General features: G+C 41.6%; 1 protein-coding gene across 2 annotated transcripts; it reads left to right on the plus strand.

Moving 5' to 3' along the window:
* Positions 1–28,690: 28,690 nt before the first annotated feature.
* Positions 28,691–44,507, plus strand: NCALD (neurocalcin delta). 2 transcript variants are annotated; one of them, XM_077808910.1, is made up of 3 exons: positions 28,691–29,068; positions 39,614–39,719; positions 44,320–44,507. In XM_077808910.1, exons 1-3 carry the CDS (start codon positions 28,691–28,693, stop codon positions 44,415–44,417), a joined length of 582 nt encoding a protein of 193 aa, XP_077665036.1. In that variant the 3' UTR covers positions 44,418–44,507. The 2 variants fall into 2 exon arrangements, with proteins under 2 accessions (XP_077665036.1, XP_077665037.1); XM_077808911.1 differs by having other exon boundaries at positions 28,691–28,850; positions 39,612–39,719.
* The last annotated feature ends 16,441 nt before the right edge of the window (positions 44,508–60,948 follow it).

Below are 60,948 nucleotides of genomic sequence, written 5' to 3' on the forward strand. Positions count from 1 at the left end.
GGAGTTGCTGAGTGCTGCACCAAAAAAAAATAAAAAAGCAGCAGAAATACCTCTGGTGAATGTAGGTGAGTACTGCTTCTTCTTATTAGTATTGACGATGATGATATCAGGAGGAGAGATGGGGCGAGGTGCTAAGAAAACAGTCTCTTATTTTTTAAATATAGTGTTGACAACCTTAGTCGGATGGGCTTGAAAGCCCAAGCTGCAACCTTCATATTGCTATCTTTAGCATGCTAGCTTGAGCCCTGCTTAAGCTGTTTGTCTTCCTGGCCTGGGAGGCTTGCTCCCAACTGTAATGTAGAAATGCTCCTAGATCAGGGGTAGGCAACCTATGGCACGCGTGCCAAAGGCGACATGCGAGCTGATTTTCAGCGGCACTCACACTGCCCTGTGTGGCCTGTCCTGGCCACCGGTCCGGGGGGCTCTTCATTTTAATTTAATTTTAAATGAAGCTTCTTAAACATTTTTAAAACCTTATTTACTTTACATACAACAATAGTTTAGTTATCTATTAAAGACTTATAGAAAGAGACCTTCTAAAAACGTTAAAATGTATTACTGGCATGCGAAACCTTAAATTAGAGTGAATAAATGAAGACTTGGCACACCACTTCTGAAAGGATGCCGACCCCTCTCCTAGATGCTACTGCAATTTTTTATCTATATATTTTAAAAAAGAGAGGAAGAACAGTTTTACTAGTAGCTTTTTTTCCTCTTAAGTACATTTATGGATGTAATTCCAGTGTTGAAACAAAAAAGAAAATATTGTTTAATAACGATGGGAAAACTTAATGTCTGTAAAACTGGGGACCTTGCATGCAATGTCTTCTCCTTGTGTTGTGATATTTTTGATGTATGAACAGAAGTAGTAATCAAGGAAATTATTTCATCACTAGGACTACTATAACACACCCTGCTTACTTACCTTTCCCTTGGTTTGATGCTATTCACTTACATAATGTTACTACATCAGTGTATTACATAGTGACTGCTTTAGAGCTTTTTTAATAGCGAAAGCTGCATTTAGAGTATTGCTACCCTTTTTTATTTTCTTTTTCACGTGCCCAGAACTAAATTCTTCTTTGGGGCTAATGTTTGGCCTGAGCCTGAAAGCAAACAGTTCTGGAAAGGTTAAGAAAAATTCAGCCATTTTTGAGTGGAGAGAAATTCTCAGTTGGAAAAAGAAGAGTCAGGTTTTCCTCTAATGTAAATCAGCCTAGCTCCATTGACTTCAGCAGAGTTGGACTTCAGAGTTGCTAGGAGAATTTATAGCCTCTGAGGATACAGCACTCAATTTTTTCCCTTACCGATTACTGAAAAAATGGCTGAACAAAGAACACCACACTTGGCATTTTGTTAGTTCTCCATAAGGAGGAAACTTGTTGCAAACTTCAGGTGAGGGGAGAAGAATTGAAAATAAAGTTTAAATGGATTTGAAAAAAATCACTTGTGAGCATGGTCAGTAGCATCAGCTGAGATTTTAGCAGGGTGAATTGCAGCTCTGCTCCTATGCAACATCGGTGACAGGAGACAGGAGAACTGCACATTCTAGGAGTCTGGCCTGACAGGCACTGGGGTTACTACTGAGACAGTTTGCATGAGAACATTGGTAAATCACCCACTACCGCAGCTGAAGTTGGGATATCCCTTCTTTTAGTTCCTAGAGTAAATTTGAAAGTTATGGCAGAGGTTTTCCAGGTGCAGGTGCTGTCTTTGGAACACCCTTCCCTCGATAGCTTACCAGACCTGAGCTTGGCAAGCTTCAGTGCACAACATAAGGCCCATTAATTTTATTTAGCATGTGAGTGCTTTTTATTTGTTTGGTTGCATTTGTTTTGTTTGAGTAAATGTGTTACTTTGGATGGACATCTGAGCTATGAAAGCAATAACCTATAGAGGCAGTTTGAGTGCCACTGTTTGAGCAGCTTATGTAAATGATGTGTGTTTATAATACTCTTGTACTTAATCTGCCTGGCTTTCCTGGACATAACTGCCTAACTGAAACACCCCCAACGCAAGGTACACTTACGCAAGAGAATATGGTAGACTTCCGATGTTGCATTATTCCCTATCTTTGTTGTGTACTGAGTGTTTCATTAAGTACGTAAAGTAATAAGAATTTATTTAAAAATCATTCAGCTGTCAGGCACTGGCCTGCTGGTTAGAACACAAAGCGTTCTCTATGCAATTGACCTGACTTAGTACTGGGCTTATGTCTCGGGTTTCCCAGACCAAAATTCCAGACAAGTCACAGAAAGGAATTGCTTCCTTTTCCTATGACAAGGTGGGGTCAGGCAGCTGTTTGCCCTTTGCAGATAATAGGTCTGTGCTAGTTAGTGTTGGGGGGCGCTCACAGAGCTAGCTGCCTGTAGCCCCATATAGACACTCTGAGGGCTTGTCTACACTACCCACCAGAATTGGCAGGCAGCAATCGATCCAGCGGGGGTCGATTTATCGTGTCTAGTATAGACGTGATTGATCGACTGCTGAGCGCTCTCCCGTCTTCTCCAGTACTCCACCAGAACGAGAAGCGCAAGCGGATTTGACGGGAGAGCGTCAGCTGTCGACTTACTGCAGTGAAGTCACCACGGTAAATAGAATCCTAGAATATCAGGGTTGGAAGGGACCTCAGGAGGTCATCTAGTCCAACGCCCTGCTCAAAGCAGGACCAATCCCCAATTTTTGCCCCAGATCCCTAAATGGCCCCTTCAAGGATTGAACTCACAACCTTGGGTTTAGCAGGCCAATGCTCAAACCACTGAGCTATCCCACCATCGACTTCGGCTACACTATTCATGTGGCTGAAATTGCGTATCTTAGATCGACCCCGTACGGTAGTGTAGACAAGCCCTGAGAGAGAAAGGATGGGCCTTCAGGAAACCTGGGTTCAATTCCCTGTTCTGCAAGTGATTTCTAGTGTGACCTTGGTTAAGTAACTTGGTTTCCTACGCCTCAGTTCCACAGATAATACTTCCGTGCTATACTGAGGTGTTGTGAGGATAAATACACTGAAGATAGTGAGATGCTGTGATACTACAGTGAGGTGGGGCCCATATAAGTATCTTGGGTAGGTAAGATGAGGTTAAAAGGTTTCTCTGGGAAGGGAGTGAAATGAAAGGGAGAGGAAAGACAAATAGATTGTGTATAACATGATCAGATAGTTTTGGGGCGGCCTTGTTTTGTTTTCACATTGTGCTCTCTTTTGCTGACGTTCTGGATCCTGTGAATGTAGAAGTTTTTAGCCTTTTTTTTCCTGAAAGTGGGCAATATTGGTGTACTAGCTTCTACTGAACATGGTGAATGTGCAGATATATAGGCAGCACTGTCTGCATTTGAGCTTTGGGTTAGAAACTACAGCCAGTTTTACACCAATATAACTCCACTGACTTCAATGGAGTGACGCCAGAGTGACATTGCTATATCGCAGATATGAATCCCATCTTCGGCCACTGATTTACTGTGTAGTTGTGGTTTAGCCACTTCAACAGAGAAGTTTATTACCCTGTCTGTAAAACAGAGATAAGAATACTTTCTTACGCCACAATGATAGGTGAGGAATGGAGCTATATGTGCTGCACTTTGAAAACACATTGCAGTAATAGGGCTGCTATTAGATTGGTCTTGAAAAATTTTACCCTGCTAACCTGAGGACTAAGCCCACTCATGAGCCAGTATGAAAATAACTGTGCTGCAATGTTCCCTGCAGTGCAATAAAATAAGCCAGCCAGGTGCTATATTTAATTGTCATGTTGTCAGTCAGCTTTCTATGTAGCTTTTTAGTAACTGTCTATGTCCTTTCTTTCTGACCCAGAGCCACCTAGCTACTGAGAAAGTGATGGTGGTGGTGGTGGGGTCCCTGCTAATTTCCCTTTCTCTTGTGTTTTTGTTGTTGCCTTGTCTAGTTGTTTGGTGTTAAAATGCCATATAATTTGTGATAGTGGCTAGACTGTGTTTGATAGAGTAGGTTATGGTGATGTGATTAATCTTAATGTATAAATTTTAAAGAATAGGGTAAATGACATGCCGCAAAAGGTTCTTAATTGGCTAAGGATTCCAGAGTACAGAAATCCCATTGAAAAGTGTTATTGAAAGGTTTGGTAAAAATAATGTATTTTGCCCTTTTTTAAAGATTATGTAACTTCTGCACCACCACTACACAATTATTACACCGAAGCATGAATAGAGAAAGTGCACACATAGCAAGAGAAGCAAAATAAGATATCTACCTTATATAAAGAATGTGCACTCAAAAGGACTCGACAATACCAGTATATTAAAGCATTCAGTGCAATAGTAGAATAGCCAACCAAAAGAAAAATAAAGATAAATCAGGTCATTGAGGCAGGTATAAGCTACAAAAATCAGATGGTAGTGACCCAAAGTTCAACCCAAACAAAACCCATAAATGATCAAATGTAGCAGTTGGTTGTTTTGACAGAGTAGTTACTCATAGACATAATTCACAACGACAGAAAGGGGGAGCCAAATAGAGAAATAATCTGAAATAATCCTTGGCACAAAACAAAGAAAAGCATCCCATTGCAGATAACTGGCATTCTTCATCTAATGAGAGTTTTCATATTATAAGCCATGGCCCTGTGTATTATGCAGGAAGCAGGACCTGAATTCTGCAAGAAGGTCCCTTGTTTCTGCAGTGCTCTGCTGCTGGATCCATGCAGCAAACTGAAAATCCTGCAGCAGCTTCCCTTGCACTCAAAAGGGAGGGTTTTACTGAATTCAATATGAACATATAACTAATTATTACTTATTTTTGAGGACCTATAAGTGGTTAGGCACTTAATGGAAATAAGGTGGGACATGGACCTTACACCAGAGACTTCACAATTTAACATCAGACTGAACCAGACAAAGGAAGGGCATCTAAGCAAACAAAAGGAGGGGAGAGAGTAGAAGGACAAAGTTGCATTAGTAAAAGTGCATCATTCTTTTTCAGTAAGTGGTTCACACGCCTCAAAGCTTCCGTTTAATTCAGTTTTAACTCCCTGCTCAAACACCACCATTGGTTTATTTATCTTATATTAAACGCAATGGGGCAAATTCTGTTCAGCGAGTCCACTGTAAATCTGGAGTAATTCCATTGTTATAGTTTGTTGTTTTGCATTTCTGATGGTGCCTATAATACACTAGGCATTTTACAAACATATGGGAAGGCCAAGCTCGTGCCCCAAACAGCTCACATTGCCCCTTTCTTCTCAGGTTTCAGAGTAGCAGCCGTATTAGTCTGTATTCGCAAAAAGAAAAGGAGTACTTGTGGCACCTTAGAAACTAACAAATTTATTCTCGGTGTTCAAAGCATTACATATTTTTTAGTGACAAGTATCAGCTGTGTTAGTCTGTATCCACAAAAACAACAAGGAGTCCGGTGGCACCTTAAAGACTAACAGATTTATTTGAGTATAAGCTTTCGTGGGTAAAAGCCCCACTTCTTCAGATATTTTTTTAGTGGTTGCATTTTGGAGATTGTTGAGAGAGGAGGGAGGAGCCAGAGGTTTTGACAGCTGAATCAAGGACACCTGGGACAAGGCATAGGTGCTGATTTGGGTTTTGGACCTCCCAAGGTCTAAGTGATTTTGTTTTTTGGCACTAGGAAGAAAATGCATCTCCTCTTGCTCTCCCCGTTTTTGGGCAGGGGAGAAGATGATGATGGTTGTGGAGGGCTTGAACTTCCTTTTCCCTGTCTCAGCAATCCTTGCTCCAACCAACAGCCTGCCACATCCCCACTGTCTTGATACTGCAGCCAACAAGATGGATGAGCAGATTAGATGAGTGCTGCTGTTGAAATATGCAGTGGTGGTGTAGCTATGTTGGTCCCAGGATATTAGAGACACAAGGTGGATGAGGTAATATCTTTTACTGGACCAACTTCTGTTGGTGAAAGAGACAAGCTTTCCAGCTTACACAGAGCTCTTCTTCAGGTCTGGGCAACAATTTTCAGGTCTGCTGAAATAATCAGGAGTGAAATAGTTACTACTTCAGTAACTGTCATCATTAGGCTTCACAGATAACACGCCACTGAGATCAGGCAAGTCACACATCTGGAAACACTGCATTGGTTTGCATTCAGTTCCTCTCTGGAAGATTTATCTTCACAAACGTAAAGGCTAGAATTTTTTAAAAGTAATTAAAGCTTTGTTCTAACACACAACTCCCTGGTAAAGGCTGGATTCTGTAGCAAATTCTATGACAAGAGCGTTGTGCACAGTATATATCAACTTGCAGATTAAAGCATTTTGCAAACTCTTACATAGTGCATACAACATCACTGAAATGCAGCCACCAATAATAGAGGGAAGGAGAGTGGCTAGCTAGGATCTGCTTCATTTCATCATGTATGGGTTTAGTCTGGCTTAATCTTCAGGTCTCAGTGGATGATATATTTTTTTCCTCCTTATTTTGGTTGATAACAGTATCTAGCTCCTGAAGTTGTAATACATTGGTACTGCAAAAGGCTTCTTTTGTGTATATCCTTTACGTAATGTAGGTGAAACCTCCTCTCAGTATGGCACAATCTACTCGTATTAGTAAAACTGTTCACTGGTTTCCCACTCTTGATTTCATACAGAAGCATCTTAGAAGGGTCATTTTCCTAGTGGCAGCAAGTTCAGCTGATAAAGTGCATGAGCTTCAGGCTCTAGAGACTTTATACTATATTTTATATTGATTAGGTGATGCTAGAGAATCATGCCCCGAAAACTGCCATCCTAGAGCTGGTTGGTTGGGCTAGTGCATGGTTTCAATGAAAAATTCTTGTTAGTTGGTTCAACAATGTTCGGACAACTTGGTTTCTTGCCAGCTCACCTGGTGGCCTGCTGGGGACCCCAAGACTTCCAGAGTCTGTGGCTCCATCATGCGCCCTGGGCTAGGGCCAGGGACCTCAGAGCTTCCAGTGCTTTTGCTGAGGAGTGGGGAAACCCTGGGGACTCTCAGGAGGGGATATGTGAATAACTGGTCTCTCGGTTTGGCAGCTGATTTGAAAAAAAATGTTTCGGGTCAACCAGAAACTATTTTTAAAATTATTTTCAGCAAAATGAAAGTTTTAAAAAAAAACCCTCATTTGAGATTTTTACCTTTTTTTTAAGGGAAAATTCTAAACAAAAAGTTGTTTTAAATAAAAAAAAATCAAAGTTTTATTTAAAAATTGCCAATGTTTTTCAGAATTTTTTTCCCTTTGGCCAAATCTGTTTGTTTGAACTTGACATGAATTCACATAATGTTTCAGCTGACCCAAATTCAGTTTTTGGCTGAGCTGCAAGCCTAACCACTTGGGCTATAAGTGTATGTCTGCATTGCAATTAGAGACCCACAATTGGTCCACGCCAGTTGTCTTGGGCTCAGGCTACGGGACTGTTTAACTGCAGTGTAGACATTCAAGCTTGGGCTGCAGCCTGAGCTCTGGGACCCTCCCACCTCGCAGGGTCCTAGAGCCCAGACTCCAGCCCAAGCCCAAACATCTACACCACATTAAACAACCCCTTAGCCCGAGCCCCACGAACCCGAGTCAGTTGGCACAGGCCAGCCGCAGGTTTCTAATTGCATTGTAGACATACCCCCAGAGCCAGATTAATTTCACTTTTTTAAATGAAACAAGTTGATTTTCTAAACAACATTTTTTCCCCTTCCATGTGAAATTTTGAAATGCTTCTTTTAGTTCTGTTTCGGAACAAAATGTTTTTCAGAATTTCAGGAGTTTCCGCAGAATGGAAATGCCAACTTTTTACGTGCCTTAGTGCTGTCCTGCACAGGAGATCTGGTGAAGAGGGGGAAATAATCTGCTACTGTCATAGACCAATAACAGATTGTGTCTCCATGGGGCAAGGAAGAGAACCAGGAAATAGTTGCACGGCCCGTGGAACAGAACATGTGCTGCCTGTTACTCGAGGCATATTGTTAAGTCACAGAATATCATGCAATGGATATCTGATTGCATCTCACTGCTAGGCAGGTCTGCAGCTTGAAGGTCATGTCAAGGCTCAGTAAATTCTGTTCAAAGCAGCTTTGGCTGCTAACCTCAGATCTGCCCCTAGCCAGGAGATTTGCAGAGAAGCCACATGGATTTCTCCTCACACATATGTAAAGCTTTATTGCTTAGTTTTGGCATCTAGTCAGGAATCCAGAACCTATTTCTCACTATTCAAAGACTCTTGCACTTTAGAATGTTGTTCTCTTCAGGATTCTGTGTTCTCACCTTATGAAAGTACTTCATCTTCCCCGTACGCTCCATGCTATCTATGCATGTTATTACTTCAAAGAATTTAACATTAAGGTTTGAGTCATGCACTCAAAAGTCAGGAAATGCCAGAACTAAGGTTGCCTGTGCTTTCATCTTTTGAACTCTGTTAGTCTTGTTTTTTCTTCACTGCCATACTAGGAGGCAGTTTTTCAGTTGTGCTTTCTTTTTGACCTATCCCTTGAGCTTTTATAGTAAGTTTCCAAGAGTGGGACCTCCATTAGATGGGTATTTTTGGGAGAAGACAATTACAGGTAAATAAGTCTTGTTCTTTGAAGCTACACGCCTCAGTAAATCACAAGTAATCTTCTCCTCAGAATGAGAAAGATTGTGTAACTATAAACAGGTAGAGTTCCCAAGCTTGCTTTGAACAGAATATACTCACACAACACACCTGCAAAATCTTTTCTATAACTGACAGTCCCTCCAGTGCTCTCTGCTGCTTAGAGTTAACAAGATGCATCTGTCACTAAGTATTTTAGACAAAGTAGAACAGTTTCAGAAGGAGCTATTGAGAGCTACCAACCCCAGAATAGCCAGATTAGGGCACTCCTCTGAGAGGTCTCTGTTTAAATTCCTGCTGAGACCCAGACAAGGTGGGGATTTGAACCTGGATCTCCAACATCCCTGCTGAATGCTTGAACTACTGGAATATTAGGTAAGAGGAGGGGGGGGGGAACTACCTCCTCGGCTCTTTTTTGTGTGGGACCCTATCTGGTAGCTGTGCTCTTAGGCAGCCTCTGAGACTGCCTACCGGATTGAGCCCCACTGGTGAGATTGGCACAGCAACACCTAGTTTGATGATCCATCTGGGGCTTAGTCACTGAGCAGCTTGGCAGCACCAGGCCTTAGGTGGCTCAGTGCATGCCCATCAGCAGAAGTTTAGGTGCTGAGAGATCTTCACTCGTGGTAAGTTAGGTGACAAGGAACTTCACGCACCTGCAGGGTTAGGCAGCTGAGCTGCGGTTTTGAGGATCTAAAGTTTGGAATTAGGTGACTAAATTCCTTTATGGATCTAGCCCTTAGCATCTTTCTTCATTTTGCACTAACACTTTCCATATATTTTCTGTCATTTTAATCGGCTTTTATTTGGGAGTTATCAGCTGATTTTGATTTTTGCAAATGCTTTTGGAATGTATTGCAACAGCCTAAATCACTGACTAATGTGTGTGCAAGACTTTCTGATTCAGATCTTTCAAAGTTATGTGAGTTTAAATCTGATCATGTGCTGGAAGCAGGAGTTGTAATCCATTGAGATAGACTTCTGGAGGAAAAAAAGAACAAGTATTTTTCTTTTGTATGGATTTATTTTTAAAACAAACATTGCATAACACATGATGATATTAGTTTAGTTTTGTTTTGTTTTGTTATTTCTTTGCTTTGCTTAAAACAAAAGATTAGATTTGGAAACACTGTTGGAAAAATTGGTCTGCGCATGGCCTTGTGTAAAGTGTGTGTGTACATGTAATAAAGCAGAGTATTACACAAATTTAAAACAACCTAATCTTTCTAAACCCGTGGTCATTAATGTGTTTCAGTTATGTAGTATGTGCATATAGGGTGAATCATAGAAATTAGAGACGGAAAAAGCCCAAATAGGTCATTTAGTCCAGCCCCTTACTAATGTAGGATTTTTCCCTATAATATTTCTTTTTTTGTACTTTCTCCAGTCCAGTTATCAAGCATTGGGGCTTCTATCTCTTGGAATACCAGCAGGCTTCTGGAAAACAAATTAATTTGTAATAATTGTGATCTGTTTAACCCTCTGGAAGCGCCAGTTGTTTCCAGTGACAAACATAAGCCTGTGCTTCAAAGGATTTTGATCAGGGCCGGATTAAGATCTTTAGAGGCCCTAGGCACTGAAAAGATTATGGTGCCCCCCCCATATGTAATTCAAAATAAAAACAATACTATACCATAAAATAAAATTTTTTATTTTTCTAAATGACACAAAACTTACATGTGTGCTGAATTAAAATAGCTTCTTTCTAGATTTTCTGATTGCAAAATCTGATGGCAAAATTCTGGTAAGTTCATCGAAGCTGACTCAACAAAGCATGTCCGCTTCCATACATGATAGGGAAAGTGAATCAAGTCTGTCCTGACACATTGTTGTTCTCTGAGGGTTTTTTATTCTTTTCAGCTGAGAAAAAGAGCATTCTGCGGAGCAGTTAGTAATTATCAATGTTAGAAAAATACATAGTACAATCTCTACATTTGGAAATACACATTGTATTCTGTCTTTCAGTAGTGTGTCGTGAAGATCAATGTGACTGAATTTCATTTTTCCTGTTTCATTAAACTTTGCATGCATATAACAGTGGAACTGCCGTACTTCTCCACAGAGATTCATGTTCAAGTCAACAGGGTATGAGTCAACTAGCTTTTGGGAACCTTGTGAATATTGTTTGTCAGATAAGTCCATATCATTTAGAAAAGAAAATCTACTTGATACTTCTTTGTACACTTCACCTCTCCTCTTCATATGAGCTTCAAGTGTATCAATTATAGCGTAGTAAGTAGATACGTGAAATTTCTCTCTAGGATTCAATGCTGTTTCTGTTGCACTGCTATCATTTGCTTGTTTTTTCCTGATTCGCTTGCTGGACTGAGCTTCTTTGTAGTTAGTATCAGGTAAGATATCTTTTGATATGTCTTCAAATCTTTCAAAATCATTCCTCAAAGCATCTAAGTGGTTTGCTAATGATTATCAGAGGTCTGTACATGTTTTCAAATCCAATTCTTTTTCTTGGAGAGCTTGACTTGTGTGGTAAAAGTATTGTAAAATTTCATTCCACATGGTCAACATGAATACAAACTCTAGTTCTTGCATCTTGTTTGCAATGTTTTCTGCCTCTCGTATAGTTTCTCCCTTTTGTGATTGGTCTTCAGCTATACTTTCTAATGTATCCACAATCTTTGAGTAGAACTCCAGAATTGCACTTGTTGCCACTGCATGTGCCTCCCAGCGAGTATTAGAAAGAGATTTCAACACACCATCATTGCCCAAATATGTTTTAAGAACTGCCCATCGGTGTGTTGAGGCAGAGAAAAATGTATAAAGTAACTGGACTGTTGAGAAAAAACTTACTGCCACCAGACAACAATCAACAGCACTGCAGCCAACAAGATTGAGAGAGTGTGCAGCACATGGTATGAATATGGCATATTTGTTCTGTTCTAAAAGCTTCTTCTGCATTCCTTGATAACGCCCTAACATGTTGGCGGCGTTGTCATAAGATTGACCTCTGCACTTTGAGAAATCTATTTTGCAAACTTGGCACAGATAATACAGTACTTGATTTGCCATTTCTTCACCAGTGTGGCTTTTCAAATTGAGGAATGTTATAAATCGTTCAACTGGTTTTCCATCTGTGGGGGAGACATATCTTAGTAAAATACTCAATTGATCAATATGTGAAAGATCAGGTGTGGAGTCAACAGATAAACTGAAGTACCCAGCACTACTTATTTCATCCACAATAGCTGAATGAACTTTGTCACTCATTAGACCAATGAGTTCATCAGATATTGTCTTGGATAAGTATGATGGGTTCCCTTTGCCAGCATTCCTATATTTTGAGATATGGCCTGCTAAAAATGGGTCAAACTGAGCCACAAGCTCCAAAAATCCCAAGAAATTTCCATTCTGCAATGATCCAGATGTGTCATTTGATTCCTGGAAAGGCAGACCACGTTCAGCTAATGTTTGAATAACGGCTATAACACGCTGGAAGACATTTTGCCAGTGTTCACGCCCCCCTTTAATTTGTTCTTCCAATTTTTGTGTCAATCCAAAGCCCTGTCTTTGATTTTAAATGTCAACATTGAATCTCTGTGAGTAGTGCTATTTTCATGTTGCTCAATTAAAACAGTATTCCGCCAGTCACTAAATCCATCTGCAGCAAACTGGGATGTTGAAGGTTTATATGCAAAAAGTTTGCAAACAAAACAGTACACAGACCCTGCTGATGGTGAATACAGTAGCCATTCTCGAGTGTATTTCTCACCATTCGCTTTCATGCCGAAAAATATTTTTTGTGGACAATATCTTGTTTGTTTGCCATTGGTAAAAGTCCGACGTGATTTCTCAAATGGTCCATTGTGGTGTTGATAGTCATTTTGGTCCACGATCTATCCAGTAAGCTACATCATCGGTACTGAAATCAACTCCTCATACCAGGATCTTTTCTCCTATTATTTACAGCATGAGCAGGTTCAGTCTCTGACACATCCACACCTTCTACAACAATGTCTGTTTTACCACCAGGAGTAGGATGATCAGTTACAGTCTCTGACACATCCACATGTTCTGGAATGGTGTTTGTTTCACAAATAGAAGAAGGATCAGTCTCTGAAACACCTACAGGTTTTGGAACAATGTCTGTGCTACTGAGAGGAGATGTTGCTTCTGATGGATTCGCTTTGAAAAATGATATCAGCGTTCGAAGATTTTGGAAAATTTCACAAGTTTTTTTGTTTCTTTTCTTCTGCCAGTTTACGTTTCTGTGCTCCACTCAATTGGTTATGTTTCATCCTGCCCCTTCTCTGTTATCTGAACTTAAAATAAATAAATAAATAAATAAAAATTACACAATGTACACTATTTTTGTGTGTGTGTATAAGAAAGAAAAAAATGGATCAAGTACGTATAACTCGGAAGAATATATCAATAATAAAACATAAATTTATTGCAATACATGATAGGATCTGATTTCCTCGCATTATTTCAATCTACGTTAGTAGGACACACCTCTGGTTTAGATGGGGATAAGTAATAAAAAGAGAACAGAAAAACGGGGAAGAGGGTGTAGTGGAGTGTAAGGAAGTCTAACAAAGTTCTGATTTTTCCCATGATGATTACTTTGATGCTTTTTTTGAAATATCAAATATCAAATTTTTTCAACAAAAAACTTTTTTTTTTGGGTGCCCCCTGCTTTGCTGGTGCCCTAAACACATGCTTCGTCTGCCTATTGGGTAATCCAGCCCTGATTTTTGATAATGAAGATAGATACACTGTAGTAATAAAACTGGATAATGTGAAGACTATCAAATACTGAGAAATTGGGACAGTTTAAAAATACCTCTAATACAGAGGAGTGACTCTTACTGTTTTGAGATGCATTACGAGCTCTGCTTTTGGGCCTGCCATTTGGTGTGGAAGAAACATAGAGCTATGGCCCCACAAACTTTGGGACATCTAGCATAAGTGTCCAAATTCTGGCTGCCTCTCGTGTGAGGTAGAGGAGGAATCTTTCGCTTAAATATGTGTGTAAAGAAACATCTCAAACGTTTTAGCTGCCCAGCTGCTGGCAATAGTAAGACACATCTAAATTGAGTCAAACTTCAGTTGTTAGATGTCCAAGTTCAGAACCATTATAGAAGCCATGGGCTTCCTTCCGGTTCCTTCCGGAACACATTAGACAATCGGAAAGTGGGTATAGAAGCCATACGTAGAATGTGACAAGTCATATTGTCCCTTTTGTATTGAAAATTGTCTCTGTGGGACTGAATTGTGGTGCACAATTTTTGCATCACTAATAGAAAAGGCCTGTTTACGAATTTCTGCACATATGAAGAAGCTCATGCATGTATCCAACCCGCTTATATACTCAGGTTCTCTGTCATTTGGCAGGCGTTTACAAAAGTGCATTAGGTTTCTTTGGTGCACAAAACTCAGATTAGAGGGGATCGCATCACTTTAAGTCCGTTACTTTTAGCTGAACTTTGGCCTTAGCTGCTTCAAGTGCAGCATGAGAGGGACCTATAAATAACTTGCCCATAATTTGCCTCTTTGGAAGTTTCTGAACAATTAATCAAGCAATTCTTGATGTTTCTGCTCCTTTCAGCACAGCGGCAGCTGTCACAGTCAGAACTTTTGAGTCTCTTTTGGAAAGTGGGAATACTCATTTGATGAAGCTGCCTGTGGAAAAGTTTGCTGCCAAAAGCAAGGCCTACTGCTCCCTCCCACGCCCCTCTGCAATTACAACCTAAGTTCTCTGCTCTCTTCCAAAGTTTAATATATTGATTTCAGGTACTGGAAAAGCTTGTCAGCTGTTATGAGCAGCATAGCCAACTCCAAGCATTTAGAATTATACAATTGCCTTAAACGTTTTCAAAAATAATACATTTGGGTCTCTTTTCATTTGCCTTCTGGTTTTTTAGACTGGACAAGCAACATTTTCAACATTTTTGCAACCGTGAGAGCGAGAAACTTACTTTTTTTTAAATGAAGATTGCAATTCTCAGCTAACCATCTGACTACAGTGGCTGGGGCTTGTGGAAGAACATCATTTAATGCAAGACTTGCAGTAAAACGATGAGTGCTGGCAAGGCTGGAGACTCAAGAAGCATCTTTAGACTTAACAAAAAGTGAAGCCCTGCAGAGAGTGGTGAGCTGAGCGGAGTTAGCTGCAGGATGAGCTTCAGTGTCTGTTGAAACTTCCAGATCTGCTCCGACAGGAGCACATGCAGCAGTTCTCTGTTCTCCTCCCCCTTCGTTGTACTCTGCTCTGCCACAGACCTAATGGCTCTCTTTCATCTATAAGTTCAGTGGTAGCTGATCACACTTGATTAGCTACATCTTCCTAAAGTATTTCCCTAAATCTTGAGAGGTACTGAGTATCCACAACTCCCATTGACTTCCTGTAAACATTACCTCTGTGCAGTCAGCATCCACCAGTGGGTCTGGTCAGGGCTCAGCCGTTTTCGCCATTGTATTGAGACAGTGGTAAATACAGGGGTGCTCTGCTGACACCATTGCTTACGCCAGTGCAGTTGCACTGTTGGTAGCAGTTACTGTCTCATCCTTTCTGGCACTAACAAAATCCTCCTGCCTGAATGAGTCCTTAGTAGTAACTCTGTCTCCTTATACAGTGTTCTGTTGTGATGATTATTTGAATTATAATTGTACCTAGAAACTCCACCAAAATGGGGACCATATTGTGCTGGGTGCATAGCCCTGTCCTATCATGAAGAGCTTACAGTCTAAATAGCTGGATCTAAATAAGAATGGAAGGAAAAAGAATTATCCACACTTTATAGATGGGGAACTTTGCTTGAGAGAGAGAAAGTAACTTGCCCAAGATCACACAGGACTTCTGTGGCAGAGCCAGGAAAAGAATCCACATCTCCTGAGTCCCAATCCAGTGCTTAGCCACAGTGCCATCCTTTCACCTGCGCTCAGGGCCCTTCAGAGGAGGAGCCTTCATTAATACCAGGTTCTGGAAGCTGCCAGCTGTTTATAGCTGATACATAGTAAATTTAAAAACTGTGGAGTTGTTTAATTATTTTAGCCTGCACATAAACAAAATGCAGCAGAACATACCTCACTCAGACTGATGTATAGAATGAGTAATAGATGTTATAGTCTAATTTGGTTGTAATACTTGGTGGGAAATTTTAACACAAATAGGAAAAAGTAGTATCAAGTGCTGTTCTGAATAAGGCATTGTGATTTGTACAATATTTTTATAGGAGCTATGATCAAACACAATTGCAAACATCCATTCTGATGTTTTATTCTTATGTTGAGGCTTGTTCTTTTGGATAAACTTTTTTTTAAGATTTTGCGTAATACTGGACCATAAGGAGGGGAGAGCAGAAGTTTCACATTAACTCACCTTTCTCAAGCAAGATTTAGTGACATTTGATTTCACAAATCACTAACAGTTAATTGAAACACCTGTTCATCTGAGCGTGAATGATTGAACATCACATGAGTGTAAATTGTGCATGTTACATGATGAGGGATGATGCAGATTGGTCAAATCTTTAACCTATACAAAGATCAAATTGAATGCCTATTGCTAAATAGTTGAAAAATGAATGCCCTCTAAACTAATAGTGAGGGAACAATGTGAAAAAGTGTAGATACATTCCCCAGTTTAAATTAGCAAAGTAATGGACTGTGGTGTATAACTGATGTGTAAAGGGTATATTGCTTCTTAATGTATGGTACAATACACCTTGTGTATTTTTCCTAGAACAGCCATTCATTAGAAGTGATTAGTCTCATGAGTAACTTCCTGGTTAATAATGCTTTTTAATAAAGAAAAAGCACATAGAAAACCAGAAGTCCACTTTTCTTTTGAAATTGTTATTGATATCTTTCTCTCTCCTGTTGGATTCCTTTGGCAATCCTGTGTTTCTTGCTGATTTATGTGACTTTTCATAGAAGTCATCAAAATGTTACGGCATAAAGCATCAGATGAGTTCTGTTGTGTCTATTATTTTTTAATATTCAACAAGTCATTTATAAAGTGATGTAAATTTACATAGTACTTTACAAATACTGGGCCAATTCTCCAGTGTGTTAGGCCAGTTCCACACTGGTGTTACTCCACTGATTTCAGTAGCTATATTGGCATAAAATTGGTGTAACACAGTGAAGAACCAGGCCCATAGACTAAGAAACATTTTTTGCCCAAAGATCTTACAATGTAAGGCACAGACACCAGACACAGTGTGGGATGTTCAGGTAGGGGACACTAAGGAGAAAGTAGTTGTGAGAATTACAAGGAAGGGTTGCTTAAAAAGTAGGCTTTTAAGGGGTATTTGGGAGACAAGGAATGAGAGATGATTCCAAATGTTGGGGGCTACATTGCCGAAGACACGAAGTTGAGAGTACAAGAAGATTGAGACCAGTAAAGAAAGAGGAGTGTGAATAGCACAGAGCACAAGAAAGGAGGAGGGAGGAAATGAGATCAGGTGGAGGTCAGATTATGATTATATACATTTGATGAATGTATCTGAAGTGTTCACCAGCCTGTAAGTCATGAAACAAACACACACCCAACCATATTCCGGCTTTGGAGCTTGTGGTTTCCCATACAAACAGGCCAGATCACTGATGGATGATTCTTTCATGCGACCCTACTGATAATGCTGTGAAAACCAGTATAGGGAACTGTTTCCACTGCCAGCTAGGCAGCAATCCACCTAATAGCAAGACTTAGGCAGCCGAGCAGAAGCGAGGTGAGAAATAACTGAGAAGGAAGTGGTTGGGAGGAAAGAGAAGACTTCTTGAGCATGGGTTCTCCCACTAATTTCTTCTGCAGACCATTTCATAAAAGAGAGATGCTACCACAGAAGGCCTCCCCTTCAATATTTCCAATGCCCTGTTGTTTGGGTCTCAAAATATTTCATTGTTTGCATGACCAGAACTGGCACCACAGACCATACACTGAGATTCTGAGTTAGAAAATAAAGCAAAAATGAGGAGAAGAAAAAAGTAAAAGGGACATGGCCAAAGATGATATAAAAAGAAAGAAAGAGGTTAGGTCGAAAGGATTAGGGAAAGAAAGAGAGGGGAAACAGAGCAAAAACAGAAGTCAAGAGAATAAAGAATGAAAGAAATAACAGGGTTAGCAATATTGAGTTTAATAAAAGTACAGAATGAAATAAAGTGCCTGGGTAATGAAAAGATAGGGGAGAATGGCAAACTGAAATCTCAGGGAAGCTGCCACAGGGAGCACAGGAAGGAAGGAGGCAAAAAGTAAACAGGCACAGAAAATATAACTGGAGCTAGCATATTTAATTTATTTGGGACTGCTAAGGAGTTATGAAACATGACTTTTTGTTATGCCATGTTGAATACATTCTGGCATTTCTACAGCTAAACCGTGGAAAGAAGGGTCAGAACATTTTCTGGCTCTCCCACTTAAACTTTTGGCAACAATAAAAATTGTTTGTACTTACATGAGAAAAAAATGGTTGGTTTGTTTGTCTGAAAACAGTTATCTGATGCATTTCTGTTCATTTCCTCGGTGGTCAGTAATAATGAACACTGAAATGGTGTCAACTCATCCAATGGAAATGAGTGCATCCTGGTGGGATTAGAGGAAATAATAATATTCAGTGAAGACTGAGCAAACATCAGATACTCAATCTAGGTTTTTAGCCGTGGCCATCACTATGGTATTTGAGTAGCTGTGAATATGGGTGTGCAGTATTGCTGAAGCTGTGCGGGTCCCAGGGCATGACAGACAAGGTGCGTGAGGTAATATCTTTTACTGGTCTGACTTCTGATGGTAGGGGGGACAAGTGATATCCCGTACAGGGATTTCAGGCAATTCAATTGGGAAGTCACTGAAGCTTGGGGACGTGCTTCTCTGCACCTAACCCCTGCTTGCTCGGAATGGCACACTTTCCCCCTCTAGTGGTGGCTAGGCCAGCTAGAGATTGATGAGCCTACTACAGCCTTATATAACAGAGATGTGTCTTGTAGTTCATGCAGTAGGCTCTGCACTTAAGCTCAAGAGGTCGCAAGAGGTCCTGCTGCTGATGCTTGTGTGTGTGTCAGTGTTACATTATCTAATGATAAAAAGTAAGAGAGAGAGAAGCCACTGCATACACAGAGAGAGTCACGCAAGTAATTTGTAAAAATGTAGTTAAACTCCTTTTGCAAGAGTCAGTGTATTGACTCGCAGGATGTTGTCCAAACCTCAGTTCATACTGTTAGATATCGCTGCATATTAGGTATGGTCCTAGTGCCCATGCATGTATAAGAGACATATCCGTGTCTCTCCTTGCATGTGAAATCAGAACTGGATGTCGTCGTCATTTTCAAAATTAATAGATAGATGTTGCTACTTAATTTTTAAAAAGCTTTACATTATAAAAATTTTGTGTTTGCATTTTTCAGGAATGAGTCTTCTATTTCATTATAAGAAAACTAATTACTGTACCTCACTTAGAAACTGTTGACCTAGTGAAACAAGCTAGCAGGAAAAAAATCAAACCACTGTTGTCTCAGTCAGTTAAATCTGATATAGAAAGCTATAAAGGCTGATCTTCTGAAGTCTCATATATGTAGTTGAATTCACAGTGTGAATTATGTGCTCAGTGTAAACTTTACATGGAATATATCTCAAAAGACAGAGAAGAGTATTCAGGCAGGATATGACATACAGCAGGGGTTGGCAACCTTTCAGAAGTGGTGTGCCAAGTCTTCATTTATTCACTTTAAGGTTTCGCGTGCCAGTAATGCATTTTAATGTTTTTAGAAGGTCTCTCTCTATAAGTCTATATATTATATAACGAAACTATTATCATATGTAAAGTAAAAAAGGTTTTCAAAATGTTTAAGAAGCTTCATTTAAAATTAAATTAAAATGCTGATCTTGCACTGCCGGCCTGCTCAGCCTGCTGCCAGCCTGGGGTTCCGTTCACCTAGGCCGGCAACGGGCTGAGCGGGGCCGGCGGCCGGGACCCGGCAGGCAGCAGCATGCCATTAAAAATCGGCTCATGTTCCAAAGATGGCATAGGTTGCCGACCCCTGACATACAGTATACTGTGTTAAACCAATTCCTATTATATTCTATCACACGCGTTTTATCCATATATTCCATTATGTCAATTTGAGGTATCAACATAAATACACAATTCTGAATGTCATTTTAGTAAATTAATAATTTTGATAGTATAAAATTAAATTTTATAAATAGGTTTATCTTCCATTTCAATGTACCGTTCAGCAGTTACTGTACAAAAGTGACAATCTGTAGTAGAGACTGATAACAAATATTCTCTTTTTTAATATTGGTTGACTTTAATGTTTTTGTGGAGTAATATTAGAGATAATGGTGACTAATTGAACATACAGTTTGGAGATTCTAATATTTATATGAATGGCTGGACAGCTGCTTTGTCTAGAGTAGACTATTAGAGGCTGTAGGCTGTGCCACAAGTTATTGGAACGATATTTTCCCATAGATTCTCAGTAGAGTTTTGGATTTCACATGTGAATTCCATGTCATGTTCTGGCACTTCTGTCTGTACAATCCGAATGGCTGGCCTTGAACTTCACCTAGACTACTAAGAGCTGGAAACTTGTTAGATGGCATTGACTTTAATAAGCTACACTGCATGTCAGTCAGTACAGAATATTGCCCTAAGTCATCATAGAAAGAAGTTGGCTTTATTGTTGAGTAGAGCTGGTCGTAGACTGGAATTCCCATTCTGTAGGAAAGTCCAATATTTTGAAATTTGTTTTCATTTTGAATCACAGCAAAAAGTCTATTTTTTCAAAATCTTCTGTAGAACAGAAATTCCCCCCAAATTTGATTTGGAACCATCGAATCATTTCAATAATGATAAACTGCTTTGTTTTGATAATATAAAAGTTGAAACAAAATAAAGAGAAATGATAAAGTCAAAACCAAAATCTTCTGACATTATCAGAGCTGTGCTGTGTATCTGAAGCTCTTCCCACTCAGCACTGAGTAGATGAACTGGGTAATAAATGCTTAACCAACATTTTTTGCATAATTTTTCTTAATGTTCATAGAGTGAAAACTGCACACCTCCAAAAGCCAAAATAACTGGAGGGGCAGGATTGGATCCACTCTCCCCATATGTGGGCAGATCACAGGCTGAATCACCACATCTGCTATTTCAGCCCATCCCACACCTCTGTTTGTGGGATTTTGAGGCACTGGATTGATGTATGTATAGTTTGAGCAGCCCATTCCCTGACCCACATCATCAGCCCTTTTTGCCCAGCCTATTCAGGGTGATGCAGCAGGTCCCAGGTATCTGCTGCACCTGTACTGGTCCTTATGGAGAGGAATTGGGCCTTAAGTGATGTAGAAGGCACTCCCAGTGTGCTCTGTACCTGGCTGCATTGCATCCTAAATGTCTGAGATTTTGCATGCTGTCAGATACTAAGGTGGGGTTAACAAACGAACAATCGATCAATAGATAGATGCCAGTTTCGCCTAGGCAGTGTCTTTATGACCAAGCGATGACCTCCTAAATACAGGTTTTTGGAATGGGCTGGGTGACAGACTATGAACTAGAGTGGAGTCACAGTTTAATATGCAGCTCTGCAGAGCATGAATTGGCATAATATGGACTTGTCCCCCTCCTTTCAGTGCTATAAATATTCATGCTTGGTTATATTTCACTGGTGCAAACCATCAGCCTTACATGAAACACAGTGGAATCAGGAGACCGTCATTCTGGCATCTCTGATTAAACTGAAGTCAGTGCAGCAGTGGGAATGCGTGAGGGCATTCCTATTGCAGTCCAGCTCCGGACACATAACTGCCATATGTCTGTCTGTCTCCAAAAGATTCCAGAGTGGAACAAAGAGCACAGCTGCTCATAACATGACAGACAATAGGTGGTTATCCAGTTAACCATTGATGCTGACTATCCTGATAGTAATAAATTAGCAATTATTGACAGGAGCACTGCCTCCCCGTGCCACCTCCTCCCCCCCCAAATCTTCGAGATAGTACAAAGTAATTATGAAAAAGAGAAACAGGAGACAACACGGTTGCAGCTGCAGCCCTTCTGTGCTGGAATAAATCTAGAGGGACTAGGAACTGACTACTCTTTTGATGTTTGATATCCATATGAATCTCTAAGCTGCTAACACATTAACTTGGGCAGCCCAAATAGGAACAGCAGCTGCACAACCTCTCTTACAGGACATTGCTACAAATTTTGGATTTTTGTTTTTAGCTTTTGTGGGGTTTATATGATATAAAGGAAGAGCACATCATCATGTTGTCTAAGTAGCAATTGAGGGCACCCTGTATTTGGGAAGGATTCGTATGTGTAATATGGTAAATATAATTTCAAAAAACCCCTCAGCAACAAAAATTTTAGGACATTGGATAAGACTACAAGGCTACCATGAAAGAGCAAATGGTATCATTCACTAAACTAGCTTTGTAAAAGGGAATTACAATAGATTACTAAATAGCAAAGGACAATCTGATAGTATATGAGGGCTGTATCTTATGTTAATAAATAAAGTATAAGTGTTTAATAATGCTCCTGATTGCAGATCTTCTTCCTTTTCTTCTGTTCTTTTTGCCTCTCCTTCATGCATTGTTTTTACTTCCTGGTCATTATAAAATTTAGTTTTATCTAGCATATTTCTGCATATTATACCTCTTTTGTATAGTGTACTCCTTTTGTTATATTACAGTTCTGTTTGCTGAAATTACTTGTGCACAGTCTCAAAAAGAATCAGATTTTTTTTAAAATGCATCCTTCCTGTGAATTTTACAAAGTTTGCAGTTTGACAGTTTAAAGGGATATAGTCAGGGAGGCTAGGCCCAAATTTTATTTCTGTATCTTTTTTCCCCCTGCTGTTTGCAAAGCCTGGGTAGTTTTGAATAAGTTGGTTTTTCCTTCAAAAAATGCTGCAGAGATGTTGCTTTAAAAAAAAAAAAAAGGCAGCCCTGTTGGCCAGCACTTATGAGTACTGCTGCAGCAGTTAAACAAACAGTATGGATGCAAAACAGAAATGGTAGTAAGGAAACAAATCACAACATTCCAAGAGATTCCTTCTTCTTGAATTGTGGCACCGGGGGACGCGGGTTGGGGAGAAGCTTGACCCAACCAGATTTTGCTCTTAATTGTAGGGGGGTAAAGTCTGAGTAATTCCATTGATGCCAATGGATTTACTGAAGAAGTTAAATCCCTTGAAGTGAGTATATAATTTGCCCCACCAAGGCTGGGAGTTTGTGTGGTATTCACTTGCAGTTTATTCATTTATGGTGAGTCTATGACTGCAAAAAAACACCTGTAGCTGGCTTGTGTCAGGTGACTCCGGCTGGTGGGGCTACAGAATTGCAGTGTGGGTATTTTGGCCTTGGGCTGGAGCCTGGGCCCAACGTCTGTACTGCAATTTTATAGCGCCATAGCCTGAGCCCTGCGAGCCTGTCAGTTGACATGTTCCAGTCATGGGTGTCTTATTGCAGTGCAGACACATCTTTAGTTCACCTACACCTGAAAGAGGAGAGGGCAGTTGGAAAAGGTCATGAGGTTGTGAACTATACAAAGAAAAAAAATGGAGAAATTTTGAGAGAGGCTGAGGAAGAAAAATGCTCAGGGGTAACCTGTTGTGGAGATACCAGTGAGTATTTATACAGCTCTCTGTGACTGTGCACTGCGGGAATTACTGAACACAAGTTCTTATCTTGGCAACTGGTGCCTCATGTGACACATTTGTGTGATTTACAAGATGACACACAGCACATTGCCCACATACTGTCATATTTACTTTTGGATTTGCATTAATTATCAGGCCATGGCAGCACCAACCTTCCAGCCATCAATGATGGGGGCACAGAGAGAAACAAAATACGCAGATGGGAAGAAAATGAGTTATGGTAGCTAGCTGCTTCTTGGAAGAGAGAGACCTGATTATTCTAAAGCATGGCTAGCAGCTAAACGAATGAAAGTCTAAAGGAATAACTGCTGCTACAAGGAAAACATGCCTTACAGGAGTGTGTGCATTAATAGGCTGGCTTAGGTAAATATTCACCTTCCTGTGTCCTGCAAGAGATTTTAGGAGGAATGGAAGAGAGACATGCATGCACATGGTGGATCAGGGACTGGTGACCTGGCACACTATATGAAGGAAGAGTAGAAGAAGTAAATATGTAGCATTTTACTAAGCAATGACAGCAGTTGAGGGAGGGTCAGGAGGGGTGTAATAACACACATATCTGAAAGGTGTTGACAGCAAGAGACAAATACTGACCCTGTGGCTCAGACATAAACTCTGTGGCCATGGAGCCCAGGCAGAGTGCCATAACTTGCTGTGCATTGTTCTTACAGACCTGGTCTGTGAATGCCCAGTTTCAATCCATCCCCTGGAGTAGGGTCAGAGAATTCCCACCCACACGTACTGCCATGCCTGGCAATGGGATTACTGGAAAGTGATACTGGAAGGAGGCTGTGCTTCCCCATTATACCCAGGTAGGCGAGTTAAACAAGGCAGTCAAACAGTGAAGGAGCTAAACAACTCCACTTCTCTCCCCTGCACCAGCTGCTACCTGTGTCATGAGGCTGTCAAACATATGGCCAGGGGCCCATCAGGCCTAAGTCAGGCCCTCTCTTCCAAAAAGAGGAAGTGGATAGTGGGAAAGCCACAGAGTGCCACAGACACTTCTCAATTCTCATTCTCCACATGTGTGGGAGGGGGGAGGGTTACCCACACTGAGCCCTCCTGTTACCAAGTCCCATCCTGTAGGGATGAGTCAGGCCAGAACACAGCGAAGACCCTCCTATGAAGCGAGATCTACAGGACAGGAATTATATAGGGTGATAAATGGGGCTATTACCAGAAGTAATGAGAGAGAGAGAGAGAAGGAAATTTAGGAAGAGGAAGTGTTCTATACTATATTGCAGAGACCAGAGGCCCATGCTGCAGTGATAGAAGGATGGATTAGGTGGTTTCATAGGCTTTTCACTAATTTATATAAATTTTGAGTTGATACCAGTCAAGTTGTTTTGCTTATGTGGTTCTATCCCATGGTTGCTGCTGGCCTCCATATAAGATGCCTTAAGCTCAGATATGGTGGGGAAATATTCTTCACAGTTAGCCCCATGTTGCTGAAACTGTCCACATATACCAGAAACTCTCAACATGTAAATCCTGTATTCATAGCATTGTAGAAATTAAAGCTGTAAAACCCCACTCAGTTATCTTGTTCATCCCACCATCAGTGCAGGATTGTTCCCTAAGGTATAGTCTTAATTGTCTTGTTCATTCTGGTTTTAAATAGCTTGGGAAATGGGGCTCACATAAACTCTCTTGGGAGGGTTTTCCACACTAATAGTACTTCCTGTTCCAAGTATGTGCTTAATCATCAAGTCTATATTTTCTCATGATTTGCCTTATCACCACTTTGAACGCTCCAAGGAGTTCCTGTCTCAGAACTGGCTCTTCACGCCTTTCAAACTTTGCAGGCTGTTATATCTCCCTTGTCAGGTGCCAAGCGCCCACTGAGCCTGTCTCTCCATTCTGCCTGCACCCCATCTCTCCTCTTTAGTCCACTAGCCCACCCCTCATTATATTTTCCCTTCTCTTCCTTTCAACCTTATCCTTTCCTCCAGTTTTAAACTACCCTCCCCCGAATTAAGGAGGTCATGGCTATCCCCAGCAGCAGAAGAGGAAGGTGTGACGGGTTCCCTCTGGGGTACCACCTGGAACTGGAGTACCACTGAGCCCCCCTGACCCACCAGCCTGGGCTCCCTCTTACACTGTACTGCTGTGACCAGCTGCAAAGCCCTCCAGGCTTCAGCCTGCACTTTCACCAGCCTACATACAGATAGGGACACATCCAGCTGCAGTTACATGCAGGCACTTTGACCAGCCCCTTCATGAGAAGGCGACAGCTAGGGCAACTCCCAGCTTCTCAGGCACGCATCCCCAAAATTATACCATCTTGCGCTGGGAGCTCTGAACCGCCGTGGGCAGCGGGGGTAACCTGCCACTTTTAACTTTTAGGTCCCCCACACACAGTCCCACTACAACAGCCAAGTACCCCACACTGACCCCTCCCCCACTGCTCAGCACCCAACTTACACAGATCTCCACCAACCCCACTGCCCTGCACCCCCACAAACCTCCCACTGCCAAGCGCCCCCATCCCCTCACTGTCCAGAGCCCCCCCCACAAACCCACTTTCCCAAGCCCTGCCCCTCCCCCCCACCCTCCACCCCGGCTGTACTCACCGGCCCAGCTGGGAGGTGACTCTGTCCACTGGGTTGAGCGAGGAGCACTCCAGCAGGGCTGTGTGGGGCTCTCTCCCCTTCAGCAAGTCCCGCCCCCTGCTGGGACCTGGGCATGGCAAAATTTGAGTTTTTAGGCACCACTAGAATGTGCCTACTATGCCTGTGTGAAATCTGGCCCTGCAGAAGAATGCTAGTTGTTCTAATCATGATGCTCAGTAATTACTGTTGTAACTTTTTGTGTGTGTGTGTGTGTGTGTGTGTGTGTGTGTGCGCGCTATTTTATGCTGTGTTTTTATTGTCTGGTGCAAGTATATTTCACACGCATTTTAGTATAAATTTATAAAAAAATGTTTGTACTTCTGTAACCCCAGAATGAGGCACAATTGCAAAAGCTATCTGACGAAGGCCGCTCTCTCCATTTATTAACATTTGATTTGATAAAGCCTTTGGATTGAAAATGTTCATTCCAAGTTTCAGTCAAATGGCTGAGATATTAAACATCACAAACTAGGGATTATAATGATTATAAATGCTTAACACATGCTTTCCTGCAGCTTTCTTGTGTAGTGTTCTCATAGTTCAGATGAGAGTAGCAGTTACATCTCCAATTTTATGCCCTGAAAGTAGCAGAACCTACAGAACTGTGTAATAATGGCAAGCCGCGGGTATGAATGGTGCCAAACCACCAAAGGGGTTTTGGGTTTTATTTTTCAATTAAAGCAATACTGCTTTAAACTGATCTACATTATTTCACCTGGCTGTTTGATCCTCCATGCTTCTCCCAGAACCTGCATATGTCATTTTTCTTGATATAAACTCCAAGATTGCAAGCTTGAAAATGTCTGTTTTTTTTTTAATGTAACTCATTCACTCTGAAAACTCCCAGGTTGCTCATTATGGACCCAATCAAACATCCATTTGAAATCACTGAGAATCCTTCCACTGACCTTATGAATATTAGATCTGGCCCATAAATCAATGGTCTTTGCACCATCTCCAAGGAATTCAGGCCTTGGGCTTTATAATGCATCACTTGACAAGGATGAGTGAGGAAAAGGTGGTAGCAATATTTACTGTTAAAATGGCATTTTCCATCTTCAAGTACTTCACAAACATTTTCTCTTTTAAAGGTCAGTTTGGTTTTATTGTTCAGATCTGTGGGGAGGGATAGCTCAGTGGTTTGAGCATTGGCCTGCTAAACCCAGGGTTGTGAGTTCAATCCTTGAGGGGGCCATTTAGGGATTTGGGGCAAAAATTGGGGATTGGTCCTGCTTTGAGCAGGGGGTTGGACTAGATGACCCCCTGAGGTCCCTTCCAATGCTGATATTCTATGATTCTATAAACATTAGATTTTAAGGGCCCAATCCTTGAAAATATCTCCCATCGATTTCAGTGGGAGTAGCAGATGCTCAGTAGCACCCAGGAAATGCTCAGCACCAATAAGGACAGGCCCAACATTTTCACCTTCTCTTTCCAGGGATGAAGGGGGAGAGGCAGGATATAAACTCCCCCGAACATTACAATTCCCACTGACTACTGTTGTAAATTTTAAATAGTGAAGAAGAAATTTGTATCTTGAACCTGCAGAGATATTTTGTTAGAAGTTCATCGGCCATTATAGATATTTTTCACAAGTTCGACCCTATGAAATAGTGAATGTACCACAGCATAACAATATTGAAGGCTTTTACAGATTAAATCACAAACAGCCATGACCCATTTAAGTTACATGTTCATAAATCATATTTCATGGCTTTCATTTGCATAATGAGTCTGATCATTTGTGTTAATTTTTGTTTGTAAAGAATGGCTTTCCACAATTCAGTCATGCACTGGAATTCAGTAAGAGCTGGGGAATCTGGCTATAAATGCACAGCAATGAACAGGAGAAGCACTTTTAACAGTGAAAATGAGGTGGGTTTTCCTTTGGAGATGTGCTTTTTTAATCTGCCAATAAAATTAATGATAGTGTCCTTTGGAGTAGCATGATCAGGCTCTGAAATTGTATTTAAAAGCCAAAGGCCATTAATCCTTACTGCACCTATAGCACAATACAGTACATAGCAATTTGCCTTTAACAAAATGTAACTAAGGTGATTTAATTGAAAAAGTGGACATATGAGTTGTATTCAGGAATATTTCTTCATGGTTAATGTAAGGGAAATGACTTTCCAATATTGTAAATGAGGTGATTAGCAGGTCACTTTTTCCCCCCATAAGAGATTTTCAAAGGACCTTAGCTAAATAAATTTATAATTATCTGATAGCTCTGATTCCTGGCTACAAAGGAGTATCAAAAATACATTTAATGGTGTATGCAAAAGAATCCACCCCTGGCTTCTATCCAGATTCCACCCCCTGTAATTTTAATGTTAACTAAAAAAGGGACTTATCATAGAATATCAGGGTTGGAAGGGACCTCGGGAGATCATCTAGTCCAACCCCCTGCTCAAAGCAGGACCAATCCCCAGTTTTTGCCCCAGATCCCTAAATGGCCCCCTCAAGGATTGAACTCACAACCCTGGGTTTATGCAGATCCATACCCAACAAGAAAGGTATCTCATAAGCTACTGTGAGCAGCATGGCTGGCATTCCACTGAAGAGCAGAATTTGCTTCTAGAGTGAACTAGCATTGAAAGATCAATCAGAATTGAATTTGATTTCACTGTAATTCCTAGGAAAAGACTCAGAAATCAGTGCATAGGTTAGTATTTACTGGTAGTAAATATGATGGTATTTTTCAAAGCAGGAAAGATGATAAATCTACTTACTGCTCCACATTTTGATCTAGCTTGCACTGGCAACAGTTTAGAGTAACTGCACTAAAGTCAACCAGTGTCAAAAAATTCAGAATCTTTGTTCTTCCCTCCTCCCTCCCCCTCCCTCCCTGCCCAAATTTAAAGCAAAATTAATTTGTGGTTTTTTTTCCTCCTCAGATAAAAATTTTTTGACACCAAGATGGGAAAACAGAACAGCAAACTACGTCCTGAGGTCATGCAAGATTTGCTAGAAAGTACAGACTTTACAGAACATGAGATCCAGGAGTGGTACAAAGGCTTCTTGAGAGACTGTCCAAGTGGACATTTATCTATGGAGGAGTTTAAGAAAATATATGGGAACTTTTTTCCTTACGGGGACGCTTCTAAATTTGCGGAACATGTATTCCGCACTTTCGATGCTAACGGCGATGGAACAATAGACTTTAGAGAATTTATCATAGCTTTGAGTGTAACATCTAGAGGTAAACTGGAGCAAAAGCTGAAGTGGGCATTCAGCATGTATGATCTGGATGGAAATGGATACATCAGTAAGTCAGAAATGCTGGAGATAGTGCAGGTATGTACTGTTCAAGAGGGTTTTACATTTTCTCTTTCACTCTCTGATTAAATTACGGGGGGGCGTATTGTGAATGTTGGGTGTGCAAAAGGTTATTGTGATATCTTCTCCCATGTTTTTAGTCTACTATATATGTTTGCTTGAACATAAAAAGATACTGTTAAATTTGGCAAAGGTGGAACACCAATTAGAGTAGAAATGGAGATGTTTATAGATACTTGAAGCTTTACTGAGTAGACATGCTGCTTCTCTGTGGGTTTTCCTATGCTGGGAAATTACCTTGAGTTTGAACACGGTAACTAACATAATGATAAATATTACAAAGAATTCCATGTAGACAAGGACCGTCATATTTAACATCATGTCAGCTGCTAGTGGGTCATCCTAGTGGGGAGCCTTGGGTTGACCAAGACTCTCTAACACATTTTTAAATGGGACTGGCCTGGTCTAACTAAGAGCAGAGTCCTCTTTAAAAGCATATTGAGTACGAAGAAATAGCTAAAATGTTTGAAAGCTCTTTTCCTAAGCCGGACATGGCCTGAGCGCTTTACGTTGTGTTAGTTAATATAATTTTCCAGTGTAGACAAGCCCTCTGTTTTGATTCCATGCATGGCTTCAGGTATATTATCTAATGTTGCACTTACGAGTTCTTCCCCATTTTCATCTTTCTCTAATGTGTCTTTCCCTTGAGGGCACATCAAATTCATTGAAAGCTTCATTTTTTTTTTTGGTTATAATACACTTGCATAGTTAAATCTGTATAATCCACCTCTGCTAGGGAAGCGCCTGCCTCCTCGTCACTGGAGATATTGAAGTACTAATTAGATATGATACTATTCATGTTTAAAGATCTGATAGAAATGGAGGAAATGGAATGCATGCTAATTACAATTTATGATTGTAGAATCATTATAATGCATGCCATCCTACTCCTTTTTATTGGTCTGTCTTTGAACATCCTTCCAACAGGAACCAGTGATGGCACTTGTTCTATTCCATATACATCAGACCGTATACTTGACTCAGTTGCGGCCACCTTCGTCTTCTTTTATTTTTTGTATTTTGTATGCTTGTTTGAGAGTTAAACAGGACTTCATGTAGCTAACTCTAAGGGGCATGAATGAATATTTTAAAAACTGTGTGCCAAATTCAGACTGGTATAAATGGTACAACAACAATACCATCAGTGAAGTTGCATCTGCTTACAGGGGACATTCAGAAGAAGTATGAATAAGGGCAAGAGGACAGAAATTCATGATGAGGGGACAGAAAGGCAGGGTTGTAGCAGGAAAAGCAACTAATAGGAGGTTATAAAAGTGTATGCAGAGAGTCTGCTTTATCTTGCAGCTTCTTACATCTCCTATGAGTTGTTGACTGGTTTCACCGCTCTTTACATCCCCTCAGTGTATAATTGGCACCCATTTATGGTCATTTTCACCAGCTGACCAATGTGTCACTTCTTAATTTGACTCTATAGCAGCTAAGATCATTTTGAAAGTGGACTAGGGCATTACACTTCATTGGACAAATAAAACATGCTTTCCTTAGCCAAGGAAATCACTTTTCTTTCTTTCAAAGACATACACATAACCTTGCCGGTGTGCCATAATAAACTATATGAAATATTCTAGTGAGAAGATACTGGCCCGCTTACAAATTTTCCCTTGCAAAATAAACCAAAAAAAGAGTCAAAACAAATAAAAATTGTCCCTCACGCAAACAGATTTTTTATCCCTGAAAATTGAAAAGATCGTGAAACACCATAAAGCACACTTGGAATCTAACTATTGCCTATCTATTAGACAAGGAAGGATTGCAATGGCCAGCATTATAAAACCCTAAAATAGATAGATTTAAAAATATGGAGAATGTAGTTCACAAAATTCGTAGTTTTCCTACAAAGGAAACTACTATTTTTTCAGTTGCCACAGATCTGCTAATCAGATTGCTTAGATACTAACTGACTTTGGCTCCTCTTTAGTCATGTAAGCACCAAATTCTGGTCTCATTTACACCCATAAAACCCCACTGAAATCAAGGGGCATTGAAGGGATGAAACTGAGATCAGATTTTATCCATTTATACGTCAAAAACGGAAGGATGGAGAGTGTCTCTTCACTCATATCAATATGAACGACTGTACAACTTATTAAAGAAAACTCATGCACGAACTGCTAGATGGAGAATTCGGCTGGCTGTTTGCTACCTTCTGTGTGGGGGGCATGTACAACCATAGTTATTTTATGCATACCTGGGACTGCACACACTCCCCCCCCACCCCACCCCCATGGGCCACTGTACTGCATTTGGAAAAAAAATGTGGTTCTCAAGGCAAAATAACAAAACACACAAAACCGCAAATCAAATAAAAACTGACAAATAGGTTAGAAGGTGGGCAAGAAGACCACTCAAGAATCCGTGTCAGACTCTAACCAGCCCTAGCTTTAAAAATAGCGAGAAATGAATACAGTATCAGACCTCTTTTGAAATTTGTACAGACAGGCTCCTCTCCTCTTTCTCTCTCTTTTTTTTTTTCCAGACTCCTTCTATAATAGTAACACACAGACTTGAAATTTCATAAAACGCGTTTTGCTGCAAGACACATCATCACATCACTGGAGGAAAAAAATTAAATGAATTAAAAGTATGATACCTCTTCCACCTGTGTTGTATTTCATCACGTAGGCCAACAAAGCACTGGATTTTTAGAGACAAATTCCATTAATTAATGTATTCAACAACCATTCAGTGTTGGCACCAGAGCTGGATATAGGGAAGGTGATCCAGGCGACTGCCTGGGGTGCTGGGCTTGGGGGATGCCGGGCTCAGAGTGCTGTTTTTTGTTATCAGCAACAAAAGGGAAAATAGAATGTTGGAAGTAACATGTTTTAGGTATTTCATATTTGCTTATATATGGCATGAATAAATACAGATTTACAGCTCCTAGCATGCAAATTTATCTTCTTATATGACAGGGATAAATCATGCATGCAATTCGTGCATCAAAGTTATGAAATGGGTTACACATGCAATAAAAAAGTGGGTATTCGAAAGTTTAACACATGTAGTGGCGTGGGCACCTGGGGTGACATTTGGTCTAGGGCCAACCCTGATTAGCACCCTTGCCCTGCTGCTCTGGTTCCCCTGCTCATAGACCTTGACAGCTCTTCATTCTACCTGTTTCTATGCTTCCAACTCTCCCCCTCCTGCCAAAATTTTGAGGGACTTTCTAAGGTTTGACGGTGAGAATCTAAGTCTAAAAAACCCAGTAAGTTTTGTTCAGCAGTTGCTCCCCTGTTGCAGACTAAAGGGAACTTCCCAAATAGAGAAGCTGCCTTCTACATAATGCAGCTATAAGTTCTGCTTGCCAGGCAACTTTGCCTGCAAGTATCCCCCGTCCATCCCAATTCACAGAACCATAGGAATGTAGGGCTGAAGGACCTTGAGAGGTCATCTAGTCCAGCCTCCTGCACCCAGGTTCGACAGAGCACTGCTGAATAGAGCAGGACATTTATCTCCCTTGTCTTACATGTGACACTCCTGGCACCCCAGAGTGATATTAGCCTTTTTTTCAACTGCATCACAGTTTTGGCTCATATTTAATTTTGCAATCCACCATAACCCCCAGGTCCTTTTCAGCACTACTGCTGTCTAACCAGTAATTCCCCATTTTGTAGTTGTACATTTGATTTTTCTTTCCAAAGTAAAGTACTCTGCACTTGTGTTTATTGAATTTAATTTTGCTGATTTCAGACCAATTTTCCAATTTGTCAAGTTCCTTTTGAATTCTAATCCTGTCCTCCAAAGTGCTTGCAAACTCTCCCAGATTTGTCATCTGCAAATGTTATCAGTATGCTTTCCACTCTGTTATCCCAGTCATTAATGAAAATGTTTAAAAGTACTGGACCTGGAACAGCCCGTTGTGGGACCCCACTAGATACATCCTCCCAGTTTGAAGGCAAAGGATTGATAACTACAGTATTCTTTGAATGTGGTCTTACTACAGTTGTGCACCCACCTGATAGTAATTTAATCGAGATCACATTTCCCTAGTTTGCTTCATGCCTCATCATTAATAATAATAATACTGTTATAACACTTCTCATCTGTATATTTCAGAGGGCTGAGGCTTGATGGGGAGGGCTCTGTGAGTGTGTTTGAGTGGCAAAGGCATGTGAAACTGAGATTGATATGGATGTTTTGTTGTCTTATTGGAGATTAATTTTTAGTGGTTCAGTTGATAAGAAATGTCCTTTAGCAATCTGAGCTGTAATTCAACAAAGTTATGCGTGCGGGGGGGCTGTTTGGTTGTTTTTTAGTTGTGGGAATAGAGGATACTGTATCAAATGTGTTCCACTTGGACATAAGTCATCAGGAACCTCCTCTTTGGGGGAAGAAAAAAAAAGAGCTATGCTTGCATCGTTGATATATCCCTCAGGAACCTATTACAAGTCTCTGATCTATGATACATTTGCATATTGATACAGTAGGATTTATTATATTCTAGGCTGATATTCTGCATGAGAGAACACATCAAGCTAATGCATAAAAGGACACCGTCAAAGTGAAAATCATTTAAATGGAAATCCCCCACCACCACTGGAGCCCTCCACTTACAAAGAGCCCCAGGGATTACTAGAAGTGAAATCAAGGAGAGGAAAAACATTTCGTTTCTCTTTTTGTCAGTCTGCTGACTTTGTGTGCTTTAAAGCACTTGGGCGCAGATCCGCAGAGGGAATTAGGTGCTGCAACACCTGGCTATTAGGCAATGTGTGCACTACAAGGTAGGGGTGTGACCTCCCTGCCTGTGTACACATACTTGCACGAGTGGTGATTGAGCTAGCATGGGCATAAATAGCAGTGTAGCCTGGAATGTGACGTGCTGTACTGATAAGTGCTAGGTGGTGGTATTATTGTATGACATCAGTCTGGTCCTGGTGCAGTGCTTGGGTGGGGAGAAGGGAAGCTCACATGCATGCTCTTGCACATGCTCTGTAAGAAGGCGTTTACCAATAGCAGCAGAGCTGAAACTGAAGAGGCACTGGGCAGATCTGTGCACAGGGAAAGAAGAGGGTATAATTTTAGTTAGTGTGTGTCTGGATGCACAGGCGTCGACTTTCAGCTTTCCCAGGGGGTGCTGCACCCCTACTGGGCCTCGAAGCCCCGCTCCCACTCTGCCCCTTCCCCCAAGGCTCCACTCCGCCTCTTGCTGCCCCCACTCCTCCGCACAACAGCTGATCCGCAGTGGGTGGGAGTTGCTGGGGGGAAGGGGAAGGAGCTGATCGGTCGGCCCACCAAACAGCTGATTAGTGGGTGACTGGTGGGTGCTGAGCATCCACTATTTTTTTCCCAAGGGTGCTCCAGCCCCAGAGCACCCATGGAGTCTGTGCCTATGTCTGGATGTGATAAATTCCTGAGTCTTTTGTAAATAGCAACTCCAGCCAATTGCCAATTATCTTGGGGTGACATTTTCCTCTCCCCAGCCCTGCAAAAACCTAACTTAGCAGGCTCTATGGGGAGCTATGCAGGATTGGAGAGGGAATAAAATCAGCCCCTGCACAGCAGCTACTCTAGCCTAGGCGTTGCAGTAGAAGCTGCTTCCACCACCCCTGTGAGGAGGTTCCTGGCTGCTGGATCTATAAGCGATGATCTCATGGCCCTGCCCCAAGCCTGTGCTCGCTCCAGTGCTCCCATATGTTTCAGCCTATTCAGAGCCACCATAGAGACCATGACCTTGGTTCCCACAAGACACAGAAATTCCATGTTACTCCTGTTCAGCCCTGTCCTAGGGGGACTGTGTGGCCCTATGCCTTGAGGAGCCTTTGTGCAGGCCATCCACCAAGGGGTGAGCACCACTGACAGTGCAGATCGCCCTGTAGAACTCCATATTCCCTTCAGGCTGATGGGTTGGCTGGCAAAGCTCTTTTCTCATGTCGAACCCTATTTATAGCATGCTGCATGCAATACGTAGCAAGTGACTCACATGGGGTGAAATTCACCCCTGTACAAAGAGCCTCTATGCGCCTCAATTAAGTCCTGTTGTGAGAGACTCTGGAACCAGCTACAGCTATGGAGTTATTAAACCAGACGATTATTTCTAAAGTATATTTGGAAAATGCCATGTTTTAATCTAGACACTTTTTGGGAGTGAGAACTCCAGTCCTTTAGCTCCCTCATCGATTAAGCTGCAGCACTTCATTTTTGCTGTAAGGATGGAGTTTGAGGCTTAATTTTGAGTGTCGTGACTTTTGTCAGCCACTGACATCCTCAAAGGAATTTCCCCCAACGTGGTGGCATGATCTGGAAGACCATGTCTGGTGTGCATCAGCCCTGCATGGCAGGTTGGCAGCCTGTTGTGGCTGGGTTGGGGGAGAGGGGCTGATGGCTGGAGTAACTATTGCTCACGCTGGAGCAGGATCACAGCGAATGTATGGGCTACTGAAGCCTCTTGGGTGCAGGAGCAGGCATAGAGCATCCACAAAGCTTTGTGGGAAGATTTCTTCCATCCCAGTTTCCCACCGGGGTCACAGTGCTTTACCACCCAAACATTACAATGCCAGATACCCTCTCAGGCTCCTCGCCTGCATAACAAACTCCTTTTCACTTCCAGCATACCTCCGCCCACAGTACAAACAACTCCTTTCAAGCTAAAGCTGAAATCCAGCTAAAGAGTTCGAGTCTGCCCCCTTGCTGAAATAGTACATATTTGGAGAGAACCTGAGTAAAATTGAGGGTTTACGTGAAGTTTAAACTTTGCCATAAGTGTAAAACTTCAACACAGCCTTATCCTGTGGAGCTGCTAGGGCATCTTCCCAATACTTATGCAAGGGACAAGTGTAGCACTTTCAGCTGTCACACAAAAACAACAGAAGTGGCTTTGGCCATCCCTCTTAAGCCTGGTCTACACTAACGAGGTAAGTTGATCTAAGTTACACTAGTTAAGTTACGTAAGTTATGTAACTTAAGTTGATGTAGCGTAGATCAACTTACAGCGGTGTCTGCACTGTGCTATGTCCACAGGAGAGCATCTCCCATTGACATAGCTTCCACCTCTCAGGGAGGTGGAGTACTGAAGTCAACGGGAGAGCACTCTGCCATTGACTTATCATGTCTTCACCAGACCCACTAAATGGACACTGCTGCATCAGTCGCAGCACCACCAATTTAGCCAGTAGTGAAGACAAGCCCTTACTGAGCTAACTGATCTGTAAGACGGGGAGAAACTGGGCTTGATGTGGCTTCCTTTAAAGGCAGTAGCAAAACTCCCAATGGGACTTCAGTGTGTGGTGGATCAGGCCCTTGTTCTCTTCATTAGATGTCCTGTACTAAAACTGCACTAAAGTTTAATAGAAAGAAATTCGTGCTGTCATCACTACCCCCACCGCTGGCTCTCAGACACTTTGTCAAATGCAAGGAGCAGGTGCAGCCCCCATGGAAATTGCTGTGTCAAATTCAGCAGTGAAATAAAGGCTGGTGCCAATTACATGCTGGGTGTCAATTGGTCATAAACAGTTGGGTAAGTGGCAGAGCAGTGACATTTGCACCCATTTGTCACTCAGCACATGTAGAAAGCTGAGGGTGAGAGAGTTCTGCAGGAAAATCAGCCAACAGCAAAGTAAGATAAAGCTGGTGTACTTCCCTCTCCCCCCCACCCCTGCTCTCCCCTCCTACGCAAACCACCCCCACACGTCTGATGCAGGGATTACTAGGTGAAGGTCTATGGGCTGTGTTATGTAGGAGGTCAGACTAGATGATCGTGATGGTCCCTTCTGGCTTTTAAAATGTCTGAAGTTATAAAGTATATACCTGGCCTGTGTCCCATTGGCCTCCAAGAGAGCTGCGCCTGCTTCTCTCAGGACTCAGTTTGGTCCCCATCATGATTTTCTTTACTCCAGGGTTATGCCAACTTTAGCTGCCCTAACCAGTGCCGTGGGCCTGTGAGGGACAGTCTGCACAGATGGAGGTTGCAATAGCCCAAGGTATCTGTGCTCCCCTTTGTGTATAGTCAGCAATCAGCAGTGATTAGTACCAGTGACGGTTCCAAGAGCCCAAGGACTCCCGTTATGCTCCGTCCCATGCCAGAGGCACAGGGAATGAAGAAGACTCTTGCACCCTTGCATGCCCATGTAGAGGTTTGAGCAGCATTTGGTCCCAGATTAAGGACAATCCGAACATTTTTACAATATTACATAAACCTGCTTCTTTTGAGAGCTTTCTCATTTAAAAACACAGTATAGTGACGGGGCAAATCCTGAGTTTTTTAATCAGTTTTCACTTGGCCATTATATAGGAAAACTTCCTACTGAACAACTGAGTAAGGCCACAAAGATTTGACCAGAAACATCATTTTCAGCACAAAAGGAACATTATATTATTCCCATCATGCTCTGGCTCTCCTAGACCATCTCATGTATTATTCGCTTAACACGCTTCTGTTAAAGGGACCCTGTAGGATGAGGACATCTTTAAACAATTTTGTTCTAAAAATCTGCATTTTCTTACTATGGTTACGTGGAGTGTAACCGTGACTGTGAGCCCAACTAATGTAATTTTGCCCCAGGCTTTCTCTTTACGCTATATGGGGCTCTAACATGCTGGGATGGCCTAATCTCCCCTCTAAATAAAAGTTTAGCTATTTAATGAATGAAAGATTTCTAAGGATCAGTGCTGCTGTGATCTCTGCAAACCAGAGCTAGGCAGGTGTAAGCTCTGAGTGTCCTCCTTCGCTTTCTTTCCTTTGCCTCTTCACTCCCCATTCCTGCCATCACCATGTTCATTTGCTTGTGTGTTATCCCCCCATTCTCTGTTCTTGTGTCTGTTACATTTGTAACCTCTCTGGGATAGGCACTGTGTCTTCTTCTGTGTTTAGACATTGTCCTACAGCGTGAGACTCCAATCCTCATTGGCACCACTGGGCATTTTTATTATACATCATGATGATAATGAATCGGGTGCTCATCACTTTCCCTATTCAGTTGTCAATTAATATCTAAACATCCTTTTCTGATCCTACAATCATTTTTATAACTTGCATCAAGGAACTATTAGAGGAACCCCAGCGCAATCTGTTACCATAATGTTAGTGCCATAATCTAGGGGACAGATGTTTGATTGCATTCATCAAACAGATGAATATTTAATTAAACAGGCAAATGTCTTTCTCAAGGTGTGATTCTGTATATGAACTTATGAGCTCTGAAAGGTGAGCAGGTTTTGTCGCCAAAAGGAAGTAGTGGTGAATGCTGGGAAAGCAGGACATTCGTCATTCAGAGAAGGAAGTGTCTTGCGTTGTTTAACAGTATCCCCCAGGTGATGAAGCTGTGTTGCTGTGCTCCAGACGCAGTTCCCTTGAGTCCCCTTTGACTTGGTGGTTAAAACCTCCAGAACAAAGGGCCTTCATGAAGGGGCAGATGGCAAGCTAGAAAGTGGAATTAAATTAAGTGATCTTGGGCCTACACCCAGGACGAAAACCTCTCAGAGTGGGAGAGGAAATAACCAAAGTGGTGATGCCTGGGGCCAAATTTATAAAATGGCCGCTACAAATTTTGCATGTTGACCTGTGGTATCTGGAAAATACGTATTTGTGCATGTGCAAATAGGGATTTAGGTGCACAATTACCCGCTTTGCATGCAAAAATACAGTCTGCATGTGCAAACACAGGTTTGCATGCACACTCAGTGTGTCCACATTTTGCAGGCACAATTCAGGGAGCCAATTTAGAAAATATGGCTCTTTTTGTCATAAGATTAAAATTCTCTAATCTATCTCTCTTAATAGGAGGAATAGCAGAGGAACATAATATATCACAAATAGAGTATATACAGAAAATATGTTGAAAACACTACAATTTTGGTGTGGCACCAGGATTTCTCTTTGTGGAATGACCCAGATGAGGTTGTTGTATCTAAGTCAGTGTACGCACCTACAAAACTTGGTGCGGTAAAATATCTTATTTTGTAATGTTCTAGGCACTTCACAGGCATGCAGTAAGATGGGTTCCCCTGCCCTGGAAAGGTTATGGCATAAATAGACAAAATAACTGACAAAAGAGTGAGGAAGGATGCCGAACTGGGGGCAAAGTAAATAATGGGGAATGGGAATGGAGTGGGAGGTTGGGGAAAGGATGTGCAAAAAGATTAAAGAGTTGTCTGCGTGGTACAGTGTGTGTATCGTGTTATATTTGGAACCATCCATTCGTTAGTTTATTGATCTAATGTATTTTGATGATTTGTAGTAATGTGCTGTACGTATGATAAATTGTTCTGAAGTATATTGCAATAGGGAACAATACAAGTCCAAAGCCAGAACTATATTCAACAGCAACTAGATAAGGAAACAAGGTTATTTATCAGAGAGTCTCCAGTGTAAAAGAGCAAATGTATGTATAGATTTGTGCATTGTCACTCTCACTAGGAATCTGTGGTGAGAATCCAGGCTAAGGTTTATGTGATGCTATGTTTGTTTTTTCAGCATCTAATAATTGCTAATAATCTATTCAGATCAGATATCTATTATCAACACTTTGCTTCTATCACCTCACTTAGGCAATCTATAAGATGGTTTCTTCGGTAATGAAGATGCCAGAAGATGAGTCAACACCAGAGAAAAGAACAGAGAAAATCTTCCGTCAGATGGACACCAATCGAGATGGTAGGAATCTTAGGCATTTCCCTTTAACCCTCTGTACTCTGCAGTTACTGACAGCTGGATTTCCATCAAAGAGCTAGACTGATTTAGGAAGTAGAGAGAGATCACTCTGATGTCAAGACAGTCAGTGGGCTCAATCTCTCCCCTAAGGATTTTTAAAGCAGTGACTCCTATGGCCATGGGGAAGTCACTTAGGACCTGATTATGCTCTAGCTCTGCTAAATTCAGTGCAAAGAGGCTCTGGATTCTACTAGTGTAACTGAAAGCAGAACTTGGCCCTTTAACCTGTCTGCTGCAGTTTCTCCATTTACCTAACTCACAAAAGGTTAGGGGAGGGTTTATTAGTTAATGTTGATAAAATGCCTTGAAGATGAAAACACGAAGGGCTAGATCACAAAGAGACTTTGATGTTGTAACCCCTAACTCCTAGGCTGCATAGTGGAAACCTCAGCCCCAGGTTAGGTGCCCAGGCTTCCCATATAGCACATGGAGCAAGTTAGGCACATGAGAGAGGGATCTTCTGAAGCCAGCAAGCTGAGCAGGGCGCTGCCTAAACTGCCCAGAAGTGAAATGCAGAAGAAAGGGGTGGGGCTTAGAGTCCAGATCGGGCCCTCTAGGCACCAGACTGATGAGCTGGGCTGGAGGAAGATGCCTATCTCTGCTTGGGATTCTCAGCCGTAAAAACCTCTCCTGGAGTTAGATGCCTAAACCAGGTCAGCCCTTTCTTGCAAAAACACACACAGAGAAAAACCCACCCAGTTATAGCCCTTAGCCAGGGCGCACACCTGGGATTGGGAGACTCAGATTCTTTAGAGCAGGGACATGAACTCAGGTCTCCATGCTCTACACCACCAGGCTGTGGGGTTTTCTGGGGCAGGTCTTGCTCTCTCTCTCCTGTTGAAGCTGTTCCACTTGATATAAATAATTAAATAGTCAGTGGAGCAGGCACTTGAAGAGGACACTCCCACATCCCAGGTGAGCCCCTAACCACTGGATACAGAGTCAGTCTCTTGCTGTCTATTTCTCTGGCCCAATCAATGTTTAATTATTTGTAGCTTAATCAGGAGAGTTAGAGTGAGCCCCCTGAGTACCAAGAGCCTGCTCTAAACATTCACTCCTGGAATGTGGGTGCTGTGAGTTCAAGTCAGGCAGCGGGTTTCCCACATCCCAGGTGAGTGTGTGTAGGGTAACACCCATTGTTTCATGTTCTCTATGTATATAAATCTCCCCACTGTATTTTCCACTGAATGCATCCGATGAAGTGAGCTGTAGCTCACGAAAGATTATGCTCAAATAAATTTGTTGTCTCTAAGGTGCAACAAGTACTCCTTTTCTTTTTTGCGAATACAGACTAACACAGCTGCTGCTCTGAAACCTATCTCCCTTTAGTCTCCTTTAAAATTCCCTGTCTAACAGCATAGCTGGCTCTTGAAGAGTGTGTTGAATTAGGAGCTTTGATCAAGTGTGTTAGGAATCTCATTGTTTTGGGAAAAACAGAAGTATAGTAGAACCTCAGAGTTGTGATCACCTCGGGAATGGAGGTTGTTCATAACTCTGAACAAAACTTTTATTTTCCAAAAGTTTACAACTGAACATTGATTTAATACAGCTTTGAAACTTTACTATGCAGAAGGAAAATGGTGCTTTTAACTATTTGAATTTAAATGAAAAAGTCACAGAAACTGTTTCCTTACCTTGACAAATCTTTTTTTAAACTTTCCCTTTATTTTTTTAGTAGTTTACATTTAGCATAATACTATACTGTATTTGGTGAGGGGTTTGGGGTTTTTTTGGTCTCTGCTGCTGCCTGATTGTGTACTTCCAGTTCCAAATGAGGTCTGTGGTTGACCAGTTAGCTCGTAACTCTGAGGTTCTACTGTACTGCCTGTTGAGCAGATGAATTTGGTCTTCATTACTTATTATGATTTATTAGTATTATGGTCACACTTAAACACAGCAGTCGGGATCGGAGACCCGTTGTTCTAGGCACTGTGCAAACACATAGCAGTAGACAGTGCCTGCCCCAAAGAGCTTACATGCTACAGGCCCAGTCCAGCAAAGACTTAGATATGTGCTTATCTGTGTGCACCGTGAGTAATCCCATGGTCTTCTATTAAGCACATGCCTAAACCTTTGCAGGATTGTGGCTTTTCTAGAAAAAACGGGGAAAACCCAACAACAACGTAGAACCAGAATGTCAAGGGTATATGGCAAGTCATTCAGCAAGTGCTGTCCTGGGTCCCTCCTCTCTAGTGATAGGATACAAGTAATACTCTGTGGCTGCAATGGGAGTTACTCACACACTGCCATGGGAGAGTAGAAGCCCATCTGGTTTGCAGAGCAGCATCAGCAATGTACTTTGGAGAAGATGCAAATTAGAGTTGAGCAGAATTCAGAATGTCTATCCCACAGGGAATTCCAACATTTCAACATTTGTTTTCATCCCAACTCAGGACAAGAAATCGAAATTTTGAAAGAAAAAAACATTGTGGGGGGGGAACAAAGATAGTGAAGTGTTTTGATTTGGAAATGTAGAAATGTTTCTTTTTGACATTTTCAGTCCAAATGAAACTTTTTACACTCTCCAATTGAAATGCTTTGTTTGAAGTCAGTTCAACAGTAAATTGCATTTCCCATTGTGGCATATTACCTCGTGGGAGTTCAGGCGAGGCACAAATCCACATTGTATTACGGGAGAGGTATTTTCCCGGGAGCTCCGAATGGGGGCCCAAACTACAAATCCCATAAGGCAATGTGCTGAGAGGGAAATGCAGTTCAATGTTTTATTGAACAAAACAAAACATTTTGGGTCAGTTCAACAAAACAGAATATCTGATTCTGGTCAACTCAACCCAGTCTGAAATATTTGATTCCAATTTTTCCCAATGGAAAGTCAAATTTTCAGCTAAATCAAGATTTTTCCCATAGAAAATTTTGATTTTTGCAGAAACAGATTTTTTTTTTTTGGCCAGAATGTCATAGAATCTAGAAATGTGGATCTGGGACATCAAGAAGTCATCAAGCCGTCCCCTGTGTTGGATAAAGTAAACCCAGGCCATCCTTGACAGGTGTTTCTCCAACCTGTTCTTAAAAACCTCCAGTGATGTGTATTCCTCAACCTCTCTTGGAAGCCTGTTCCAGAGCTTAACTATCTTTATAGTTAAAAAGTTTTTCCTAATATCTAACCTAAATCTCCCTTGCTATAGATCAAGCCCATTACTACGTGTCCTACCTTGAGGGGACACATGGAGAACAATTGATCACCGTCCTCTTTATAATAACCTTTAATGTATTTGAAGACTAATCTGGTCCCCACTCAGGTGTCCTTTTCTCAAGATTAACCATGCCCACTTTTCTTAACCTTTCCTCATAAGTCAAGTTTTCTAAACCTTTTACCCTTTTTGTTGCTCTCCTCTGGACTCTCTCCAATTTGTCCACAGTTTTCACAAAGAGTGGCACCCAGAATTAGACACAGTACTCCAGCTGAGGCCTCAGCAGTGCTGAGAAGAGCAGGACCATTATTTGTCTTACATATGACACTCCTGTTAATACACCTCCAGAATATCAGCCTTATTAGCAATTGTGTCACGTTATCTCATATTCAGTTTGTGAACCACTATAACCCCCCGATCCTTTTCAGCAGTACTATCACCTAGCCAGTTATTCCCCATTTTGTAGCTGTGCATTTGATTTTTTCCTTCCCACATGAAGCCCTTTGCATTTATCTTTACTGAATTTCATCTTGTTGAATTCAGACGAATTCTCCATTCCAGTGGAAGTTTTTTTATCTGCTCTATTGCACACACGCTTCTGAGATGGAGGTTGCCCTGTAGTGATAAAACCTGCCGTTAAAATTTCCTGCTCAGCACCTAGATACTGCTGTAATGGCCACTCTAAAGAAACCCCAGGGGAATAGATGGATAGGGGTTCTTAATTCAAACATACATTTGGAAAAGGCACTTGTGTGTACTCAGAGCAAGTCCATAGCTTTCAGAGCCTGCCTGTCTCCTCCTGTGATTCTGGGCCTGTTGCAAGGAACCAAAACACTTGTGCCACCTGCCTTCACATTTGAATGGAGGGAGCATTCTCAGAGCATGTCGACACTTATCCTGGATCAACGCCGTGGCAGTCGAGCCACTGGGGGTCGATATAGAGGGTCTAGTGAAGACCCACTAAATCGACCACAGATTGCTCTCCCGTTGACTCTGGTGCACCACCGGAACTAGAAGCCTAAGGTAAGTCAGTGGGAGAGTTTCTCCCGTCAACCCAGTGTGGTGTAGACACCGCAATAAGTCGACCTAAGCTACATTATTCACGTATCTGGAGTTGTGTAACTTAGGTCGACTTAACCCCAAAGTGTAGACCTGCCCTCAGAGAGGGTTCTTCAAATCTGAAAGTCTCTCCACACAGTATTGATCCACCAGAGCCTAGATTTTGCTACTTTCAGGCAGGCTGCAAGGCCTAACCATTTCCCCATGCTTTCCTTGTAGTGACAATTTGTAAATTTCCGGATGTATCCATAGTGTTAAAGCATTGCATATGTGCTGTGATTGATTAGTGCATTTTATAATCCTAAACAAACTTTTTTTTTTTTTTTTATTAGGCAAACTCTCTTTGGAAGAGTTCATCCGAGGAGCCAAGAGTGATCCATCCATAGTCCGTCTCCTTCAGTGTGATCCTAGCAGTGCAGGGCAATTCTAAAAGAGTTCTTTGGATGAATTGTGTATCTGCTTTTTGTTTTTTGTTTTTTTTGCCAAACAACATTCATGGTGGTGTTGCCTCTGTATGACCAGTTATGCCTTCTTTTGTGGCATCTTTTAGCTTCTTTTGTTGTGGATTAATTATAAGAATGCTGAATGCTCTTAATAGTTTGTCCAGAACACAGACAGAATACTGTTTTAAATGGACATTGTGGTGTTAACTTGTTTAGAAGATTTTATTTTGTTCAATTTGTCTGTTCTCAAAAGTAAACCACAAGAAGGAAGAAACCTTCAGCAACATATTATTGCCACATTTAGAATGCTACTTTAATAGTTGAAAATTCACCCGCAGGATCTGAAGCACAATAGTGGTTGAAGTGCAAAGTGTTACAACAGGTGCAGTATTTGATTTGTACAGTCTTTTTTTTATCCAGCAGGCACAAGAGAAACTACAAAACAGGATGAGTAAGAAGTGTTAATACAATAAGTTAGCAAATTCTAGCCTACTTCAGTCTCCCTACGATGCCACGTTGTTTCAATACTGTGAAAGTTTTTAAGGTGCATTGAGAAGGGGGGGGAGGGAATGATCAGCTGTTTTTTTTAACAGGCTTATGCTGGTTGATTTAACATGTGTTTGATTTCCAGATAAAACCAATTTATAATTCTAATTAAAACAAAAAACCAGGTGGATGTTACCTATTGCCATTTAGAATTAGTAAGTGTAGTTGTGTATATGACAAACTGGGTATTGAACACAAATTTAAGCGAGATGTGTGTTGAATGAGAGATTTTCAGATTAGTAATAAAGCAGTTTCTACTGCAGGAGACTGGGAGTTGAGCTCAGAAATAACAATTGTGCAACCTTAAGCAGCTGACACTGAGACATGTCCACTGTCATGAATGTTCTTGTCTAGATTGGACTGCTTGCGCTCTCGCGCTCTCTCTCTCTCTCTCTCTCTCTCCCCCCACATAGATAATGCGGTTCCTGTGTCTGCTTCTAAAGGTTGGAGAGCTATCACAAACTGTTTTAAAGCTAGAATTGTAGAATTCATACTTCATTTACTTTAGTGGGGTTGAAAGATCTGTACTGAAACAAGGAAATGGTACGCTTAATGATATATATATATATAAATGTTTAAAAAAATTAGATGTAAGAGAAAACTGTTGAATGTTTATCTTTTCACTTGGATGCAAAAGGATTTCTGAACCTTGCTGCTGCAAAATTCTTTCATTTGGTCAGGGTCACTATATTCCAAGCAGTGTGTACGTTTGGGATCTCTTAAGGAATTTGCAAGCACTGCTTTGGCAAAAAAGCTTAGCAATGGGAGGTATTATGCTGACCAAGTTTGAGATAACCTGTCATTTGTTGAGTCTGCTTTGTGATACGGTAGGTGATATATTACTGCAGTCACTGCCCAATATCAGGAACTTATGAGACTGCTGTAGTATAATCATTGTGTGAGGGGTGAGGTTGATATTCTATTAAGTGACCTTGTAACGCTAAACCCCAACTAGCCTTAATTTAAAATAAACTGAGTAAAATAGGTTAGATCTGCTGCTGCAGACTAGTTAAATGCTGATTAGCCATCAGGTAAAAGCAGTAGAATATATTAAGAAGTTTTTGCTTATCACTAGCTAGGAGAACATATGTACAGTAATTTAGGAAGGAAAAAGATTCTTGACTTAATTTTCAATACCATTTTGTTCTGTCATGCTTAACATATGGTGCACAGTGAAAATTAATTATAGATAACATAGTTAATCAGTTCTTTCAAATTTACTATAAGTGGCAAAGCAATCCTGAATAAAAGGTCATCAGGCCCATTTCTTTGTCTCAGATGACCTAAAGGGCTTATCCAGAATCAATTTCAATTTAAAGTGGTTACAGAAATGCCATTGATGTAATTCTCCTGCTGAATGAGCTAAAAGACTAGACCGAGTCATGTGTGAGAGACAGACAGAGGAACACACAAGTGCAGGTTCAATACATAACTTTTTTAGTTTTTGGCATAGTCACTGGAAATACTACAGTGAAATTTTCTGGTTGGCTGAAATGGTTTTTGCCTGTTTCCCATCCCTGTCTTATCCACACCCCATTGGAGATACTATGCACAAAATAGAACATTTAAAGCACTTGTGCTCTTCGAGATAATTTTTTGTTTGCCAGTAATAGACCTCAGAAAGGCTTTGGCCCTAAAAGAAATCTGCAGAGATCTCCTCATGCTGAGTCAAGGGTCAGTTCTCTCCTTATTGTCTGGAGGGTCATTTTTCATTTGGACAAATCTGGCTAGATCCTTGGTTGTTGTAAATTGCTGCATTAAGGTGAATGGATCTACACTGACATATACCCACTAAGGATCTGCTCCTTAATCAAACATAAGCAATCAGTGTCACTGTATTAAAGCCCTTCTTTGGGTCACTTCATCACATACACTACATAGGAAAATAATTGGAATATAAATTTTCTTAGAAATCTGAATACATATTGAAAAATTCCAATCCCAGATATCATTGCAGGCTTGTGGATCAAAAGCAGACAAGCTAGAAAAATTGACGTTTATTAAAGTTGAAGTAAAGTATGCAAAGTGGATAGCTCCTACAATTAATTTGTTTCTAATACAGTGAAAGCAGTTGCATGTGACTGAAACTATTAAAATTTTGCCTTTTTTAAGCAGCTGCGTTCCATCTCTTTTTTTGTATTATGACAATCCTTTGGCCCAGAACCTAGTTCTTCAGTTTGGTGTTTGGCTGTTTTTTGACAGAAGCAATTTGTGTATTAGTACTTTAAACTATGTGCTTGAAAATGCAACCTGTGATATGACCCCAGGCCAGTGGAATTGTAATTCTTTCCACTGAAAGACTAGGAATGTAACCCACAGCTGCAGAGGACATAAATAACTGGAGATATGGTTATTGTATAAACATTTACAAAATGCATGAAGATTATTCCTTATTCCTGCCTGCCTTTCGCAATTTATTTTGTTTCAAAATATTAACTGTTCCTTTCTTACTCTGCAAGTAAAAATTGTAGATATTTTTTAAATGATCGATAATTGAATTTGTTAAATGAATATCTGCAGTTTATTGGTTAACAAAACATACATAGTACTGGTATGCATCATTTCTTTGTCTTGCTAATTGTCATTATTAACTTCAGTGATCTCTCAAAAAAAGAATGACCAAAACTATATGTCACAGTAGCATAGCCGTTTTTAAGGGAATGAATTAAAATATCTGACTCTCAGACTGTAGACAGTACAGGCTGCTTGATACCACTTACTATAACTGTGTAGATACATTTTCAATAATACTTGTGTATGTTTGATAGGTAAACTTGACTGATCTGGCATGCAAAAATGTTTAGTGTTTTGTAGACCTAGCAACTGAAAAAGTACATAAGTTGGAACTCTATTTACATGGAATTCCTAGTGAACAGAAGGGGTGTTAGTTCCTTGCGGAGGGCTTGCCCTTAAAGGAGAGTACCAGACATCTGTGCAGACTAACTGGTGTACAGAAGCTATAGCAGCCAAGCTGTAAAGCCATTCAGTATTCACTTTACTGAGCTCTGAGATTGGGAACTTGAAACAGCCCCTATAAAGCCATCTAGCATACTCTTTTGGACACTCTGGGTTTGAGGGGAAATGAAGCACAACCCTCTTCCAACATCTGAAACCCCATGAACCCAAAGGATTTGGAGGTCCTCTGAGACCTTCAGGTAAAGTTGTAGTATACTTCCTACTAAGCTTATGACTTTTGAACGTTTCTCACCATCATTGTTGAGTTGCCTCATGCTTCATTATTTTCTGTTTTACCATTTGACCTGTACACACTCTCATGTTTAAATATCCTAAACATTACCGTTGTTTTATAACAACAGTAAACTATGTATATAACTACTTTAAATGGAAGATGTATAAGTGCACCTAGAGACAATTATACTATGAGGCTCTAAGAACAGAACAGTTCCCCACACCTTTCTCAGTACATTTGTACTTGCTAATGTGGTACTTGGTGAAGTTCTGTTGCCTGCAATGTACAGGAGGTCCCACTAGATGATCACAGTGATCCCTTCTGACCTTTAAAGTCTATGACTCTGAGGTAAACCTGTACATTCAAAGCTAACTTTGTAAGATCTGAGATGTCCCTTTTTCTAAAACAATGCTTATTTTGTGAGCTCAGGAAAAAGCACAGCAACATGAGCAGAGCAGCCCAGACAAGGTAAGGGAAACGTCAGTAGCAGAGGCCACCAGCCAGCCATAATTCCTAGATGTTTCATATTGCAGCCCGGTGTACTAACATTAGAGTAGGGTGTAGTTACACCCTATGCTGGTGGAAGTGTGAGTTTGAGGCTAGGGTCATTTTTCTAATGAATCACTATTACAGAACCACCTTTTCTACATAACTCTGCTGATTCAGTTAGTACCTGTGGTGGGTTGATCTTTTGGCTGCAAGATGAAGTGACAGGTGCAAGACCTGCTGGAAGGAATATTTTACCCACGGTTTGCTAAGTAGGGCTTCAAACTACAGCATAGCAGATTTAGATTAAATCTCAGGAAAAACTTCCTTAGTGTAAGAACAGTAGGGCAATGAACAGACACCTCAGGAGGTGGTGGAAGCTTCTTCACTGGAGGTTTTCAAAAGCAGGCTGGATAGCTATCTGTCTTGGATGGTTTAGCCACAACAAATCCTGCATCTTTGCAGGGGGTTAAACTAGATGACCCTTATGGTCCCTTCTAACCCTAAGTATTCTGGATCTTTCTTTGCTCTATGTTTCACTGTACATTTACACATTATTTAATATATTTAAAGAAGGAGAAATTGTTTTTTATAGATGTTAAGGACGCTATATAATTGTAAAAGCATAAAGAAGCTTTGCAAACACTGGACAAATAACACTCAAGGGCGGACGGACAAAGGCAGAACAGTAGGTTGGAACCTTATTGTCTCTACCACCAAAACCAAGTATATTTCCAACAAGCTACAGGATCACAGCAGGTGCTTTTGAGAAGAGTGGGTAATTAGTTCTGCTTCTCTAGTATTTTCCCCATGGTGCACTGGCACATTTTTGGTATATTTATGTGTTGTTTACTAGCTGTTTTAAAGACAAAGGGCCCTCCCTTGAATATTGTGTTGTCATTTACACCTGTGCAAACTGGGTGTACACTGCTGCCAGTTCAGAATTGTATAGTTCTCCATTCGCTTTGCACAGCTGTAAATGGCTACCCAAGATGCAAAGCAGTGGAGAATCAGGCCCAAAGTGCTGAGATTCAACTAGGCTTGGCAGAATTTTGAAATTTTTTTATATAATTTTGACTGATCAATGCTTATTTTTAAGAATTTTTTCAATATTTATCTATTTATCTCTTGAAATTTTCACAGTTGTGGGAAATTGTGGGTGGGTGGAACCAGACAATATGGGTGGCCAGGCAATAATTATTTAATGACAGCCAATGTTGGCAGACAAAATGTTAAAGCTTTATAACTGTTAAAAACACAAATTGTCAACATCACATGTCAAAAATAAACAAATTAAATATCCTTAAATCAAATGCTAATAAGTTCTCAAGCAGCATTTTTCTTACTTTACCAATCTGTAAATTTTCCTTATCAATAGAAATATATATACATATTTTTTAAATCAAATCCTTCCAACCCTAGATATTACTACGTAAAAAATGGCACCACCTTACTCAGCAGATCTGCTCCCCGTCTCTAGTCAGAGTCAGAGCTACTGACTGCAGTGACATAAATAAGTTTTTAATACTTTTTGCCTCAGAGTCCACGTCTGGAGGAGAGGCAGGTGGATTTTGTGCCTTCATGTGCATCATCAACAGAACTGTTTACTGTGCTCCAATTAGAACTCCAGCTAGGTTAGCAGATGTCACTGAGGGCATAAATGGAAGATAATGGCATTTCACAGGTGTAACTGAGGGCATAATTTGGCCTGCAGAACTTTGTTCCCCATCATGATACACAAGAAGGAAAGAACTCAGCTTGACTTTTGAAGGTCAGCTTTAGTTTTCAAGCTGACCTTGAAAAAAACCTTTACTTGTAAATTGAGAACATTTGATATACAATTATTGTGAGGCACTCGGCATAGAACCCCATGATGCCTATTTTACAGAATTTTTTCAGAGACATATTGCACTTAAATAAACAGCTATTTTTAAAAACATAAGGAAAAATGAAGAAGGGCCTGCAAATCAGCATGAAATACATTCACACTCTAGAAATGAAGAACACTGCAGGAGATGTTATATATGTATTCAGGTCATTTCGAAAAGTAGATCTATGTCTTTCCCCCACTCCCACCCTATGAGACTGTATCTCTTCTTCCAGTGTGACTTTGGCTGGTGGTGTTGGGTTTCTAAGAATCTATATTGTTTGCGGTGGAGATAGTTTTGGAGCTGAGGTTGGTGCCACATTTTAGAGGTACAGGATGCACAAACTTCAGATCCTGCTCTGCCCACCTTTAATTATGTTAGTCTATGAAGCAAAGTAATATCCATATAGATTTGATGCATTTCTTTGGGAATGCACATATTAAATTCCTTCAATCCTGCCCCAGAACATAGCATTATTTAATTGTACAGTAGGGATTAAAAAATCCCTCCTAAAATGTTTAATACACAATGAACAGGACAAATCAGAGCCCTCATATATAGTGAACAATATGATCAGAAAAATGAACAGATATTAATTGTGCCTTTGTCCAGAGATCAAGGTTTGAATTCACTACAGGTGCATTCACTCCTGGACTAAAGGCCATGCAGAATCTTTGCACCACTTCCGTCCTAGTTAAGGTCTAGCATTTGCCCAGGGGCGAATCTCTCCCTGTGTGGTACAGACTGAAAGACCCAGGAAAATCAATGTACAAAAAGTGAGAATTCTGTGTCCCTCAACAAAGCTTTACACTGGGGAATTTTTCAATTCAGTTGGTTAGTTCCATATTCTGAGGTAAAATTTTGCCCACCTTTTAGTTGTGTTCCTTAACTGTGAGGTAAATGGATATTTCCCTGTCCACCCTGATGTAATCCCAAATAAACATCCTCAGCACAGGCACTCAGAGTATTAGGCTGAGTCAAGTCACTGGGTTTGGGTTCTCACTTACATACAGTACTTAATTACCATCATCTATTTGACAATTCTTCCCCTCCCAGTCGGTGAATATGAGGCACTAACGCTATGCCTTTGACATCTGGAAGTGCTGGTACTGGTGCATCTCTATGGGTCGACTTTTGTTGGGCAGGCCCAGGTTTGGGAGCCAGTGTTGTTGTGTTCTGCTCACCAAACCACAATATGTATTATTATTAAATATTGAACAAAACTCTAATCATCTGAAACAATTTGTGGGTTACATTATTTTGTTTCTATTAATCTGCTGCAAACTGAAGCTAATCAGTTTTGTTAGCCATTCCCATGGCTTATAGAGTATTGATTTCTTCAAGGTAAGGACAGTGTCTTCCTATGTGTCAGCTAGAGCTGGACAAAATTTTTCATCAGAAACTTTTCCCACTGAAAAATGCAGATTTGGGTTGACTGAAAGATTTCATCGATTTGTGCCAAACTGTTTCAGTCAAAAAACACAAACAACATTCTGAAAAAATCTAAATGTTATATTTTGTTTGACATTTTTAAAACAAAACCTTTGGATTTTTCAGTGTAAAATGCCTTTTCATTTTGACACTGCAATTTCATTAATCTTTAAATAAAACCCTCAAAGCCAAAACAAAACTGCTTGTTTGACCCAAACCAACTTTTTTTTTCTTTCAGTTCAGACACCAAATCAAAAAAAATATCAGTTAGTTGCATAGCTCTAGTGTCAGGATCAAGGACTAGAGACCCCTGATCGTGACTGGGCCTTCTGAGCCTTCGATAATGATTTAATGCTCAAACGTACTGGGACACAATCTCAAAGCTACATATTAAAGATATTTTCTTTGCTGTTCTCCCCCCATAAGAACATTGAAGTGAAGAGTGTGGATGGCATTTTCAAGAGTACTCAGCACTGACCTAGCTCTATGCCTGTTGAAGTGGATGGAGTTTTACTAGTGATTTCAACAAGGGCAGAGTTAGACCAACGTTGAGCACTTCTGAGAATTCTCATCCCATCTGCCCAAAGAGCCATGCCATGGTCACTTGATTGGCTTGATGGCCACCTTGAACACTGAAGAAGCAGATGATTAGCAAAACTGTCTGAGAAAATCCACTTTAATGCTAACCTGCATTTGCCCTACAACTTGGATACCCACTGTGTGTCGATTAGTGGAGCCCTACACAATCATTTGTTGGGAGATTGTGTTTTTTTATTTTCTCATGTATTCTCTGCAATTAAATTATTATTATTAAACTGACAAGAATGACCCTCATTTGTGTGACTTCATTGAAACTGAATTCCACTGCAGCCAAACCCTGATTTGTAAAGTGTTTGGAGGGGGAAAAAAACAATAACAGTGGTTCAAGCTGATAAAGATCTAAAGAGGCCAATGAAATATTTTGTGTCTCATGCTGGCCATTTTCATGCTTGAGACGATTGTGTTCTTTTTTTATTTTATTATTTAATTTCTTGATTAACATTTCTGCATATTGTGTTTTTCTCATAGCTATTTTGAAACAGAGTGAAATCCATTTTACTAGATCCAGTCCTGCTGTTTTTATTTTTAGTTCTGACTCCAGCAAAACTTCCATTGATCCCAGTGGTAGCTTTGCCTGAGTAACAGAAGTGGGTTGTGTGTAGTAAAAATGGAATTTTAAATTGATCTAGGGATTGTTTTTGTTGTTTGGTGGTGGTGGGGTTTTGTTTTGTTTTGTCTGCACAATATTTTGTGCATAGGTTGAACCTGTGATTGGTTTGACTTGTTTCTTGCATTAGCACTTGCTAATTCCTCCATTTATCCATGCCAGCCTCTTTGGGTTTTCCACTTTTCCCTTTTATGGTTCTGCAGATTCAGTCCTATTTAACTTTAACTTTAAAGAGGTGATCAGTATTATACTTTGGCAAAAACACTTGCGGCTGATCCGTTTAATAACATTACTAGTTATGAACATATGATCTTGATGTAGGGTAAAAATTTAGGGCCCAATTGTGTATGCACACTATACATATACCGCCACACTGAAGTCAGTGGGCTTTCCACAAGTCGACCACTTGCATCTTCATCTCTTAGGTTGGAAAACTGAATGCCCCTGGGATTAACCCTTTGTAAACTAATCGATGTAATCCAAGGAAGAAATGTTACATTCTGAAGGAAGGGCAAATATTAATTAAACTAGCGCAATCTGAAGTGTTTTATTACAGTTTTCTGAAATCATTGGTCTCCTATGTATATTCACATCAGAATGTTGTGGGTCACCTCTTTTTGTTTCTGCTGCAAACTCATTTGGCCACTTGTGAGACTTTACTCAGTTCTTACACAGACAAAACTCAATGAAAGTGATGTCAGTGGGAGCTTTGCCTGTGGAAAGACTTCAGGATTTGGGCCCTGAGTAGTATTCATAGATATGTGTTAGAAATGCCCAGGGTCAGTGGTTAAACCAAACCTCTGAAATGAAATTGGTAAACAGCCAATTAAATTAAAAGAGAGAAGGAGTGTGATAGGAACTAGTGTATATAGTCTGTGTTTCTAAGCGTGATCACTGTTTGCTATTTTATAAATGTTTAGGACATTTCTGGAATTTTTAATGTGAAAGGAGTAAACTTTTCTTATTCTGCTAATGTACCTGCATTATGTATTATTTCTTTATTGACTATGCTTTTCAATATGTCAGACATTTTCTTCTGTATATATGACATGCAGTTTTACGGAAGTCTTAGATGCATTCATTTGAATTTTTTAAAGACTGTACTAATGTGTGGTAATGTGTTTTAGAAATGGCATCTTTGTTGTAAGATGTACAAACTATTTAAACTGACTTCTTTTGTTGTTGTTCATAGAAACAGCACTAAGAAATGCATGTTCTTGTTCACTTTTCCTTGTGCAGCTGCGGACAGTCATTATAATGATGCAATTGGTTTACATCGTGTACAAAACCCGCATCCTTATTTTTAATAGGGGTTAGTTTAAAACTTGCACAGACTTTTCCTGAAAAGTCTATTTTTGTGTATTTATCTCTCAGCTTCAAGTTTTTTTGTTTTTTTTTTGATCACACATTCTGTGCTGCTCCCAGTGCTACTTGCCTGTGGCCAGGTCTGCATGAGGGCAAGACTCGGAAGTCTTCCCCATAGACTTATGCCCCACTCCCCATGTGACATGGGTGATGAAAGAGCAGTGAGGAGTGCTCAGCTATCTCAGTTTTTCAAGCATGATGTCATGACTAGATCATTCAAGCCTTTACCCCCCCCCCCCCCAGAAGACAGACTGATCAGTCACTTTTGCTGTCACTTTCCCCTCATGCTTCATTGGCTAAGTCAAAACAAAATGAATGTGTTACAACCTTAGCTTAGCCTAGTGTAGTCCTTTTTTCATGCTGATGTGGGTAACTGACTTAAAAACAGTATCATTTAAATAAGAATGAGCCTGAATAGCTAACTCTGGGTCTGAATCCTGCTCAGGGTTTAGGTTCAGCCCATTACCCAGATGGGACCAATTATGAAGTTTAGATCCACATTCCTTTCAAGTTTCGGGGGTGCTCAGATCCAGGATTTTGGGATGGGCCAATCGCGATATTTAACAAATTTTCTGAGAGGAATATGGATCCATTTTGCACACTGTGCCACTGCATCTTATGGATGTTTTTATGAGAAAACAGTTTAAAATGCACCTGGCCAAATGATAAATTTAGCAACTGTTTTTCCTTGTTATACAAACACACACAAAACAGCATTGTGTGGTTAAAAAAGATACATTTGTGACAGTTTCTTTTTCAGTGCCAAACATAATGAGCAGTATTGTTTGAAGGGAAATAAGAATTTTTTACTGTATTATTATTATTGTTGAACAAATCTTGTTTTTTAAATATTAGATTTTTTGAAGAATTTTGTATTGTAAACTGTTTTGTGACATGGTGCTTTTTCATACTGGAATTACTGATTGCACCGAACTCTGAATTGTTTTTCTTATATAAATGCGTAACCTTGAACAATCTTTATGAACATCAGTGTATGGTGAATACCAAGGTTCACAAAGAAATTTCCCTATTGAAGCCCCTAAATGTTCCTGCCTATTAATAAATACTCTGCTGCAGCTAGTTTTCTGGAAAGTGCTGTTGTATTGCTCCTGAAGAACAAGCACTAGCTCAAAGTACTGAATCAATATTGCACTGCCATTGGAAGCACTGTTTCTTACAAACTGGAAGAAATATGATGAGGTGACCTATGATCAGTGTTTAAAAAATCCCCTGCCACAAAAACTCCCCCTCCCCCTCCAGTACCTGCTTGCCAGAAATGAAATGTTAGTCATTTTAAATTCAAACCTATCTCCCTCTCTCACAAGTCTGACTTCACCTCTCTGTTCGTCATTTCTGATGTCCATACCTCATAGCAACAATCTGTGAAGCTGGGTTTAAAGGAAACGACGCATCTCGGCATCATTCCAAGCTTCCTTCTGGCCCATTTCATTTGTTGTCCCTCAATTTGGGTCTTAGTTACAGATATGTGACTTCAGTGGCTGAGAGCTTTCTACACATGTGAGAGGAAGCAATGAACAAGAATTTCCAGGCTATATTGGTTTTACAACATACACTTATGCAGAGTTAAAACCTGCCGGCCTCCTGCAGTCCTGCTGTGAAACCAGCATCCTCCAAAGAGGATTAAACACGATGCCTCTACATTTGGACCCAGCTGGGATGACACGGCTTGGAAATTTCTTGCTGGGAAAAGCATAGAGATAAAGAGAATGAATAACCTTAATTAAAATTAAAATCTTTGCAGCAAGGTTGAACTATTTCTTTAATCCGATACTTTTCTTAAGCCTGACATGTGTATGTAGAGAAATGAGGTATAGAGTTGCTCTTTTCACAATCTGTACACAGTGGACCTTAAGTTTAAGTAAAGTTTTTATAACGTTCCAGAGTTTAAATACTATATTAAGAAGGGGCATTAGAATTGGGGTTTCCTACTAATGCCTTTAGGGTGGAATTCATCCGAGGGCACAAGGCCAGTGTAGTCTGTGCATCTCTAAGTCCTCCTTAAGACTATTTTTAGACTGAAATTATTCCCCACATGCATTATTTGAAACATTTTGGGTACAATGTCCCTGCCTGTGTCCCAGCACTAGATGAAACAACTAAAGACCAGTTTTGTAAAAGAGAGAAGAAACACTAGGAGTATTTGAACCATCTCCTCAGGAACTGAAAAGGGAGGAGGAAACATGAGGACCAGAGAATGCTTATCAGCTGAGAGAGAGAGAGAGCAAATAGCTGCCAGGTGCAAAATGGCTACAGTAGGGTTACAGCCACTAGGCTCTGTCATATTTAAAGGGCCAGCTTCAAAAAAGCATGCTGGGAACAAAAGTTCCTATAAAATGGCCCCCCTGTACGAAGGATAGTGGTTGGGACCAGGTAGTCAGCCAAAGAGAGGCAGGGTCTGTGTCACCATGGCATCACACTGCGGTAAATGTGTAAAGGAAAGGGGGCAGCTGGAGATTCAGTAGCATTTAAGCTCTTCTGGTATTATGTTTCTTTCAGACTAATTTAACAATCAGCCCATTACTTTCCCAGCTGTCCCTGTTGTAGGGTGCCACTAATAAACTGATGGATTAACAAATAATATTCAAAATATTAGAAGATACCAAATATGCAGCAATAATCCTTCCCTGAAAATGGCAAATATCTGTGGAAGGGCTCTCCCCAATGGAGATGCATGAATGTGGCTGGAATTTGGTATGGATCAGATTCCAGTAGATCAGCGGTGGATCTGTATGATCCAAATCTCTGAAGTCTACAAACTGGACTGGAAATTTTAGAACAGCCTTTCTCAAATATCCCTGGGCACTTCCCTTTCAGTCACAGCTGCCAATGTAGCACAAAAACAGCCTCTCACATGGTGGCCTGTTCTATTCCTGGCCTGAAGTGTGGGCGGGGGGGAGAGGATGTTTTCAGACCCCTAAAAAGTTTGAGTTTGGACATAGGAAGCCAAGCAGGTAGGGTGAGTAGAGGTTTTCCATCGTCTCACATCTCCACTGCAGCAGGCCAACTCCTTTCACACTTTTGAGCCAGGACTAAAAATGCCCACTTGGCCAAGCAAGATGCAGTATTTTTGCTATAACAGGGACTCACCTCAGTATCTTATCTTCGGCAGACAACGAACACTGAAAGTGATCGTTTCAACCCTTACAATATGGCTGGGACAGTAGGTGCAAGTTGTTTGCCTTTGAAGGTGAACGTTGCAGCTTGATTGTTACGCTAGCACAGAGACAACATGTAACTGTTGATAGTGGGGGTGGGGCACAATTTAAAGGTTGGGGGTAGGGTGACCAGATAGGGACAGTCCCAATTTTGGGTTTTTTTCCTTATATAGGCTCCTATTACCCCCCCACCCCCTGTCCCAATTTTTCACATTTGCTGTCTGGTCACCCTAGTTGGGAGGCGGGGGGAATGTGACCACCGCATGCGTTGCATCTGGCTGTAGCACAGAAGGTTTCAAACTGGGGGATGGGTCCCCCTGCGGAAGGCACAGAAGAACGTTTTTTGGGGGGGGGAGAAGAATCATAGAATATCAGGGTTGGAAGGGACCCCAGAAGGTCATCTAGTCCAACCCCCTGCTCGAAGCAGGACCAATTCCCAGTTAAATCATCCCAGCTAGGGCTTTGTCAAGCCTGACCTTAAAAATATCTAAGGAAGGAGATTCTACCACCTCCCTAGGTAACGCATTCCAGTGTTTCACCACCCTCATAGTGAAAAAGTTTTTCCTAATATCCAACCTAAACCTCCCCCACTGCAACTTGAGACCATTACTCCTCGTTCTGTCATCTGCTACCATTGAGAACAGTCTAGAGCCATCCTCTTTGGAACCCCCTTTCAGGTAGTTGAAAGCAGCTATCAAATCCCCCCTCATTCTTCTCTTCTGCAGACTAAACAATCCCAGCTCCCTCAGCCTCTCCTCATAAGTCATGTGTTCTAGATCCCTAATCATTTTTGTTGCCCTTCGCTGGACTCTCTCCAATTTATCCACATCCTTCTTGTAGTGAGGGGCCCAAAACTGGACACAGTACTCCAGATGAGGTCTCACCAATGTCGAATAGAGGGGAACGATCACGTCCCTCGATCTGCTAGCTATGCCCCTACTTATACATCCCAAAATGCCATTGGCCTTCTTGGCAACAAGGGCACACTGCTGACTCAACGATGCCAGGTGTCTTGGGCCAGTCCTGTGTGGGGAAGGGAAGAGCACCTCCACCTCCTGACTCACCACAGAACCTATTGCTAAATGGAAGACAGAGCAAGCCCCACTGCAGTGCGAGGGGAGCAGTTTCCCCGGGCAGAGCCCCTACTATAGGAATGGGAGAGTGGCTTCTGCTCTGAGAACAGGCACGCCGCATTTGCCCCACCAGCAGTAGGGAAGGAGAAGCAGCCCCAAGTAGCTGTGGGGGTGGGGGGAGGGGCTGACTCAGCCCGCAGCCAGCTACCATGCTACTGTCTCCCTCTCCATGGGGCACAGACACACAGAGTGTGCTGCCAACCAGGGGGAGCTGCTGGGCATCCTGGCCAGAGGCAGCCCAAGGCCTTGCTCACCCCCAGTAGGTCAGTCTGCAGCAGCCCCTCTGAGTGGGTCCCCTCAGAATATTTAGCTGTTGTTAAATGGAAGGCAGAAATCTGGGAGAGGGCATGCCCCTGCGTCTTCCCCTCCCCTGCCCTGCCCCTCTTCGCTGCTGCATGGTCAGAAGGGCATGAAGGGGGAAGATTTAGTTTCCTCTGATGATAGTCTTAGCGCCCCTGTGGCCCAGTGCATTTCACCAGTTGAAAGGTGACTCAGGGCTGCTGTATTTGGTGGGGAGGGAAGGGCAGGGGGGGCGGATGCCATTAGGACACAGTCAACAGCTCCTCTTAGCCTTATAGTAGCCACAAGCTGAACTGGGCCGAGTGTGAAAGCTGCTAAGCAGCTTATACATAGACAACATGCAGCTGATTTACAGGGCAGTAAAGTCATTGCACTAACCCTCAAGGCAATCTCAGGCGCTAGGTAAGGTTTACGTGCCAGTGTGGCTGCATTTATGCACATAGTGCTAGCTCCGACTAGAATTATCTTAGGTACTGACAGGCCTGCCCCCCGCTCCCATCACCCTAGTAGCTGAGCACCTCACAGGCTTTAACGTATTTACCCACACAATGCCGCCATGAGGCCGGGCAGTTTACAAATGTGGCACTAAGCAACAGCAGAACTAAGGGCTAGCGTCACAAAGGGCCTTAGGCACCCACCTGCCATGTTAGGCACCTAGGTCCCTGAGTTAGGCGTTCACTGGCATCCCTGCTCAGCTGCCACCCAACCTGGCCAGCGGCTGTTTTTCTGTAAAAGTTTCCTGTCCATCTATGGTTCTGCCCCTAGGCTTGTGCTCTGCAGCGTCCCGGCAGGCGGCCAGAGGCTCAGAGCAAGTCACAAAGAAGTGCCGCCCCCTGACTTGCCTGCAGGGCCTGACGAGCTGGGCATGCTCAGAGACCCCCTAATGCCACACAGACCTGCCCCGGGGGGCGGGGGGGGGGGCTCCCGCATAACCTTTAGTCCAGGGGGGTTAGACCACTCACCTGAGGTGGGAGACCTCCCCCATCAGGTCTCCCCCGCCTAATAAAGAGAAGGGATTTAAGCAGGGCTCTGCCATCTGTCAGGTGAATGTTCTGGCCACTGAGCTATGGGATAAGCTGATGTGGAGCAACCTCAGGCTCACCTTGCACTTTGGCTATTGCACTTCGCACTTTGGCTAATTAATTAGTGTCATTGGAGCAGAAACACTGGAGCGTGGGTCTTCCACCTGCTAGATATGCCCCCCCCCCCCCCCAACCCAGGCTGGAGGCAGTCTCGCTTGCAGGCCCAGCGACGCTTTAATTAGTTAGCTGCAATGGGAGCGGCTTCAGCAGGCGAGCTTGAGGGAGCTTCCACATCAGAATAGCCCCAAGTACAGTGGTTTGCGCACTCTCCTGAGAGGCAGGAGACCATGGGCAGTGGGTGAAGCTTCCCCTTGGGGAGGCTAGCCCCTGTCCTGCCTCTTCTGGCTGAGGCCATGCTCCCGCTCGCTGCTCTCATTCCCTTGCTGCTCTTCTTCCCCTCCCCACCGGGGCTGAAAGCTGGAGGGGGGTGGGGGGGGAGGGGCTGTGCTGAGAGCTTGGTCGGGGGCCATGGGGTTGGGAGGGGAGGAGCTGAGCGGTCAGCCCTGACTGAGCCTGCAGCAGACCTCTCAGGCCTGGCAGGAGTTCTGAGCCCAGACCGCCCACCCCATTCCATCCCTTCTCCCACAACCCTGCTCCTGTTGCACCTCCCCCCGCTTGCTCCTTTCGGACCCCCCCCCCGCTGTGGCCCCCAAGACCGGAAAAGCTCAGGGCCACAGCATAACACGAGCGCGCCTCCAGTCCCAGGGCAGTGGTGGGGAAATTTTTCCAGGGTC

The sequence above is a fragment of the Eretmochelys imbricata genome, chromosome 2 (assembly GCF_965152235.1).
Source record: "Eretmochelys imbricata isolate rEreImb1 chromosome 2, rEreImb1.hap1, whole genome shotgun sequence".
Lineage (NCBI taxonomy): Eukaryota > Metazoa > Chordata > Testudines > Cheloniidae > Eretmochelys > Eretmochelys imbricata.

Coding starts and splice junctions, on each gene's coding strand:
- NCALD (XM_077808910.1), top strand. CDS start 28,691: ATGGGAAAACAGAACAGCAAACTACGTCCTGAGGTCATGCAAGATTTG. Junction 29,069..39,613: donor AAATGCTGGAGATAGTGCAG/GTATGTACTGTT, acceptor CACCTCACTTAG/GCAATCTATAAGATGGTTTC. Junction 39,720..44,319: donor GATGGACACCAATCGAGATG/GTAGGAATCTTA, acceptor TTTTTTTATTAG/GCAAACTCTCTTTGGAAGAG.